This window comes from Malaclemys terrapin, chromosome 7 (assembly GCF_027887155.1).
Source record: "Malaclemys terrapin pileata isolate rMalTer1 chromosome 7, rMalTer1.hap1, whole genome shotgun sequence".
Lineage (NCBI taxonomy): Eukaryota > Metazoa > Chordata > Testudines > Emydidae > Malaclemys > Malaclemys terrapin.
Window position 1 is genome coordinate 53,585,953 of NC_071511.1, and position 71,607 is coordinate 53,657,559.

Genomic DNA, 71,607 nt, shown 5'->3' on the forward strand with positions numbered 1-71,607 from the left:
AAGCCACAAAGAAAAGGTTAAAAAAATGACAGCCTTTTGCTTGGGCTGTCTACTGGGGTGGAATGGGAAGGTGTACGGAGCCTCCCCCCCCGCGTTCTTACACGTCTGGGTGAGGAGGATACGGAACATGGGGAGGGGGGAGGGTGGAACAGGGGCTGAAGCGGCAGTCTATTTTCCAGCAGCCGTTCCTGAACCTCCACCAGACGCCGGAGCAGCCCCAGCGTTGCATCCTTCATCCTCTGGTCTTCCTGCCGCCATCTCTCATCTCGATCGTCTCTCCTCTCCTCACGTTGGTCCCTCCTCTCCTCACGTTGGTCCCTCCTCTCCTCACGTTCACTGACTTCTTTCCTATACTTTGAAACTGTTTCCTTCCACTCATTCAGATGAGCTCTGTCACTCCTGCTGGATTGCATAATTTCAGAAAACATGTCCTCCCGCGTCTTCTTCTTACGACGCCTTATCTGTGATAACCTTCGGGATGGAGGAGGGAGGCTTGAGGAATTTGCAGCTGCTGTAGGGAGGGGAAAAAAGAGAGAATTGTTTTAAAAGCTACATTTTGCAGAACAATGCTTATACTCTTTCACGGTGACCAACACTGTTCACATTACATAGCACATGTGATTTCTGTGCAAGGTCGCATTTTGCCTCTTAATGCTGAGTGCTTGTGGCTTTGCTGCTAGAGATCACAGGTCTGGGCAACAGAATTCGGCTTGCATGCGGCCATGGTAAGCCATTGTTTTACAGCTTCTGCACCCTCCTTTCCCACATACCAAGCATAGCCTGTAGAGTGCTGCAGAAGCCTGGCCAATCTCAGCCAGTTGGGGGGGGGGGCAGTGTGGGGGGGGCTTGTCTGGGCCCCTTCAGGCAAGTAGAGTGCTGCGGTTTTTCTGTTAACATTCAGCAGCACCAGAAAACAAACTAACCCCCCCCCCGCCATGAATTCTCTGGGATGATCACGGTACCCCTCCCCCCACCGCATGGCTGGTATCAGGGAAGATCCCTGCAGGCACCAAACTACCCCCCCCCCCCGCCGCCGACCCCCCCCCCCTCGCCATGAATTCTCTGGGATGATCACGGTACCCTCCCCCCACCGCGTGGCTGGTAACAGGGAAGAACCCTGCTAGCCAAACGCGGAAAACTTCAGGGCCAATTTCCCATCTGCGCTTGGCTAACTGCAGGGAAGGATTTATTTTCCGCCACAGGCAAACAGCCCAGTAGGAACGGCCACCTCTGTCCCCTTAATTAAGTTCCCGTATTTCAACCAGGTTACCAGGAGTGATATCACTCTCCTGAGGATTACACAACAAGATAAAGAACGGATGTTGCTTGAATGCCAGCAAACACCGGGACCATACGCTGCTAGGCTTTGTCAGGCAATGATACCAGATTACTTGCTGCAAGCATGGCGTGGTCAAGTGTCCTACCATGGAGGAGGGAATAAGGATGCACTGCCCAGAAACCTTCTGGCAAGGCTTTCGGAGTACCTCCAGGAGAGCTTCATGGAGATGTCCCTGGAGGATTTCCGCTCCATCCCCAGACACGTTAACAGACTTTTCCAGTAGCTACAGACTTTTCCAGTAGCTGAACTGACCGCGAATGCAAAGTCAGGCAAAGTAATCATTAAAAACCGTTTGCTTTTAAAACAAGTTTTATATTTTAAAAGGTAAACTCACCTGAGGTCCCTTCCATGGGGTCAGAGTCTTGGGTACTGGCTTGGGAGGCTTGGGAGGGTACTTCAGTCAGGGTGAGAAAAAGATCCTGGCTGTTGGGGAGAATGGAGTGCTGTGTGCTCTCTGCAAGCTCATCCTCCTCCTCCTCCTCCTCTACCCCATCGGCAGAATCCTCAGGCGTCGAGACTATCCCCGACCCAGAATCCACGAACAAAGGTGGGGTAGTGGTGGCAGCCCCCCCTAGAATTGCATGCAGCTCGGCGTAGTAGCGGCATGTCCGCGGCTCTGACCCGGAGCGACCGTTTGCCTCCTTTGTTTTTTGATAGGCTTGTCTGAGCTCCTTGACCTTCACGCGGCACTGCTCAGAGTCCCTATTGTGGCCTCTCTCCATCATGCCCTTGGAAATTTTTTCAAAAGTTTTTGCATTTCGTCTTTTAGAACGAAGTTCTGCAAGCACTGAATCCTCTCCCCATACAGCGATCAGATCCAGTACCTCCCTCACGGTCCATGCTGGTGCTCTTTTTCGATTATCAGCCTGCATGGTTACCTGTGCTGATGAGGTATCTGTGGTCACCTGTGCTCTCCACGCTGGGCAAACAGGAAATGAAGTTCAAATGTTCGCGGGGCTTTTCCTGTCTACCTGGCCAGTGCATCCGAGTTCGGATTGCTGTCCAGAGCGGTCACAATGATGCACTGTGGGATAGCTCCCGGAGGCCAATACCATCGAATTGCGGCCACACTAACCCTAATTCGAATTGCTAAAATCGATTTTGGCGCTACTCCGCTCGTTGGGGTGGAGTACAGAAATCGATTTAAAGGGCCCTTTACATCGAATTAAATGGCGTCGTTGTGTGGACGGTTACAGGGTTAATTCGAATTAAAGCTGATAAATCCGAATTAAAGTCGTAGTGTAGACCAGGCCCTAGTCTGGAGAAGAGAAGACTGAGAGGGGACATGATAACAGTTTTCAAGTACATAAAAGTTTGTTACAAGAAGGAGGGAGAAAAATTGTTCTCCTTAACCACTGATAAGACGCAATGGTCTTAAATTGCAATAAAAGTGATTTAGGATGGACATTAGGAAAATGTTCCTTAACTGTCAGGGTGGATAAGCACTGGAATAAATTGCCCAGGGAGGTTGTGGAATCTCCATCATTGGAGCTTTTTAAGAACAGTTAGACAAAACACGTTAGGGATGATCTAGCTAATACTTAGTCCTGCCATGAGTGCAGGGGACTGGACTAGATGACCTCTCGAGTTCCCTTCCTGTCCTACGATTCTATGTCATCTCAGGATGGGATGCAGAGATAAATTTTCTAGAAACCATTAATGACTGCTTTTTGGAGCTGCTAGTCCTGGAACCCACAAGGGAAGAGGCTATTCTTGATTTAGTCCTAAATGGAACACATGATCTGGTCCAAGAGGTGAATATAGCTGAATTCCTCGGTAATAGCGACCATGATGTAATTACATTTAACATCCTTGTTGGGGGGAAATACCAAAAAAGTCCACCACAGTAGCATTTAACTTCAAAAAGGGGAGGCTGTAGGAGAACTCGGAGGGAATCAGAACCATTAATACGGAATGTTGCTCTCCCTGGCAGAGCGGGCTGCTGCTGCGAGGGGTACATGGAGAGACTGCTGTGCAATCTCCCTCCCCCGCCTCAGAATTGGTTGCTCTAGCTCAGGGGTCTCAAACTCAAATGACCATGAGGGCCGCATGAGGACTAGTGCATTGGCCTGAGGGCCGCATTACTGACACCTTCCGCCCTCGGCCCCGCCCCCACTCCACCCCTTCCATGAGGCCCCACCCCTGCCCCGCCTCTTCCCACCCCTTCCCTGCCCCCATTCCAACCCCTTCCCCGAAATCCCCACCCCCAACTCTGCCCCCTGGGGGTGCAGGAGAAGTGTGGGGTGTGGTGGGTGCTCAGGCAGGGGGTTGAGGTGCAAGAGGGGTGCAGGGTGTGGCAGGAGGCTCAGGGCAGTGGGTTGGGATGAGGAGGGGCGTGTGGTGAGGCAGGGGGTTCAGGGCAGGGAGTCAAGGTGCAGGAGGGGTGCAGGGTGCCAGAGGGGTGCGACATGGGGCTCAGGGCAGTGGGTTAGGATGCAGGAGGGGTGCGGGGTGAGGCAGGGGGTCAGGGTGCAGCAGGGGGCTCAGGGCAGGGGGTAGGGGTGCAGGAGAGGTGCAGGATGAGGCAGGGGGCTCAGGGCAGTGGGTTGGGATGCAGGAGGAGCGTGTGGTGAGGCGGAGGTTCAGGGCAGGGGGTCGGGGTGCAGGGTGTGGCAGGGGACTCAGGGCAGGGGGTCAGGGTTCAGGGTGCAGCAGGGGGTCAGGGTGCAGGAGGGGTGCGGCATGGGGCTCAGGGCAGTGGGTTGGGATGCAGAAGGGGTTGGGTTGAGGCAGGGTGTTCAGGGCAGGGGGTTGGGGTGCAGGGTGTGGCAGCGTATTCAGGGCTGGGGGTCGGGGTGCAGGGTGAGGCAGGGGGTCAGGGTGCAGCAGGGGGTTCAGCTGCTGGAGAGGTTCAGGGGCAGGATCTGGCCCAGCGCCTACCTGGAGGCAGGGCTGGCTCCCTGCCTGCCTGCCTGCCCTGCCCCGCTCCGGGAAGAGGCTGGAACATGGGGAAGGGGGGGCGGAGGGGCTGTGTGTTGATGTTGCTTCAGGCAGCGCCTCCAGCAGCTCCCATTGGCCGTGGTTCCCCGTTCCTGGCCAATGGGAGCTGCTGGGGGCGCTGCCTAAAGTAACAGCCACACACAGCCCCTCCGCCCCCCCTTCCCCACGTTCCAGCCTCTTCCCGGAGTGGCATGGGGCAGGGCAGGCAGGCAGGGAGGGAGCCTGCCCTGCCCCCGGTGCACATCTGGCTGGAGCCGCTGTAGGTAAACACTGGGGGAGGGCGGGGTGGCTGCGAGGGGCTCGCGGGCCGCGTGTTTGAGACCCCTGCTCTAACTGCTATCTGAATTTAAAGAGACAGCATGCCGACCCACTCTCCCCCAACACACACACACACACACACACACACACACACACACAGAGTCTCTCACATACATACTTCCTCCCCCCCCATTTCCACAACACACACTCAGTCTCTCTTCCCACCACACACACTTCCTGTCACACGCTCCTCCCTCTGCCCCACCCCCCCTTCAGTTGAAAAGCAGCTGGCAATCTAGTAGGATGCCCATGAAACAGATGGGATTGAGAAACCTGCATCATGTGACGCTGTACCTGCCCCATGAAGCATTGCAAACCCTTTCCAAAGCACCCTGTGGCCAGTTGCTCCTCTCTGTGTCGATGCAAGAGCTGCTAGTGTGGATGCGCTTCAGCGACACAAGGAGCGTAGTGTGGACACGCAACAGTGGTTTAATTAAAGTGCTTTAATTAAAAAGAGGCATAACTTTTGACAACAAAACTCTGTACTGTAGACATAGCCTAAGAAACCAACACATAGAATCAGGACTCAAAATTCATGTATCCTGCAGTCTGACACATTCATTCCCTCATTGGCTATCACCACTTGCACAGCATGGAAGGCAGCCAGATTGGGACCCATGGGGAAGGAATGTCCTCTGAAGGCATCAGCTCTTTCTCACTTTGCCTCATGAAACACTGGATCCAAATAATAAAGGACAATTGTTCCCAATCTCACCATGGCAGCCTTTGGGGCTGTAATCAGTGCCACTCAACTACACAGTGACATTGTAAACAGTTTTATCTGTGCCATATTAAACCACAACTTCCTTCTCCTGGGTGAAAACAAACAACTAGACAGCTGCTATTTCTCTCTACGTTCTTGCCAAGTTCTTGGCCTAGGGCAGGATAAATTTACACTTCTCTGTACTAGAATTCCTTATCAAACCACTCACAATTTCAGTAGTGCTAGTGAAGAATGGATTCCCCAGACATATACCTAATTTCTTTCTTTAATATGATGCCACATGTCAAAAATTAGGAACTATGTACAGGCCTGGATCAGAATCTCTATAAGCTACCAGAGACGTAATTTCTCTGTAGCCCATGAAATAAATTTGTTAGTCTCTAAGGTGCCACAAGTACTCCTGTTCTTTTTGCGGATACAGACTAACATGGCTGCTACTCTGAAATCTATCATAATCGTTATTTTTCTGCTTCAAGAAAGATGTCATTTTATCCACATTTGCAGCACATACAAAGAATGAGTTCAGCAAACACACCATTTCTATTTACATCTGCATAGTTAGGGATATCCTTTTCCAAATAATAAGACTATTTAGGAGATTAGCTTCATGGGTAACCTGCTGTGAGACCTGAATTATAACTGTTTTGGAAATCAAAGACCGACATTTTGCCTAGTTTCAAGTCACTTACTGCGTAATTCAGTCGGTCCCTGGAGGATCTGACAATATTGACCTACACAATTGAACAACACTGTGAACATATGCAGTTACTTCAGTTAGTTGTACTATTGGAATCTGCTGTTGTTCATCATCTCAGATTGGAGATTAAAAAATATTAATGAGTCCTGCGTAGCAGGTCCAATAGAGTGGAGTATTCTCTTCACTGAACTGCACTTCACGCCACCATGGAAGGACGGGGAGTAAGAAAAACAAAGTAAGAAATGACTATTTTAGCAAATGGTTGCTTGTCTCAAAATTCCCAATAAATCTGAGCTACAATTTATCAAACAAAACTACTATCTAGTTATGTGACCAAATGGCCTTCAGGAAAGAGGGGGAAAAAAACATCTCAGAGAGGTGTAAGACACTTCCAGTTTCATATAAAGTAAAATTCCAGAGCAGGTTACATGATTCTTCCATTGTCTTCTCCTCTGATACCTACTTCACTGAGCACTGTCTCATTATTATTAAGTCGTGTAATTTACAAAAGTATTAACAATCATAATGGGGAAAAAGCAGCCAACCTTCCCATCTGCAAACAATTCCAACCAAGTAGGAAAAAGTCCCGAAGTGGCCTAGCTAGTACCTGGGGTAGTAGAGAGAGAGAGAGAGAGAGAGAGAGAGAGAGAAAGAGCATGAGCATGTGCCTGGACACACTGGGCCTCATGCAAGATCTGAGGCTCAACCAAAAACTGTGAACCAGAGGAGGCCTGGCCTTGGCAACATAACAACATACTTGATATTTATGTAAATATATTCCAGCTAGTACAGATACATCCAATCAAATACAAGATGAGATGGTTTGACAAAATAATGAATGGGGATGTTTTGTCCAAGATCTCAGAAACAAGGGGAGGTAACAAAGCAATGTAATGAAACTTGTAAGATGGTATGTAAGTTGTTTATCCCAGTTGTGTCTCAGTTTATAAATGTTGGGCTATCTCGCCTTAACCCTCGTCCAGCCACAGGGGCAGCAGAAAGTCCTGCTGTTGACTGAGCTGGTCTCTTGTAATGGGCATATATGTGTTAGCATATCTGTAGGATCTATGGGGTGCTAGGACCGTGCTTCATTAACAATAAACCTGGCCGAGCGCCTTCACCACCGAATCGAGTCTCTGCTCTTTCTACATAGTTCTATCAATGTCTACTGGGTCAGCTACCTGCACAGAGCTGGGACATCACACAGAAAGAAAAAGAAAAGAAAAGAAAACACATACACACACACACACACAAAAAACTGGGATTTAGACTAAAAATGATCACATTCTGTTTGGGATCCATTCAAATTTCCCTTCCAGATGTGTGACACATTCATCTGCAGCACTATTGAGTCTGATTTCAAAGCACAATTCTGAATCACAGAGTTGAGCATACGGCATCATGTGACACTTTGGTAGGTGGAGGATTAGAATGTGGAGAAGATAAACATTGCATGGCTCAGACAGAAGCTGACACTACTCGGGTGTTGGGGAAGGAGAGAACTCACACCTCCGACTCACCTTCTGGTCTAACAGAAGCTGAAACAACATTCTTTTGCCTGTCCCTACTCTTGGTTATATTTAAATATATTTTAAATGAGAAAAACAATACAAAAAAGGAATGCTGCTCTGCACAACCCAGGGTAACATGAGAACAACTGGGAATGAGACAATCTGTCCCCAAAGAGGGAACTCGGTGACTAACAATCACTTTGCAGTGGGAAGAATAGTATAAAAGTGATACTCTAGGTTTCTTTAAACTAGGAAAAATGGTGGCGGTCAGGTTACTTTATGCAGAAATGTATTTGAAAACTTCAACCACTGTACGTGTGCAAAAGCAGGTAACTCGTCTGGGGGACCTGACAGACCATGGCGAACCAAATGGTGCAAATAACCTTAGAGTTCACTATGTGGGAATTAACCAAAGTATTAAAGAAAACATATTTTGTCAGCCCTAGGCAAGTTTTTTATGGTGTTTATCACTCTTGTGGATCCTCAGATGCTCAACACGGTGTGAGTACACATAAAAGCTCTTCCCACACCCTGAGCATTTATAGGGTTTCTCTCCTGTGTGGAATCTCTGAAGACAAATAAGCCTTGGTCAATCAGTGAAGATTTTCCTACACTCCCAGCATGCATATGGTCTGTTTCCTTTGATGTGTAATAAGGCCCGAGCGGTAAGTGAAGGTTTTCCCACACACTGAACATTTATAGGCTCTTTTTCCCGAGTGAATTCTCTCATGTCTGAGAAGGTGTGAGTTGTCATTGAAATTTTTCCCACATTCTGAGCATTCATATGGTCTTTCTCCTGTGTGGATTCTATGATGTCTAATAAGTGCTGAACTCTGAGTGAAGCTTTTCCTACACTCACAGCATTCATAAGGTCTTTCTCCTATATGGACCCTCTCATGTCTAATAAGGGGGGACATATCATTGAAGCTTTTCCCACACTCAGAACAGGTATAGGGTCTTTCTCCTGTGTGGATTCTCTCATGCCTAATAAGCTTTGAGGGGCTACTGAAGCTTTTCCCACACTCAGTGCATGTGTTGTTTTTCTCTCCTGTGGGGATTCTTTGCTGGGCTCTGGTTTCCTTGAGGTGCTTGTGAGTTCCTGGACTATTTGTAGATTTACTCAGTTTCTCCCCTCGCTGGTTTCCCTGCTGCCTCTTTGACCTGTGCTGACTCTCACAAACTTTTCCCTGCTCACGACTCCTGGACACAGTTCCTTTAGATCTTTGTGATAATGCTCTGTGCAGTTCCACTTGCTTAGCATCTGCCCGTTGAGGATTCTGCTCCTGATTCTCACTCACCATCCAGTCACCTGCTGGGAGACAGAGAGAGAGAAACATCAAAAACAGGGATGGAAAAGGGGACAGGAAACCAAAATAAGTGCTGTGAAGACAGAAAAATATCAGGAACTGCATTCCCCTACACTCCTCCCCATAGGGGAGAGAGAAGGATATCAGATCGGCCATCGAAATACTCAGGAGAATGGGAGGTCAGGGAAGGAGCCACTGCCATGCATCAGTCAGGATGGGAAGGAAGCCATGACAGATCTCTGCCCTGAGCACTGTAGACTGGCCATAGCTCTTCCCTTTATTCCAGCTGGGAGATCAGACCAGCTTTGGAATGGGAAACCCTGCTCTGGGGAAAGAAAACAGGGGAAATTCGGTGAATTCATGGGACATTTGTCATACGCACTGTCACACACACACCACCTATTATTTTAACCCCAGATTGGAAAGTTTTTTCTAAATCTCCCTTGCTGCATAGTAAGCTGACTTATTGTTCTATCTTCAGTGGGCATGGAGAACAATTGACCATTGTAGCAATGTGGGACTCACCCCTGCGGCGCCTCCTGCTAGTCTCTTCCGGGAATTAGCTCATCCAGCCTCAGGACCGCCCTCTGCAGGCCTGTGACCCGGTGCCCCGTTATCTGGGGTGCTGCCCCCTGGCTATACACCCCTCTGTCTCAGGGTCTCCCCTCCCCAGGGAACCCCCACCCACTATCCCCACCTCACCTCAGTATAAGGCTACTGCCAGTCATCGTCTAGCCCCCGCGCCCTGGGGCAGACTGCAGTATAAGCCACTCATCACAGGCAAGGTTGGGTTTGGACTTGCTGCCTTTGCCTACCCCTGGGCTGCCCTCTGCAACCCCCAATACCCGTTGGCCTTCTGCTAGGCCGCAGCCTGGGGCTTTCCAGGCTGGAGCTCCCAGCTCCTCTGTCTTTCCCCAGCCCTGCTCTACTCAGGTACTCTGCTCAGGTCCCTGCAGCCAGGTCCCTCCCTCTCAGAAGCTAGAGGGAGTCTGCTGAGCTCCTGGCTCCCAACCTCTTATATAGGGCCAGCTGAGGCCTGATTGGGGCATGGCCAGTGATGAACTGTCAAAATCTTAACAACTGGTTCCCTCCTCACCCCATGAGGGGGTCGTGGCCTACCCCCACCCCCCGGGACTCCTGCCCCATCCAACCCCCCACGTTCCTTGACCCGCCCCAGGACCCCTGCTCCCTGACTGCCCCCCGCCGCCCCATCCAACTCCTCCTCTCATTCCTGATGGCCCCCTGGGATCCCTGCCCCATCCAACCACCCCTTCTCTCTGTCCCCTGACTGCCCCTGGAACTCCTGCCCTTGACTGCATCCCACCGCCCCATCCAACCCCTGCTCCTTTCCTGACAGTCCCCCCAGGATCCTTGCCCCCCATTCAATCCCCCCGTTACCTGCCCTCTGACCGCCCCGACCCCAATCCACCCCCTCCACCTCCGAACTCCCCTGCCCTCTATCCAACACCCCCTCCCTGCTCCCTGACGGCGCTGCCTGGAGATGGCTGGCGACGCTACAGCTGCGCCGCTCGGCTGGAGCCGGGCCAGGCCAGGCCGCCTCGCAGCGCCTGGAGCACCAGGTCAGGCTGAGCTCGTAGTCCGCTGCCCAGAGCATGCGCTGGCGGCGGGGCAAGCCGAAGCTGTGGGGGAGGGGGAACAGCCGGGGACTAACTTCCCCAGCCGGGAGCTCAGGGGCTGGGCAGGAAGGTCTTGTGGGCCACAGTAGTGGGTGCCCACCCCGCCCCGCCCCTAACAGCCAGAGGGACCTGCCGAGGGGAGAGGTGGGGTGTTCCGGCAGTGCTTACCTGGGGCGGCTCCCGGGAAGCATCCAGCAGGTCCCTCTGGCTCCTAGGTGCGGGGTAGCGCAGCTGGGGGGGGGGGGGAGCAGGGGATTACCTGCCGCGGCGCATGGCCCTCCTCGCCCCCCCCAGCTCACCTATGCTCCGTCTCCCTGGGCCTGAGTGCGAAGTCGCCGCTTGCTTCTCAGCCCTCCCAGGCTTCCCGCGCATACAGCTGATGCGCGGGAAGCAGGGGGGGGGGGGGGGGAGAGAAGTGGGGCGGAGCATTCAGGTGAGCTGGGGCCAGGGGCAGGGTGGGGAGCTGCCGGAGCTTTACTGGTTGTTAAATTTAAAAGCCCTTTTAGAACCAGTTGTCCCACGCGGGACAACCGGTTCTAAAAGGGCTTCTAAATTTAACAACTGGTTCCCGGGAACCAGTGTGAACCGGCTCTAGCTCACTATTGGATGTGGCCCAGCTGCGGCTGCTTCCCCAATCAGCCTTGTAGCTGCTTTCTCCTGCAACAGCCCTCTCCCAGGGCTGTCTTAAACCCCTCAGGGCAGGAGCACGTGACCACCCCGCTACAACCACCATTCTCTTTCTAACAGCCCTTAAAATCTTTGAAGACTTATCAGGTCCTCTCTCAATCTTCTTTTCTCAAAACTAAACATGCCCATTTCTTTCAACCTTTCTTCACAATTCATGTTTGAGGATAATGAGGTAGCCTTATGGATGTTTCTTCTCCAGCACCATTCTGAATGGATATGAGTTGGGGTGAGGAGGATCCTCCTAGAGCATTCTGAAGGATGATTAAAGAGGTAGGAGGGGAACCAGAGGACGACAAGAGAAGACAAGGTTTCAAGAGGAGGAGCCTGGTCAGTGGTGTCAAATGCAGATGACAGGTCAAGGAGGGTGAGGCTGGAGTGCTGGTTCTGAGCTTTGCCTAGGGAGAGCTGTGACCCTAAAAGCATCACAGTGCTATCTGGCACACTGTTGGTGTGATATTTTCCCAAGGGCATCATGTAATGTATCCCTGAAAAAAAAACCTGTAACTGATGTTCTTCAAGATGTGTTGCTCATGCCCATTCAACTTAGGTGTGTGTGCTCACCCCACATGCATCGGTGCTGGAAGTTTTTCCCTCAGTGGTATCCATAGGGAATTGGCTCCGGCACCCCCTGGAGTGGTGTGCACATGGTGTATGTATATAGGGCACCGCTGGCTCCCCCGACCCTCAGTTCCTTCTTGCCTTCCTTCCCCACGGTTGGAGTTTCCAGTGGGGTGTGGAATGGACATGAGCAACACATCTCAAAAAACACCATTTACGGAAAGGTAACTGTCTTTTCTTCTTCGAGTGCTTGCTCACGTCCATTCAACTTAGGTGACTCCCAGCAGTACCCCTGGAGGCGGGTAAGGAGTTCATGGACGTGTAGATTGGAACACAGCTCTGCCGAACCCAGTGTCGTCCCTGGCCTGCTGAGTGATGGTGTAGTGGGCCATGAACGTGTGCACCGAGGACCACGTCACAGCTCCACAGATGTCCTGGATCGGGAAGTGTGCCAGGAAGGCTGCCGAAGATACCTGTGCTCTGGTCCAGTGGGCTCTGACGATTGGCGGCAGAGGGACTCCCACTAACTAGTAGCAGGTCTGAATGCAAGAGGTGATCCAATTAGAAATCCTCTGTGTGGACACCCGGAGGCCCTTCATCCTAACAGCTGTAGAGATGAAAAGCTGAGCAGACTTACGGAAAGGCTGTGTCCTATCTAGGTAGAAAGCCAGGGCCCTTCTTTCACCCAAAGTGTGAAGGTGCCTCTCTTCACTAGTCTCATGGAGCTCAGGGCAGAAGACCGGAAGTCCTGGCTCATGTGGAAACTAGATACCACCTTGGGAAGGTAGGCCGGGTGGGCCCGGAGCTGAACCTTGTCCTTACAGAAGACTGTGTATGGCGGTTCTGAGGTCAGGGCTCGCGGCTCGGAGACTCGCCTCACTGATGTCACCGCCGCCAGAAAAGCTCCCTTCCATGATAGGTGAGACAGGGAGCACGAGGTCAAAGGCTCAAAGGGCGGACCTGCGAGCCTGGACAGAACCAAGTTGAGATCCCACTGAGGGGCCGGGGACCAAACTTGAGGAAAAAGTCTCTCAAGACCGCTGAGGAACCTAACCGTTATATCATGGGAGAACACCTTCTGCCACTGGAGTGGCGGATGAAAGGCGGAAATGGCTGCCACAAGTACCTTGATAGAGGAGTGCGCCAGGCCCTGGTTCCTCAAATGAAGCAGGCAGTCTAAGATCAACTGCACCAAAGAATGCAAAGGGGAGATGCCCCGTTCAGCTGCCCAGCAGAACCTCGTCCACTTTGCCAGGTAGGTCCGCCTAGTCGAGGGCTTTCTACTCTCGAAGAGGACCTTCTGGTCCCCATCTAAACAGGCCCGTTCCTCAGGGTTCAGCCACGCAACATCCACGCCATGAAGTGGAGGGATGCAAGGTTGGGGTGCAAGAGTCAACCATGATCCTGTGACAGCAGGTCCAATAGGTTCGGCAGGGGCCACGGAGGGATCGCTGACAGGCTCAATAATGTCCCAAACCAGTGCTGGTGAGGCCACACTGGGGGAGCATGATAATCTGAGCCTTGTCTCTCTTGATTTTCGCTAGGAATTTGCTGATGAGTGGAATTGGAGGAAATGCGTACATCAGGCTTCCTGCCCACACCAGGAAGAAGGCATCGGAGAGGGAGCCCTTACCCAGACCCCGTCTGGAGCAAAACCTGTGGCACCTCCTGTTCTGCCTGGTGGCAAACAAATACACTTGGGGAGGTCCCCACCTCTGGAAGATTGTATCGGCTACCTCCGGGTGGAGCAGCCACTCATGGTGAGAGGAAAAGTCCCTCTTAGGTGATCTGCTAGCGTGTTCCTGGCCCCCAGAAGGTGACACGCTTCTAGATAGATTCCGTAGTCAATGCAGAGGTCCCAAAGATGGAGTGCCTCTTGGCAGAGGGCCGAGGATCGCGCCATCCCTTGTCTGTTGATGTAGAACATCAAGGTTCTGTTGTCCATCAAGACTGACCACTCTGCCTGACAGGTGAGGTAGGAAGATTGTGCACGCTCTGTGCACCGCCCTGAGCTCTTTGACGTTTGTGTGTCGCGTTGTTTCCTCTGGGGACCACATACCTTGAATCTGGAGGGTGCCAAGGTGCGCTCCCCATCCGAGGTCTGAGACATCTGAAACCAACTCGACTGAGTGAGGAGTGCCGACGAAGGCAATTCCTTCCAGGACTTTCCTGGGGTCAGTCCACCATCGCAGCGAGGTAAGTGTTGCGGGGATGGTAACGACCTTTTCCAGGTGGTCCCTATACTGGGAGTAGACCATCACCAGCCATTGCTGCAGGGGTCGCATCCGGAGCCTGGCATGGTGCACCGCATATGTACATGGTGCCATGTGACCTAGGAGGCGCAGACAAACCCTGGCCGTGGTCAGGGGAAACGCGGAGACTTCCGCGATGAGGTCCGGCAATGACCTGAATCTCTCCAATGGCAGGAATGCTTTGGCGGAGGATGAGTCAAGCATTGCTCCGATGAACTCTATCCTCTGTAGCAAAACTAATGGGGATTTTTTGTCATTTACCAACAGGCTGAGGCGATTGCAAGTGGCTAAGAGCATTGTGACATGCCTTTGGACCTGGAGCTGCCCTTGACCAGGCAGTTGTCGAGGTATGGGTAGATCTGGACACCCTGACGTCTGAGGTAAGCCGCCACTACCGACATGCACTTGGTAAATACCTGCGGTGCTGTCGCTAGGCCAAATGGGAGGACCACAAACTGATAGTGGTTGGGACTTACTGTAAACCAGAGGAAGCAGCTGTGTCCCTCGAAGATGACGATGTGGAAGTACGCATCTTTCAGATCGAGGGCAGCGTACCAGTCTCCCGGATCCAGGGAAGGGATGATGGAGGCCAGGGAGACAGTGCGGAACCTCAGCTTCGTTAGGAAGTGGTTCAAGTCTCGCAGGTCCCGGATACGCTGCAGACCGCCTTTGGCCTTTGGGATTAAAAGTAATGGGAATAGAACCCCTTGTTCCTGTACTCTGGACAAACAACCTCCACCGCACCTAGCTGCAGTAACCCCTCGTGAGAAGGGTCCCTGAAGAGGGACGGGGAAGTGGGGGGTGGGAAAGGAGGGGTAGAAAGCAACTAAAGGATGTAACCCCATGCCACCGTACTGAGGACCCATCAGTCTGATGTTATAGATGCCCATGCAGGGAGGAAAGGAGAAAGCTGGTTGGTAAAAATAGGGGAGGGAGGAAGGATCCTGGGAACAGTCCGGTAGGTTGCCCTTGGGTATACCCTCAAAACGAGCGCTTGCCCGCCTGCTTATTGCAGGTCGAGCTCGACTGAGAAGCCTGTGAAGGCTGTTGGCTAGGACGCTTTTTGTAGTCTCTGGATTTCTTATGGGGAGGCTCCTGGCGGGGGTGGCTCCCCTGGTCCTGAGGCTGCCGTGGCTTGAACTGGTTGCGGGCAGGGCTGAGAACATACAAGCTAAGACGCCCCTGAGCTGAGTGCATCTCAGTTTCAGTGAACTGCAGACAGGTGTGGCCCAACCCCTGTGTCTGTGCTGACTGGAGTGTCTAACTTAGCAAGACAGGAGTGGAGGGGTGCCTGTTCTGGCAGGAAGGGGTTCTCTGTGGTATCCCAGCTCATCGAGTGACGGTCTAAAGAGAAAACAAATGGAAATGTATGTGCAATTTGCCCAGGAAAAGGCTGCTCTGGAAAAAGAAAAGGCTGCCCACCCGCAAACCCTGGACTTAAAAGACAAAGCAAATTGAGACCCAGAAGCACGAACTGGCTGTAATGGAGTGGAAGAGGTGCACAGAGACGTGTATCCTGGAGCTGGAAGTTGGGGTCCTGGTGACTGCTGCGGTGGGAACAGACCTCAAGGACTTTGTAGCTGGAAGCAAGCCCAACCTGAGTGAAGGGGCGGGCGGGGATTTTGCTGGCCAGTGAAAGGTCTGTCATAGCTGGTAGCTGTGAGCCCACAGCTGGATCAGGGTCTCTTTCCCTTTTGGGGGACACAGGAGTGTCTGCCCCAGAGGGGAGCCCAAAGAGGAATTTTAGGTATACTGCCTCCGCCATAGTCAGTGTCCAAGTCTCCGGCAGTAAGTTCAGGAGGAGGATGTGACGTTACACTCTATATGATTTTATGAAAGTATCCTGATGAATGTGAATATAATGTAACTAAAATATGCTTCATGCAAAAGGTCTCTTGTAAGGTATCATTACAAAGCTTATAATCTACTGAGAGTGGTCATCCTATTTGAATAAATGTATCACTCTTGTATCTGAAACTAGAAATATGAAATATAACTCTGAGGGCCTAGTGTAATTATGCAAAGTGTGGGCCATTAATGGTGGTTTGGAATCTTGATGGCTCCCATCAACCAGGACAACTGACTGTAGATGGCTCTGTTTTACTTGTAAGTCTTCCTGTATATGTGTGTGCTGTCAAGTGGGTAATGAAGTCTTATAGATCATGTCACCTGAACTGGAATCCATCTTTAATCTGGTGCTTTTCCATTGAGAAGGAGGGGGTGGGAACCCAGAGAGGGACAAAGGATTCCCGCCTTATGCAAAAGATATATAAGTCGGTGGAAGAGAACAAAGGAGGAGCCATCATGAGAAATCCCCTAGCTACCACCTGAGCTGGAACAAGGGCTGTAACAGGGGAAAGAATTGTGCCCAGACTAGGAAGGTGTCCAGTCTGTGAAACATCCCTGAGGGTGAGATTTTATCTGTATTCAGTTTTATTACTGTATTAGGCTTAGATTTGCGTGTTTTATTTTATTTTACTTGGTTGGTAATTCACTTCGTTCTGTCTGTTATTAGTTGGAACCACTCAAAGCCTACTTTCCGTATTTAATAAAAATCACTTTTTACTTATTAATTAACCCAGAGTATGTATTAATACTTGGGGCGTGGGGGGGAACAGCTGTGCATATCTCTCTATCAGTGTTACAGAGGGTGAACAATTTATGAGTTTACCCTGTATAAGCTTTATATAGGGTAAAACAGATTTATTTGGGGTTTGGCCCCCATTGGGAGCATCTGAGTGTTAAAGACAGGAACACTTCTTAAGTGGCTTTCAGTTAAGTCTGCAGCTTTGGGGCACGTGGTTCAGACCCTGGGTCTGTGCTGGAGCAGACTGGCGTGTCTGGCTCAACAAGACAGGGTGCTGGAGTCCCAAGCTGGCAGGGCAGAGAAGGCAGGGGCAGAAGTAGTATTGGCACATCAGTTGGCAGTTCCCAAGGGGGTTTCTGTGATCCAACCCATCACAGGATCTTAGGGACTGGTGGTGCTTGACGGATCCGTGACAGCTTGAAGCCAGCAATCTATGTCTCGCGGTTGACGAATGGTACCGGGATGAGGAGTGGGACCGGGAGTCAGAATGGGCCTGGTGCCAGAAAGCACCTGCATGCAGTGATGCCCTCCTAGGGGATCAACGATGGTCCAAGGAATGGTAACATTCATCCCTCGACGGGGCCCTGGAGTGGTACCACGGTATGGACATACTGGGTGCCGGGACCGGTACTCCTGCCGGGGTGGGTGGGTGCATGCCTCCAAATGTCTGCACCCAGTAGCCGGTGAGCTGGGTCTTGAGCCTCTCTACCCATGCCCAAGGTCTGGGGACCCAATGGGGCTGCAGTGCGTCTGCCTTTCACAATCAGAGGCATGGCGGCTACGGGAGGGCAAGCGCTGGTAGGACGTCCCCCATGACGAGGAACGGTGGTGCTGAGGTGGGGACTGAAGTGGTCCGAACGTGGGTTTACCCTGTGACCAGGTAACCACAGGAGCCAGTGTGGGTGGCACTAGGAGGGACCTTATCTCCTGTGCCGCCTGCAGGGCCTCTGGCATGGACGGTATCTGGAGTTGATGGAGACTTCTTCCACTATCCAGGGAAGGCGGCAGGGAGCGGGCTGAGCTTGGGCCTGAGATCCCGATGGGGGTGAAGAGTTGCCCGGCATGGGACCTTGCTCGCACCGAGTCTTATCCTTCCCCTTGCAGGAGGTTGGAGACAGACCTAGCACTGTCTTCTTGGGCTTCTTGGTCGGAGCCACAGATGGGGACCGGTGCCAGTACCGGTCCTGGTGGGGCGCTGCATACCGAGGTCACAGTGCTCGGCACCAAGTCGGAGCTTCAGTGCTGGGATGAGGGCCGACTCCATAAGGAACACTCTTAAACAAATATCGTGTTCCTTCTTAGTTCTTGGCTTGAAGGACTTGCAAATTTTGCACTTTTCACTAATGTGCCCTTCACCCAAGCAACGCAGACAACTGCTGTGTGGATCACTAATGGGCATGGGCTTCTTGCAGCGATCACAGGGCTTAAAGCCTGGGGACTGGGGCATGCCTCGTCCTGAGGCAAAGTCTTGTTCGGGACCTATGAAGTCCCTAACTATAACTAAGGGATTTACAAACACTAACAGAAAACTGTATGCACTATAATACAAGAATTAACTAGTTTGTACGAATGAGCAGCAACAGCACTAGCTGAAGCAGCAACAGTTCCAGTACCATCACTGGCAGCAAGAAGGAATTGAAGGTGGCGGGAGCCGATGGCGCCATATATTCCTCGGCATGTACGGGCCACTGCAGGGGGTGCGGAGCCGGTCCACTATGGATACTGTTGAGGGAAAAACTTCTGGCACCAGTGCACGTGGTGAGCACACACACTAAGTTGAATGGACATGAGCAAGCACTTGATGAAGAACTCAGAACTCACTGATCATTAATACTATTGTGGGGGGTGGGGGGAGGCATGTATGGGTTGTAGTAGGAAGAGAGCCTGAGACATAAGCCCTTGCATCAGAGGCCTGGTATGAGGCAGGACCTGCTCACAGAATCTGGCAAGAACAGGGCTGATACTGCAGAAATACACATTCCTAAGAAGTACAGAGTACTCATGCAAACACATCCAGATATCAAGTGGTACCAGAACATCCCAATATCAAGGATGGTACAAAAACATTACCCAAGGATAAGAGGAACACAGTGACCCCTCTTAAAAGATAAGGTCAGGATGACAGTACGTAATAGAGCTGTTTTGATCAAACCAACACGTATAAGGTAATAAGTGATAACTAGCCACATCAGGGGGCAGTAACCACAGTAACTATGTCAGAGGGGCAGTACTTACTTGCTTGTATTGGGGTATAAAGATGCATCTCAGAGGGAGTATCTTTGTCTGGCCTAGGGAGGAACGGAAAGTCCTGCCATTCACTGAGCTGGTCCATTGTTATGGGCATTCACGTATTAGTGGTCCAGTAGAGTCTGCGGGATACTAGTACAGTGCTTCATCGACAATAAACCTGGCCGGGTGCCTTCGTCCCTTAACGGATCTTGTGGTCATTGGGTAGTTTGCTTGAGGTCTGCTATGCCAGCTGTCTGCGCAAGGCTGGGGCGGCACGCATTGGGAACACACACGCAGCCAAACATCTATCAACATCTAACCACATGGGTGACATGCAAAATTACAAACATGGTGGAATTAGGTTCTCAATTGTGTGCCAGGCAGAACGTAAGGTACCCACCCTAGACAAAGGAATGTGGTTTCACCTGTTTGCATGTGTCTCCAAGGTAACTTGAGAGACACTTGAAATCCATTTACAGAAAAGGTAAACAAAGCCACCAAGCTAGCAAGGGAAGGAGATAACCACTCAGTATCACCGGAGGGAGGAACCAGCATGAAGCCTTCGCCAGACCACATCACGTCTCTTCCCCGCAGGAGAAAAGGGGGCATGGAGGGATACATTTCAGAAGAATACACATCAAAGGTTTACTGGACTATAAAGGAATGGTCAGAGAACCTCTGAATGATCCTTTTAGTTAAAGAGACATCGAAACTGAGCACTTTGAACTCTGTAAAGGATCAAGGCCAGAGGAGCCTGTAAGCCATTGCTGGAAGAGAGACTTGCTGAGAAAGACTCCTTTTTGACCAAAAGACTCTAGTTGGTTAAATCAGGTTTTAGTCTTAGGAGGGTATATTTGCTTTTGTTTCCCTGTCACCCTTTCTATCTTTATTTATTATACTTGATATCACTTAAATCTATGCCTTTTTGATTAATAAATGTGCTTTACTTTTAATATAAACTAACACAGCGCTAGACAATAAGAGTGTCAAACCCAGGTTAAATTAATGAGTTGCTGTTTACTGTCTCCTCAGAAGAGCAGTGAAATTAGTAACTTCTGCGAGAGTTCCAGGAGCGGGCTGGACACTACAGGCAAACAAAAACAATGAGGAGTCCTGGTGGCACCTCAGAGACTAACAAATTTATTTGGGCATAAGCTTTTGTGGACTAAAACCCACTTCATCAGATGCATGGAGTGGAAAATACAGTAGGCAGCTATATATATTACAGCACTTGAAAAGATGGGAGTTGCCTTACCAAGTGGAGGGTCAGTGCTAACGGGGCCAATTCAATCAGGGTGGATATCGCCCATTCCCAACAGCTGACAAGAAGGTGTGAGTATTAACAGAGGGAAAATTACTTTTTGGAGTGACCCAGCCACTTCCAGTCTTTATTCAGGCCTAATTTGATCGTGTCAAGGTTGCAAATTAATTGCAGTTCTGCAGTTTCTCGTTGAAGTCTGTTTATGAAGTTTTTTTGCTGAAGAATGGCCACTTTTAAGTCTGTTGTTGCATTCCAGGGAGAGTCAAGTGCTCTCCTACTGGTTTTTGAATATTACAATTCTTGATGTCTGATTTGTGTCCATTTATTCTTTTGTTCAGTTGGCCAATGTACATGGCAGAGGGGCATTGCTGGCACATGATGGCATATATCACATTGGTAGATGTGCAGGTGAATGAGCCCCTGATGGTGTGGCTGATGTGGTTAGGTCCTATGATGGTGTCCCTTGAATAGATATGCAGACAGAGTTGGCAATGGGATTTGTTGCAGGGATTGGTTCCTGGGTTAGTATTTTTGTCGTGTGGTAAGTATTTGCTTCTGATTGGGGGGCTGTCCGTAAGCAAGGACTGGCCTGTCTCCCAAGGTCTGTGAGAGTGAGGGATAGGTTGTAGATCCTTGATGATGCGCTGGAGAGGTTTTAGTTGGGGGCTGTAGGTGATGGCTAGTGGCGTTCTGTTACTTTCTTTGTTGGGCCTGTGTGTAGTAGGTGACTTCTGGGTACTCTTCTGGCTCTGTCAATCTGTTTCTTCAATTCCCCAGGTGGGTACTGTAGTTTTAAGAACACTTGATAGAGATCCTGTAGGTGTGTGAGGAGAAGTTATATGTGTGGAGGCTGGCAGGGGCAGTGTGCTGGGAGAAAAGCTAAGCCCTGATTGGGGGCGGGGCTTCTCTGCTTAGGGGTCCTATAAAGGTAGCCAGTCAGGCAGCGGCAATAGACAGCTGCAGTGGCACAGGAGCCAGCAAACAGAGCTGTAAACAGAGGAGTGTCAGTGGGAGTTTGCGGGGGAGACTAAGAGACCTAGGCAGAGGAATAGACAGGCTAGTGAAGGGAGTGGGTGGTGTTCTGGTGCCTGTTGGGGGTTTGTTTTGCTGTGGGTGGTGGTGGTGGTTTGATTTGGTTTGTGTTTCCCAGACTAACAGGTTTTAGGTGGGAAGGCTATGACCCATACAGAGGCAGCAGTGGAAGACACAATGAGGATGACTGGATGTGGAAGCTGCAGCATGTACATGATCCTGGAGGGGGTATCTGAGAAGAGTTTTGTCTGCATGAAGTGCTGCCTGATAGAGCTGATGGAAGAAAAGATCCGAGGATTGGAGATGCAGGTGGAAACTCTGGTTCAGTTTAGAAGGGGGTTCGAGCAGATGATGGAGCAAGGACATGAGGAGGCTGAAGGGAAAAGCTCAGACTTGCAGATGGAAGCAGGACCAAAGAATTCTGAGGGGAGACTGCTGGGTGAGGAAAGTGGACAGTGGAAGTATGTGACTAAGAGAACCAGGCAGAGGAAAAGACAGGCTAGTGAAGGAGAAATAGAGCTCAGGAACAGGTTTGCAGAGTTGGAAAATGAAGAAGGGGCACAGCAGGTGGTCGCTGAAGGTGAGAGGGCAAGGAAGAAGAGAAGAGCAGCTAGTCCCATAGGAAGAGGGGAAGAGTCAATGGAGATAACACCACCAAATATGAGCCCCAGGAGGGTACGGGATGGATTGCAAGGGACAATAGAAATAGAGAACACTTGCAGCCAGAGGGAACAGAGGATACACCAGAGAATCACACCATCACCAGGAAAAGGCAGGTCTACTTGATTGGGGACTCCTTACTGAGAAGAATAGACAGGCCTGTAACTAGAGCTGATCCGGAGAACAGAAGGGTGTGCTGTCTGCCCGGTGCTAAGATACGGGATGTGGACCTGAGGCTTAAAAGGATCCTAATGGGAGCAGGAAAGAATCCGCTGATTGTCCTTCATGTGGGAACAAATGATACGGCTAGATTCTTGGTGGAACATATCAAGGGAGACTATGCCAGGCTGGGGAAGACGCTTAAGGAAATCGAGGCTCAGGTGATCTTCAGTGGGATTCTGCCTGTTCCTAGAGAAGGGCAACAAAGGTGTGACAAGATTATGGCGATCAACAGATGGCTCAGGTAGTGGTGTTATAAGGAGGGCTTTGGGATGTATGGCCACTGGGAAGCATTCATGGACAGAGGATTGTTCTCTCAGGATGGACTTCACCTGAGTAAGGAGGGAAATAGACTTCTAGGATGGAGGCTGGCACAACTGATTAAGAGAGCTTTAAATTAGGAATTTGGGGGAGATGGTTGGGAGATGTCCAGGTAATCTCCACACTGGAATTTAAATTGAGAGGGAAGAAAACAAAGTAAGAAAGGATACAGCCATGGGTATGAGAATGGACATAAGGAGGAAGGGTAGTGTAGATACCAGTCTAATAGGTGATACTGGTGGTAGAATGTCTGTGCCTAATCGGGTAAAGAATGTCAGTGAAGCCAAATGGCAAAAATTAAGATGTTTGTACACTAATACGAGGAGCCTAGGTAACAAAATGGAGGAACTAGAGCTACTGGTGCAGGAAGTGAAACCGGATATTATAGGGATAACAGAAACATGGTGGAATAGTAGTCATGACTGGAGTATAGGTATTGAAGGCTATGTGCTGTTTAGGAAAGACCGAAATAAAGGCAAAGGTAGTGGAGTAGCATTGTATATCAATGATGAGGTAAACTATAAAGAAATAAGAAGTGATGGAATGGATAAGACAGAGTCTGTCTGGGCAACAATCACATTGGGAAAGAAAGCTACTAGAGCCTCCCCTGAGATAGTGCTTGGGGTGTGCTACAGACCGCCAGGATCCGATTTGGATATGGATAGAGACCTCTTTAATGTTTTTAATGAAGTAAACACTAATGGGAATTGTGTGATCATGGGAGACTAACTTCCCAGATATAGACTGGAGGACAAGTGCTAGTAATAAAATAATAGGGCTCAGATTTTCCTGGATGCGATAGCTGATGGATTCCTTGACCAAGTAGTTGTAGAACCAACAAGAGGGGATGCCATTTTAGATTTGGTTTTGGTGAGTAGTGAGAACCTCATAGAAGAAATGATTGTAGGGGACAACCTGGGTCTGAGTGATCATGAGCTAATTCAGTTCAAACTAGATGGAAGGATAAACAAAAATAGATCCGGGACTAGGGTTTTTGATTTCAAGATGGCTAACTTTAAAGAATTATGGAAATTAGTTAGGGAAGTGGATTGGACTGAAGAACTTGTGGATCTAAAGGCGGAGGAGGCCTGGAATTACTTCAAGTCAAAGGTGCAGAAAGTATCAGAAGGCTGCATCCCAAGAAACGGGGAAAAATTCATAGGCAGGAGATGTAGACCAAGCTGTATGAGCAAGCATCTCAGAGAGGTGATTAAGAAAAAGCAGAAAGCCTACAAGGAGTGGAAGATGGGAGGGATTAGCAAGGAAAGCTACCTTATTGAGGTCAGAACATGTAGGGATAAAGTGAGAAAGGCCAAAAGCCATGTAGAATTGGACCTTGCAAAGGGAATTAAAACCAATAGTAAAAGATGCTATAGCCATATAAAGAAGAAGAAAACAAAGGAAGAAGTGGGGCCGCTAAACACGGAGGATGGAGTGGAGGTTAAGGATAATCTAGGCATGGCCCAATATTTAAACAAATACTTTGCCTCAGTTTTTAAATGAGGCTAATGAGGAGCTTAGGGATAATGGTAGGATGACAAATGGGAATGAAGATATGGAGGTAGATATTACCACATCTGAGGTAGAAGCCAAACTCGAACAGCTTAATGGGACTAAATCTGGGGACCCAGATAATCTTCATCCAAGAATATTAAAGGAACTGGCGCATGAAATTGCAAACCCATTAGCAAGAATTTTTAATGAATCTGTAAACTCAGGGGTTGTACCGTATGATTGGAGAATTCCTAACATAGTTCCTATTTTTAAGAAAGGGAAAAAAAGTGATCCGAGTAACTATAGGCCTGTTAGTTTGACATCTGTAGTATGCAAGGTCTTGGAAAAAATTTTGAAGGAGAAAGTAGTTAAGGACATTGAGGTCAATGGTAATTGGGACAAAATACAACATGGTTTTACAAAAGGTAGATTGTGCCAAACCAACCTGATCTCCTTCTTTGAGAAAGTAACAGATTTTTTAGACAAATGAAACGCAGTGGATCTAATTTACCTCGATTTCAGTAAGGCATTTGATATGGTTCCACATGGGGAATTATTAGCTAAATTGGAAAAGATGGGGATCAATATGAAAATTGAAAGGTGGATAAGGAACTGGTTAAAGGGGAGACTACAATGGGTCATACTGAAAGGTGAACTGTCAGGCTGGAAGGAGGTTACTAGTGGAGTTCCTCAGGGATCGGTTTTGGGACCAATCTTATTTAATCTTTTTATTACTGACCTTGGCACAAAAAGTGGGAATGTGCTAATAAAGTTTGCGGATGACACAAAGCTGGGAGGTATTGCTAATACAGAGAAGGACCGGGATATCATACAGGAAGATCTGGATGACCTTGTAAACTGGAGTAATAGTAATAGGATGAAATTTAATAGTGAAAAGCGCAAGGTCACGCATTTAGGGATTAATAAGAATTTTGGTTATAAATTGGGGACACATCAGTTGGAAGTAACAGAGGAGGAGAAGGACCTCGGAGTATTGGTTGATCACAGGATGACTATGAGCCGCCAACGTGATATGGCCATTAAAAAAGCTAATGCGGTCTTGGGATGCATCGGGCGAGGTATTTCCAGTAAAGATAAGGAGGTGTTAGTACCATTATACAAGGCACTGGTGAGACCTCACCTGGAATATTGTATGCAGTTCTGGTCTCCCATGTTTAAGAAGGATGAATTCAAACTGGAACAGGTACAGAGAAGGGCTACTAGGATGATCGGAGGAATGGAAAACCTGTCTTATGAAAAGAGACTCAAAGAGCTTGGCTTGTTTAGGCTAACCAAAAGAAGGCTGAGGGGTTATATGATTGCTCTTTATAAATATATCAGAGGGATAAATATCAGGGAGGGAGAGGAATTATTTAAGCTTAGTACCAATGTGGACACAAGAACAAATGGATATAAACTGGACATTAGGAAGTTTAGACTTGAAATTAGATGAAGGTTTCTAACCATCAGAGGAATGAAGTTCTGGAACAGTCTTCCAAAGGGAGTAGTCGGGGCAAAAGACATATCTGGCTTCAAAACTAAGCTTGATAAGTTTATGGAGGGTATGGTATGATGGGATAGCCTAATTTTGGCAATTAATTGATCTTTGATTATTAGCAGGTAAATATGCCCAATGGTCTGTGATGGGATGGTAGATGGGGTGGGATCTGAGTTACTACAGAGAATTCTTTCCTGGGTGCTGGCTGGTGAGTCTTGTCCACATGCTCAGGGTTTAACTAATGGCCATATTTGGGGTCAGGAAGGAATTTTCCTCCAGGGCAGATTGGCAGAGGCCCTGGAGATTTTTCGCCTTCCTCTGCAGCGTGGATTCTCTGCACCTTGAGGTCTTTAAACCACGATTTGAGGACTTCAATAACTCAGACAAAGGTTAGGGGTTGGTTACAGGAGTGAGTGGGTGAGATTCTATGGCCTGCGTTGTGCAGGAGGTCAGACTAGATGATCATAATGGTCCCTTCTGACCTTAAAGTCTATGAGTCTGAGGGATTGTAGCAAATGCGGTTGTATCTTAGGGCCTGGCTGTAGACAATGGATTGTGTGATGTGTTCTGAATGAAAGCTGGAGGCATGTAGGTAAGTATAGCAGTCAGCAGGTTTCCGGTATAGGGTAGTGTTTATGTGACCATCACTTATTTGCACTGTAGTGTCCAGGAAGTGGATCTCTTGCACTTCAATCTCCCTGGACACTTAACAACAGACTTAAAAGTGGCTATTCTTCAACAAAAAAAAATTCAAAAACAGACTTCAGCGAGAAACTGCAGAACTGGAATTAATTTGCAAACTTGACACCATCAAATTAGGCCTGAATAAAGACTGGGAGTGGCTGGGTCATTACAAAAAGTAATTTTCCCTCTTTTGATATTCACCGATTCTTGTCAACTGTTGGGAATGGGCCACTGTCACAACCCAATGGCCCCCTTCCTCAGGGAGTCCCCGGGGAACGCAGATCAGCATTGTATGTGGTGAACGCTGTTGCAAGCATCGCAAAGCATTTTGGGCAGGGTCAAAGTTGTGTGATTGGGGAATAAAAGATTCCTTTACAGGAGTACGAGAGGCCAAGAGAGGGGAGGGACAGAAAGAAGAAGGGCACGCCCTGCTAGGCCCAAAGATAAAACACTCAAGGCCACAGCACACATCTGACTCTCAGCTGCCGGCCAAGAATGAGGGGAGCCCGGAATGAAACAGACACAGACCTGCAGATCCAGCCCATAACAAGCAAGGGCCAGCACAGAGGAAAACAAAGAGAACAACAGAGTCTAGCCAGTGTGTTTTGGGGAAAAATCGAGGAGACCACAGAAAGCCGGTTTGAACTGGCACAAAAAGCACCAGGAACAGAGGTCGCGGAATGGAACACCCCCAAAGGAGCCCAGGACTTAAAACCCTCCTGAGAGCTGGAGCAATTCAGAGAGCACAGCAGATTCTTCGACGCCCTGGGCCCAGGACAGCACTCCCGTCCATCCTCCCCCCACCCTTTCTTCTTACGTTACACCAAAGCCTGGTCATTTTTGGGGCAGTGCGTGTGTGAGCATGAAACTGGTTAGGGCTTGGAGCTCTAATGCTTTCTTTCTTCCCCTGAGTGACGTGGGAGCGTTCCCAGCACTCTCTGCTGTGATTTTATTATTTTATCAATAAAGCTTTAAAAACTAGACACTTGATGTGTTTCGTCATCTCCTCCCCAAATGATCCTGCGGCATCAGCCTGATCACCTGATGCTCCAGGCAGATTGGTAACAAAAATCTGTCACAATTTTGGTGGAGAATTGCAGAGGCGGGGAACCCTGTGGCACACCTCGTCCACCATTGGTATTTCATGTTTGCTCTGTCCGGCACTGTTGGTATTACATATTGAGAATTTTCTGATTAAAGGTGTGCCCACTCTCAGCCGTAGTAGGTCTGAGAACCAGAGAGGGGTTTAGCATTCCTCTCTCCACCCCAGTTGGCGGGGATAGGGTGCAGGTGGGTACACTCCCGGTTTTAGAAGTCTGGGTAATAGGAGGGGAAGACTCAAGGAGTCTCGCTCCACACATATAATTTTCGGTGCATACACCCCCACTCCTAGCAGCGTAGGGATATTAAAGAAGGTTTATATTAGAAATGAAAGTGATTCCCCATAATTGCTCCCCCATAATTTAAATCTCATAGCATTACCAAGTAAAAGATCTCTTGGATTTATTGTTAACTTACAAGCTACTGTCTGCGTAAAACTTGTAAGCCATTGATTGCATCTGTTCTCAGAAAGATACTTTATTGCTATGTAAAACTTGCAAACAGTCAATTGACTCTGTTCTCTAATCATGCTCTGTAATTGATACTTTGTAAACAAAGGTGGTAAGCCATTAATTAACTCTCCACTCAAAATGATATATTGTAAGGGCAACTGCTCTTAGAGGCAGCACAGAAAAAAACCCCTCCCTCTATAATCAAAGGGCAGGGAGTCTCACATAAATTAGTAACATCCCGAAAGTGGTGGAGACAGTAAAATAAATGTGATTAAAAGAAGGAATGTATGTGAATGAATGCTTGGTTTACATGAATGATCAGGGAGGTGCCAGCCTAGGAATGCAGAATCCATCGGCCGAAGAAGGCGTCAAGTGGGAACAACCAGATGACCCCCAGAGGGCAAACTGGAATCCACCCCACCATCTCAAAGGATGAGAAAAACCAACATCTGACAGCACGGAGCCATCAGGAATGTGTCACCTGCTGATTGATTCAGCAACAGCAGGATGAAGCAATTCCCACAGGAATAAATTCCAAATAAAAATGGACTCTAAAGACTAAGGATTCTGAGTCTCGGGTTCTGCTACCACCCTCCAGGAGCATCAGGTGCGCATCTGACACAGACTCGGCTCCACTCTCGTGGACAGGATACCTGGCCAATATTCTGTCACGAGCAACTTCCAGGCTGGTAACCATAACTGATTAATGCAGAATCTATGTGAGTGTTCGTGTGAATGAATGAATGAATGTAACAACTGTCTGTTGTATTTGCAATAAACGTGGCATTTTGCCTTATCCTTCTTATAAGATCCTGTTGGTATTATTTTATTAGTGTAACATAATTGGTGGAGAATTGCGAAAGGGGGAATATTGGTAAAGTACCTCAGTTATTGTAAATATTGGTGTGCACCAAGTAAACTCGGCACAAAACAATCTGGTTAACCAAACCTGCTGGCCTCCAGACAGGTAGCAGGAAAATAACAAGTATAAGCTACGATTTCAGAATCTAGGCTCTGTCACTCACTGAATGGTGTCAGGGGGGACAGGAAAGTTTGAACAAGCTTTTAAAAATGTTCAAGAGAAGGTGCATAAACCCTCGGTCGTAGCATGACTGAGGATAAGAGGAGAACTTAGGGTTTCTCACTCTGCCCCTAGGAGGGGTTTTTATGTTTGTTGTACGAACTCTCGGTGGTAGAAGCCTGAGCAATACAGAGGGAAGCTTAGCATCTCTCCCTCTGGCCCAGAGTGGGTTAAAATCATAAGCACTGGCATGAGCAAACATAAGATCCAGATCCTGTTCTGTTAAACCAATCTCTGAAGTATATAGGAGTTTGGGCAGTGTAGTATTGTGTGTGTAATATTGTGGTCATTTCACAATTTTGAAAAATGTTTAAGGAAAGGGACCAGGAAAGGTGGGGGCTAGCTAAGGAGCCCACCCTCCTTGCTAAATTGGTAGTGGAACAAAGCTTTGGTAGTGGAACAAAGCTTGTGCCCATAGAAAGGAAAGGTTCATTGGAAAAAGCAGGATCAGGCCCAGACAAACAGGCAGGAAACAGATAAAGAGACTGGAAAACAGGTTGGGAACCCTGAGGGGCATAGTGGCAGGAGTAAGGAAAAGAGTAAGTACAGGTATGGGGATTTCAGATGCTGGGACAATACTTGGAATGGTGAAATCTGAGTTGAAGGTGTCATTTTGGGAGATAAGAAAGTGAGTTAAGGAAAGAGTGAGAAGTTAACTCTACAGAGGCTGGAGGGAATTAAGCAGTTGAACTTTGTAAAAATGTTAACAAAGGAAAGTGTTAATAGAAAAAGAATTCTTGGTTTCTTTGCAGCCATTCTGAAGGAAAAATGGGCCCTTTTCCAAAGGAATGTTTGTAAATAAGCCAGAGAGAAAGACAATCTGCTTTGAATCATTTGACTGAACAATTTAGTCAAATTTGCTAAAAGAACATAGGGGAGGTTCTATTGGAACTTAACTGCCCCAAATATAATGTATAGCAAATGTAATCTATGTACAGCTGTGTAAAAATTAAAGCAGTGTAAGGGATGTTAAGCGGAAGAGTGTTTGTATCTCTCTGTGTGTGTACAGATATATTGTGTAAATGTGTGGAGTGTTAGGGACCTAGGCCAACACTCCTGATTTGTCAAATCCTGTTTTGTAGGTTTAAGATAAATTAGTTTTGTTTTGAATAATGCCACTAAAAATCCATTTGACTCTTTAATTCAAAGTTGCAAAACTGACAGACCTTTTTGCCAGACACAGGTAATCAGTGTTGGTTGGCTTTGGAATTTGGTATTTAACCCTTAAGGGGTAACTTGATTCTTTACAAAATTTAAAATGTTTTTAAATAAAGACCAAGTCATGGCTGCAGCAGGGCAGTCAAAATCAGGATAATAGGGAAAGACTGTGGATTCTTGTTTGTTTTTTTGTAACAAAATAGCAGATGAGAGCTGTAGTAAAAGAATAAGAAATTTAAAACAAAAACAAAAAGACAGTGCCCCTCTGAAGCAACAGCAGGGGTGAGGTGCACAAAATAAAAAGAAGCAATGTTAGAAACACTGAGCCTTAAGATGGCTCTGTGTAATCAGACTGTCACTTCGATAAGGGTAAATGAAAACTCTGTAAGAACAAAAGAAACAGTTACACCTTATGTAAAAAAAAAATTGATATGTATAGAAGTTAAACTATAGTAGGAAGGTGCATTTTCCCCAGGACATGTGCAGTGTATATTATAGAAGGGGTGAAAGAAATGTAAACGAAACCTGCTACTCAATTAAAATTCTATTAGGGCTCCAAAGGAGCCACAATAGATCGTGTTTTCTTTTTCAGATCTGTCTGTTTTGGAAGCAAGAGTTAAAAGTAATCAAAACTCTGGTGGAAGTTGTATTCCTTTTAAGACAAGAGTCTCTGAGCTGCTGATGGCTTTGAATCCAATAGCCAAGCTTAGGTAATTTGCATTAACACATCTGATTGATGAAGGAAACAACTGCCAGCACAAAGAAACTGAAAATAAAGGACATTCCTGGTCAGCAAACAAATTGTCTAAATAAAAGGCATGGTATAATACCTTTAATAGATTTAATGCTAATGTTATTGTTAATATTAAACATTAGGATAAATGTAATGTTAATAAGTACCCTGTAACAAGTATAGTGTGTATGATTTTTGGAAAAATCCTTTAAGGTAATATGGTAATGATGCTCCTCAGCTATTACCTGTGAGTAAACTTAAAGCTTAACACGGCAGGAAAAACATTATAAACTTGGTCTGCGGTATAAGAAAAACTGTGGTACACCACCTCATGGATTTAGTGACTGAACAGTAAAATAATTTCCCCATAACTCTTAAAAGATACAAGCCATTAAAATCTGGCCTGCCTATAGAATAAAAACACAGGAAAATATGGAGGTAATTCCTCTTGTTTTGTCTGAAATCAACAAGGGTATTTGTAAAAGAAAGGAATATTTTAAGCAATAATCAATGCCACCCCAAAGGGGGTAGAAAAATGTTATTTTTGTCTTTCAGAAAATCAGAAAAAGCTGATACCAGCTACAGGACAACCTAATACAGAAATAAATGAAAGTGACTGAAAGATCTTAAGAGTTGTACTAAGGGATTATGACATGATGTTCGGGAAACAGAAGGGTGTAGCTACGGATTTGGGAGTCCTGCAGTTGTGGGCGATGGCATCAGCGATGGGTTCAAGGCCGGACATACGGGCTGTAGGGAGTGCGGACATGGAAATCCAGCTGCCCAGTTAGCTGGTGCCATGGGAGGCAGGTGAACCTGATGCCCAAGCCACGGGGGAGGCAGCAAAGAGGGACCTGCTACCTCTTTCCAAGGGTGTGTGAGAAAACCTCTCCTGGTGGGAGAGGGCTCTCACCAAGGTGGGATACAATCCCTGGGGTTCCGTGGCAGAGCTCCAGAAAAGAGTGTTGACTTAGCAGGATTTGTTAGACCTGTATGCCGAGGATGAAAAGCTGAAGGGTAAAAACCTAGGGGCAATTGTGGGATTAATTTGGACTGCGGCACCCATGTGGTATCAGACATTGTTGGGACAGAAAAAGGAGTTGGGGAGAAGGGAGGAGGTGTTTACCCGACAGTTGATGGAAATTGAGCAACTGAAAGCGCAAATTACTAACCAGGCTGCAACCCAAGCCTATGCCCAGGACAAGTTGCAGGCCCTGAGACAGGACTTCCAGGCGGAAAAGGAGAAATGCACCCACCTGGAAGCGCTGGCTAAGCAAGTACCGGTCCTTCAGGGACTCGTCAAAAATTTGACCATTTGTGCTCAGCATACGCCACAACAGCAATGTGCTTGTCATGAAAAGGAAATTAAACAGTTAAAATGCCAATTGGGCATGCATTCTGTCCAGGTGGCAGCCATTATAGCAGGTGAAGGGGGAAAAGGTTGAATGTACGGCACGCCCTCCCCCAACTACATGGAAAAGCACCCTGTGGGGTGATTACAGAAAGAAAAGGGACCAGGAGGGGTGGGGGCTAGTTAAGGAGCCCACCCACCTTGCTAAATTGGTAGCGGAACAAAGCCTCTGCCCATGGAAAGGGACAATGCAGCAAGAGAAAAAGGATCGGGCCCAGACAAGCAGGCAGGCAACAGATAAAGAAATGGGTTGAAAACCTTAAAAGCATAGTGGCAGAAGTGAAGGACGCAATAAGTGCAGACATGGGGAATTTAAATCCCTGAAATAGTACTTAAACATGGTAAAATTTGAGTTGATTAAGGTGTCATTTTGTGAGATAAGCAAGTGATTTAAGGAAAGAGAGTGAGAAGTTAACTCTGGAGAGAATTAATCAGTTGAACGCTGTAAAGGTGTTAAAGACGACAACAATTCTTGGTTTCTTTGCAGTTATTCTGAAGGAAAATGGGCCCTTTTCCAAAGAATGTCTGTAAATAATCCAGGCAAAGAGGTTATTTAAGTGAAATCATTTGACTATGAACAAATTAGTCCCATTTGCTAAAAGAACACTCCTGGTGTGTATAATCTTTGTTTTGTAGGTTTGAGATAAATTGGTGTTGTTTTAAATAATACCACTAAAATCCATTTGAATCTTCCATTTAAAGTTGCAAAACCAAAAAACATTTTTGCCAGACATAGGTAACTAGTGTTGTTTAACTTTGGTATTTAGCATTTAACCCTTAAGGTAATTCAATGCTCTACAAAATTTAAACTGTTTTAAGTAAAAACCAAAGTCGTGGCTGCAGCAGGGCAATCAAAGCCAGGAGAATGGGAAAAGATTTTAAATCTGTTTTTTTGGGAACAAAATAGCAGATAAGAGCTGTAGTAAAAGAGACAAAGACCGTGCCCCACACTGAGCCTTCAGGTGGCTCTGTGTAATCAAACTGTCACTTTGCCAAAAAGGAGCCCCAATAGGTTGTGTTTTCCTTTTTAAACCACTGTGTGTTTTGGAAGCAAGAAGTTAAAAGTAATCAAAACTCGGGTGAAAGCTGATTGTGTCCCTTGTAAGACAGAGTCTCTGAGCTGCTGATGGCTTTGGATCCAAATGCAAGCCAGAAAGCATCTGCGTTAATGCAAAATACCATGACCTGATAAAGGTAAAAGCCATTGCAATCTGGCCAGCCTATAAAACAAACACAGGAAAATATGGGGCTAATGCCTCTGTTTTGCCTGCAATCAGCAAGGGTATTTATAAAGAAAGGAATATTTTAAGCAATAATTTGCCACCCCCAAAGGGGTAGAAATATGTTCTTTTTGTCTTTCAGAAAATCAGGAAAAGCTGATACCAGCTGAAGGGCAACCCAGAATACCATGAATCCACTGTCACAATAGAAATTGTGTTGTGTGTTCCATGTTTTGTTTTGTGTTTGTCTGGTTGCTAGCACTGTTGTCTACCAAATGCTGCAGGGAAACCTCCCCAGGCAGCAGACAACATATTGGGAGAAACTGGTTTTGCAGCAGGAATTATACATACTGTAGATCTGGAGATAATTAAGAATAAATTAAGCTCTCTGTCCCAGCTATAGGACAGCCTAATACAAAAACAAATGAAAAACCATACTGCTGTAGCTATGGGATGTACTGAAATGCAGATACCGTATTTTCCGGCGTATAAGACGACTGGGCGTATAAGACGACCCCCAACTTTTCCAGTTAAAATATAGAGTTTGGGATATACTCGCCGTATAAGACTACCCCTCTTCCAACGCACACCAAAAAAAAATTAAAAAAACATCAGATTTGATTTCAATATGGTAATTTTAATTCAAATGCTTATGACATGCAGGTACTTAGCAAGAAAACTGTCACTTATAAACATAAGGCTGTTTGTCATCAAACATGTAAACATAAAACAGTGCAAGTGGATTAAACTTTTCCTAATTCACTCTAAAGCTGAAAGGAAGGATAAGACAATAAACCCATGGGAGCTGCCATACTGTTTGTTTTCTAAGCGGTCAACCAAACTGGAACTGATGATGATAGGAGGAAGATAACAAACAAGAGAGAGAGAGCAAGTGCCGGGCAAGTCCCTGGCGAGTTAGCAACGCCCATCATAACTGCAAGCTACGGTATTTTTACAGGTTTTGCTGGCGTGACAGTTTCCCTTTAAAAGCCTTCAAAATCCTCCTGTTCGTCATCTGATATCATAAGTACATCAATGACATCTTGTGATACATTTGTAAGGCAGTCATCGTATGGATCGAATTCCGTATCAGATGGTGTGGTCTCAGCTTCGGCTTCCTCTTCATCTTGCCACAAGTAGTCGTCCTCCATACCATCTAACGAATTGGATATGCCACACTTCTTGAAAGACTTGATTACTGTTTCTGCATCAATATCATTCCAGGCTTTTATGACAAACTTGCACAAAACATCCAACTGTGGAGCACGCATGTTTCCTCCTTTTGTGAATGACTTTTCGCCGCTAACCATCCATTCATTCCACTGTTCTTGAATGCGATCTTTAAATGGCTTGTTTAGGCACACATCCAGTGGCTGTACCAACGATGTCAATCCTGCAGGAATAACTGCCGCATCTGTGTTTAGTCTTGCAAGCATTTGCTTGGTGCTGGGAGTTAAATGAGCCCTGAACATATCCCACACCAGTAGACTACATTTTTGAATAAGTCCACCTGGTCGCCTGCTCCATACATTATCAAGCCATAGCTTTACCCCTTCTTCATCCATCCAGCCTTTTTCATTCACATGTACAAAACAACCAACAGGGAACTTGAATTTCGGCATTGTTTTTCTTTTAAAAATAATCATTGGTCTCAGTTTGGCGCCATCACCTGTGCATCCTAGTACCACTGTAAAACTGGACTTCTCATGTCCTGTTGTTTTAATTAAAATTGTTTTTTCACCTTTTTGATGGACAGTTTTATTTCCAACCATATCAAAATTCATTGGAGTTTCATCCATATTTCCAATACTACTTAACGCATAGCCATGTTTAGTGCGCTGTTGTATTACGTATCGATGGAAACTATTTACTTTGCTATCAAGATCTGCAGGTAATTTTGGGGCAATTTTCATCTTTTGCCTCAGTACCATATTATGCCTTCCCATGAATCTAGTACACCAGGATACAGTGGCCTTAAATCTGTTGCTGTGATCTGGGTTAGATTTGGCCCACTGAAGTGCAAACAAATGTATTTTATTTCGTGTCACTACATAACCGTTTTGGTGATGCTCATTCACCATGTCTGCTACATGTTTTTCGAGTTCTGGCCAATGTGGAATGCCTCTTCTTAATGCACACTTACCCCTTGGCATACTCTTTAATGCTTTTTCATTTGCTTTCCAGTCCCGAACCATCTTTTCTGTTACTCCATATTGTCTTGCAGCAGCGCAGTTATTATGTTCCATGGCAAAGTTTACAACATTAAGTTTGAAACTGGCTTCATATTTCTTTCTTCTTGCTGGTGGAGCCATGATGGGGTTTTGACTGTTGGACATTTGTATACTGTACTGTATGTACTGGTGCTATACTGTATGAACAGGTACAGATACTGGTGCTGTACTGTATGTGGTACCCAGTATACAACAACCAGCCAATCACGGCAAGCGATGTACCTTACCGGCGATTGGCTGGTTGTTGTATACAAAGCCTACTTGGATTGGTCAGCTCTCCCTGCCTGCCCAGCCCTCCCTGTCTCCAAGACTATCAGAGCGGTAGCGCAAACACGCCTCTTTCACCCGTCTGGCCCGCCCTTGTATCCTATTACCTCCTTCTCTGCCTCTCAGATCTCGCACATGCGCGCCTGCGCCGCTTCACTGCAGTCCTCAGGAGCGAGATCTGAGAGGCAGAGAAGGAGGTACGGTAATAGGATACAAGGGCGGGCCAGACGGGTGAAAGAGGCGTGTTTTTCTGGGCACAGCGCCGCTCTCTCTCTTTTTTCCATACCCCGGGCGTCCCGGACGCCTGCAGCTTGCTCCGCCCTTCACTTACACCTTCCCGGTGAGGCGCCCCCTCACCTCGTCATCGGGCGGGGATGCGGCCGCGGCCGTTTTTGAGCTCCCCCCACCATATGCGGCGACCGCAGATTCTCCAGTCCGGCTCGGAAGTTTCAGCACCCGCCCTATAAGACGACACCCGGCGTATAAGACGACCCCCGACTTTTGAGAAGATTTTCCTGGGTTAAAAAGTAGTCTTATACGCCAGAAAATACAGTACTTGCTTTATCCACCTTGGAACACAAAACGTTTTGGGTAATATCAGAAAACACTAAGGTTTTGATACACTTGCTAAAGGGAAAAAAAAAAAAAAAAAAGATCACTGTTTGATACTTATCAATACGAATGGATGTAGTATGTTTTTACCATAGTAAGGCCAGACCTTTTAATTGGAGAAAATTGTTGTTAAAAATCGCACTCCAACAGGCTCTGGAGGCAAAGATATGGAAAGTTAGCCCACTCCCCATATTGCACATGGGATCCTTCTGGCTACCCCAGACCTCGAGACAGTGGGCTGGGGAGGGAGGGACGCAATTGGACACCAGAGGTTGTACCGAGTGGACTCCTCAAAAGTGGGCGTGCTTGTCCTTGCCTGTTGCTCCAGAGCACTGTAGTAAAGACATTGTACTAGGATCCTGTATGTGGGATGAATTGGATAATGAGATCAAAGTACTGTATAATGGGCAATGTATATGTGTTAATTCCTGGGAAGAAGTGTTTTGGGAGGATGGAAGTGTTAGCAACCAGCTAATAAACAAATGTAAATGTAATGTAAGCACTGTGTTTACCAACCATCACATTTTCTGTTTGCCACAACCAAAAAATCTCAGCTTTGCCCAGTGGAGGGAGAAGCTATGTAAAAACCCACGAAGCTGTAGAAACCGCTTTAGATAAGGAAAAGGCTAAGCATAAGGGGATTATCATTAAAGACATCTGGGGATGGCAAATTGGAGACAAGGTAATGTTGCAAAAGTGGGTGAGTCTGTACCCGATTGTAAATCGCATTTCCCCGGTAGTGTACCAGCTTCAACTACCAAGCAAATTGAAATGGGCGCATGCCAATAAGCTCAAAACATATGTTTCTCCCTAGATTTCTGGTCATCGCATCGTGGGCCTCCGTTGTGGACCAGCCACCTGCCTGGACTATCTGGGTTTCTATCTCTCCATGGGATTTTGAGAAGGGAGAATACCTCCAAAGGCTCTCCCTGGCTCGAGCTGCTGATGGGGCCCGAGCCACAGTGTGGCGCAAGGCTGGAGGGGAGGTGCCTTGGAGACAGTGCATGGTCTAGATAAACACAGTAGAGCCACAGCAAAATACCAGGTGGGTGGCCCCGGACCTCCCCTGGATCCCATTGGGACAAACCTGGTTCCTCCTGTGGGGGGGCCTGGAGTGGAAGTGGAATGGGAAGCCCTTTTGGCAAGCAATAGCAATTACTGATTTTGGGGTGTAATATTGTTGCTGTAACCTCTAAACCAAGCAAACATCGTCCATGACGAAAGCCAGGAAGGGCTGTAACGGGACAACTAATAATTGAGAGAGTTTTTGTATGAGTCTCTAAAACCCTCTTGAGAGCTGGAGCACTTCGGAGAGCACAGCAGATTCTCGGACACCCTGGGCCCAGGACAGCACTTCCGTCCATCCCTCCCGCCCCCGTCTTCTTACATTACACCCAAGCCTGGCCAGCTTTGGGGTAGTGAGTGTGTGAGTATGAAAGTAGGTTAGGACTTGGGGCTCTAATGCTTTCTAATGCGAGATAGATGCCTTCATTCTCCACCAAAACTGTGACAGATTTTCATTACCAAGCTGCCTGGAGCGACATTTGTTCCTGGTGCTTTGTGTGCCAGTTCAAACAGGCTTTCTGTGGTCTCCTCGACTTTCCCCAAAACACACTGGCTAAACTCTGTTGTTCTCTTTGTTTTCCTCTGTGCTGGCCTTCGCTTGCCTCGCTTGTTATGGACTGGCTCTGCAGGCCTGTGTCTGTTCCATTCTGGGCCCCCCTCGTTCTTGGCTGGCAGCCGAGAGTCAGAGGTGTGCTGTAGCCTTGAGCGTTTTATCTTCAGGCCTAGCAGGAACATGGAGTTAACCCGTTCTCTACCATTCTCTCTCTCTCCCCCCCCTCTTGGCCTCTTGTACTCCTGTAAAGGAATCTTCCATTCCCCACTCACACCTTTGACCCTCCCCAAAATGCTTTGCGATGCTTGCAACAGCGTTAGCCACATACAATGTGGATCTGCCTTCCCCGGGGACTCCCTGAGGGAGGGGGACAGTGGGGTGTAACACCACTTCCACCTTGATTGAATTGGCCATGTTAGCACTGACCCCCCACTTGGTAAGGCAACTCCTATCTTTTCATGTGCTGTAATATTTATACCTGCCTACTGTATTTTTCACTCCATACATCTGATGAAGTGGGTTTTAGCCCACAAAAGCTTATGCCCAAATAAATTTGTTAGTCTCTAAGCTGCCACAAGGACTCCTCATTGGTTTTGTTGATACAGACTAACACGGCTACCCCTCTGAAACCCATCTACAGGCAGACAGTGGAGGAGATGTTCAGGACTAGAGGATGGGGAGGGGAGGGGAGAATAGGGGTCACGTTGCAAAGAGTAACCCAGGCTGGTGGAAGCCAGAGTGAAGCTGTTGCACTGTAAGCATGCTGCTTGTAGCAGGGCTCTGAGCCAAAGCAGCACAGCAGACACCCAGGGTTACAGGGCAGGCAGTGACAACCCTCCCTGATGTGGGTGGAATGCCAAAGCATCACAATAGGTCATTGGAGACTGCACCAAATCTTTCCATGAAACCTTCCCGTCGTTCCTTTCCCACCAGACCCTCCCCGCTCACTAGAGCAACCATTTCCCAACCATTTCCTGTTCCAACTACCCCAGAGTTCCCCCAGCTCTCCATAACCTGGACTGCCTATCCAATCGTGCCCCACCAACAGCACCACAGCTCCACCCCTTTTCCTAATTCCAAAACTCCCATTCCCCCAGCCCACCCCATGACCACTTCCCAGGAACTGCATTCCCAGTCTCCCCTTTTCCTCACCCAACCCTCCTTGATTCTCTCTAATCCTCCCCAAACCCCTCACTTCCTCCTACTACTCTCACCCTCCCTGCACCAGCTCCCTATCGTCTCCTCTCCCACTGCTCTCTGCCTTATCTCCTCCCAAGGACTCCTAAATAGGAACTTCGCATTGTCTCTTTCAACAGATGAGCCCACCTGACTGTCACAGGCTCAACACACTTGGGAAGTTATTATAGTAACGTGCCAGCTCTGCTATAGTTAAGGTTCAACATTTCTTTCTGTTTGCTCTAAACTGCACATGCCTACTCAGATTGTCTAGAATTGTGTTGCTTATGACGGAGAAGGGAAGAGTTAGTTATGCTCCAGTAAGGCCTACCTCAATTACAAACAGTGAACCAAAGGCTGGGAACCAGAGCAGGCCTGGCCTTGGCAAAATAACATTAGGTATTGGCTGACCAAGCAAGCACATTCCTGACCAGAGAGGATGGTAGAAGAACACCCCGAGTTCCCAAGTAACCACATAAACACATTCTTGAGAGATGGTGCAAGGACACACCAACCCCCTTGTAAGATAAGGATGGGATGACAGGATAATGGATGAGGATGTTTGGTTCCAACTAGCAGGTACCAGGTGTAGGTCTGGTAACTAACCATGTCAGGAATGTGATACGTAACTGTTTCTATCAATGTATAAAAGGAGAAGTTCATAGGAGGGGCACCTTTGGCCAGCCTAGGGGGCAGTGTCCTGGCGCACTGACTGAGCTAGTACAATTGTCACAGGCATACATAGGTTAGTGTTCCTGTAGTTCCTTCACCACTGAACAGAGCCTGTGGTCTTATGAATAAGATAGAGTTCTGCTGAATGAACATGCTGCACTGTCTGCTACTGCAGCTAACACTGAAGCTCCAAGAACAGTACTTGCGCTCCAGCAGCAACCACACACAAATGTGGGGTTATTTGATCAAGAAGTTCCTGAGATACACCCCTACCCCCAAAAGCAGCTTTTTACAAACTCACCATGCTCTTATAACATTTCCTTGCACCCACATGGGGCTCAAACTGCGGTTCTCATTGTCCCCCAACTGATCTCAGGCACTTGGTCTTTATCTCAGCTAGCACTGCCTCTTTGGGCAAGCAGTATTGAAAAAGTTTAATAACTAGAGTTTGGAATTTTAGATCAGCATGAGCCAAACTGTAAAGTCGAAGAGACTGAAATGCACATGGACACCAAGACTAAGGCTCTGTTAAGAGCCAGAGTGTTTCCAACAATCAGCTGTCACAATAATTGTTTGGCTAGAGGGGGCATGCTGTGGCCACTGAAAATAAGCTACACCCATGCATTTGAGTATGAGCCCTACCAGGGATATTTTGAAGACATGTATTGCACATCTTTCTTGGGTTCTGCCCTGATACCAACATTTCTGGGTTAAGAACAATATTTCAAAGTGCACTAAAATCCACATGCCAAATTTGGCCTGGTCTGCATGTAAAAGATTTGCCAGCATAGTTCTGTTGGTTATGGGAGGGGGGGGGAGGAAAAAAAAAAAAAAAATCACATCCCCAGCCAACATAGCTATGGCAACAAAAGCTCTGTGTAGACACAGTTATAGTGGCAAAAAAAAATCCATTAAAATAAATCAAGGAAATTAAAAGCCCATAAACTACATGAATGCAAAGTTAAGGTTGTTCAGTGCTGTCTCATGCCCTTCCAGAATGTGGATGGTGGCTAAACTTAAACCTCTGAAAACCACGTCACCCCTGTAATGCAACTTTAACTCTGCCCCACCCCTAAGCCTAAAGCAGTGGTCCCCCAACCGTTTATGTGGGGCGGGCGCTGGACGACTAGACGCCGAGGACCATGGCCGTCGGTTAAGCAGCCGCCGAAATGCCACCGTCAAGTGGCAACGTCAAGAGGCGTTGCCGCCGTTGATGGCATTTCGTCAGTAGCACTTCTTGACATTGCCGCTTCTCAGCAGCTACTTTTTCGGTAGCCAGTAGGCGGGCACCATAGCGCCCGCGGGCACCGCGTTGGGGACTCCTGGCCTAGAGCTTCAATAGCCACTGAGAATAGTTCAGGAAAGGTGGTACAAATCTTAATAAACTACAGAGGGAAGTAGAGGACCCTTTGTCTCTTGAAGTCTTCAGACCAAGACTGGCTGCCTTTCAGGAAGATGATTTAATCAAACACAAGGTATTCAGCAATACAATAGCAACTGGATGAAATTCTGTGGTCTGTGTTACACAGGAGGTGAGACTAGATGACCTAATAAGGACCCTCCTGTCTATATATATGAAAGAGAGAGAGAGAGATATACCTATCTCCCTCAAAAGGTCATCAAGTCCATCCAGCCCCCTGCCTTCACTAGCAGGACCAAGTACTGATTTTGCCCCAGATCCCTAAGTGGCCCCCTCAAGGATTGAACTCACACCCCTGGGTTTAGTAGGCCAATTCTCAAACCACTGAGCTATCCCTCCCCCCCAAAATCTATCAATCTACAATAGATACAAGGAAGGACTGGGAGAACATATCTGTGTTGTGCTCCACAGAGTTGAACACCAGTATTTATCTGCATGCATTCCAGCTGTGTGCACTGTTTCAGCTGTAGCTGTAATTAAAAGAGGGATTAGTTGGACCCCTTGGCAGGGCTGTGACTGATATGAAGAGAGGTGCATGTGACTCTTGACATACCAAGTTTGCCTCATTTCAGTGCTGACTATTGTAGGTTGTGTCAGTAAAGGCACACAAGCTATGTTCTTGCCATGGTGATTGTCAGCAGTCTGGTACCATACATGTTAACTGTCATCAGGGCTTAGTGAGGAGTAAGTGAAGGCAATGACTCAGAAGGAATCCTGAGTGCAAGGGCAAAGGGGTGGTAACATTTTGCTAGTCTGAGATGCTTTGTGCGCAGTAGGCTCCGTGTTTAACTGTAGCCCGGGGTAGGTAGCTTCTGTCTGCTACAATGAAAATGAACCCAAGTTTTCCCTTAGCAAAGAGAAGATGTTAGACTTTGTGCTATCCTGTCATGTGCTCTGTTCCCGAAGTGTTCTGTAGCTGGGAGGGCAGAGCGTTAGCATGTGTGTTACCGGTACTGGCACGTTGCTGAAACAGAGCAGAGCTGAGGTTGCATTGTAGGGGTAACTCTTCATTTCCCCTTCTAATAACCAAGGGGACAGGAATCCTTACCCATCGACGTCACGTTCTCATAATTCTCCTGCATGACGTCTCTGTAGAGGGCTCTCTGAGCAGGGTCCAGCAGAGCCCACTCCTCCTTGGTGAAATACACAGCCACCTCCTCGAAGGTCACCAGCCCCTGAAAGAGCAAGAACCCCCCACTCAGTACCTGCTGCCCCAGAGACAGCCCCCTAGTCACGGGGGGGTGAGGGGGGGAGCAGGGCCAGGAAAATGGAAGCTCTGGGAGGTACAGTCACTGTAGTCCCACCCCCAGGAGGTATCAGGGTGAGGAGAGAAAGAGAGAGCCCCTTGTTCCTCCCAGCAGACAGAGGGGGCAGGGTCTTCCGTTATATAAGGCGCTGGTGAGACCTCATTTGGAGTACTGTGTGCAGTTCTGGTCTCCCATGTTTAAAAAAGATGAACTCAAATTGGAACGGGTGCAAAGAAGGGCGACTAGGATGATCAGAGGAATGGAAAACCTGTCGTATGAAAAGAGATTAGAGGAGCTTGGGTTGTTTAGTCTGACAAAAGGAAGGCTGAGGGGGGATATGATTGCTATCTTTAAATATATCAGAGGGATAAATACAAGGGAGGGAGAGGAATTATTCCAGCTTAGTACTAATGTGGACACGAGAACGAATGGATATAAACTGGCCGTGGGGAAGTTCAGGCTTGAAATTAGACGAAGGTTTCTGACCGTCAGAGGGGTGAAATATTGGAACGGCCTTCCGAGGGAAACGGTGGGGGCGACGGACCTGTCTGGTTTTAAGATTAAGTTAGATAAGTTTATGGAGGGAATGGTTTAATGGTAAAACATAGTAGCCAAGGAAAACCAAGAAATGGTACGTAAATACCAGGGGGAGGGATAGCTCAGTGGTTTGAGCATTGGCCTGCTAAACCCAGGGTTGTGAGTTCAATCCTTGAGGGGGCCACTTGGGGATCTGGGGCAAAATCAGTACTTGGTCCTGCTAAGTAAGGCAGGGGGCTGGACTCGATGACCTTTCAAGGTCCCTTCCAGTTCTAGGAGATGGGATATCTCCAATAGCATAATGGCCAACAAGGGCCAGGCTAGAGACTCTTGCCTACATGCTCGGGGTAGTACTGATCGCCATATTTGGGGTCGGGAAGGAATTTTCCTCCAGGGTAGATTGGCTGAGCCTCTGGAGGTTTTTCGCCTTCCTCCGCAGCATGGGGCAGGGATCACTAGCAGGAGGGTCTCTGCCGATTGAGGTTACTAAAACACAGGATTGGGGACTTCAATGGCAGAGTCCAGGGAAGGGTCATGTGGCCTGCAGCATGCAGGGGGTCAGACCAGATGATCATAATGGTCCCTTCTGACCTTAAAGTCTATGAGTCTATCACACACCTACTAGCCAGAGCATACAGGAGATGGATCCTGCTGGGGGCTCTAAGGACAGCCTCATGGTACGAATCCCAACATCCTCCCCATTTCCCGCAGCTGGATATGAGGGGATGGGGCATCTCCTCTTAGCCTCACTGGTGGGTGCCAACTTCGTATCTCCTAACAGCCTATGGCTGGTAGGTTCATGCTCCAGCACTGGAAATCTGGTAAGTTTTCCCAGCCCTGTCCAGGGGGGTTGTTTCCTGTTCCACAAAAGAGGTAATTTCCATCTCTGGCCCCCATGGGTCTGTTTCTAGAATATAGGCCCAAGGTAAACTAATCCCAGCAGGTTTGTCACACCTTGTTCCTGTTCCTTTCTAGACCAAACCCCCAAGAAGTTCCCACCTCCTAAATATTTACTGTCCCTCTTCCTCCCGTATCTCCCTGAAAATCCCTACCTGGACTGGCTCGTCAGCAGCCATTTCTTTTCCGTGTTCCATGGGAGGATGAGACGATCTGGAGGAAAACGTGGATGTTATTCTGCAGCCTGTCAGGGAAAGAAGGGCAGCTAGGGAGATTCCAGAACTGCCTTTAGCCAATTTCACATCAAGTTCCCCTCAATCCCCCCAGGCTCTTTCCATGTAGACAAATGTTCTAGACTCTGCCATGCACGGGTGACTTTTGACAGTCTCATGTAACATTCTCAGAAGAAAACCAGGAAAATGTGAAATTACTATAAGGTGGGTGCATAACTAATTGAAAGACTGTATTCAAAGAGTTATTATCAATGGTTTGCTGCCAAATTAGAAGGTCATATCTAGTGGGTCCCACAGGCATCTGTCCTGTGTGTCACTATTCAATATTTTCATTAAAGACTTAGATAAAGGAGTGGCGAGTATGATTATAAAATTTGTGGATGACACCAAGCTGGGAGGGGGTTGCAAGCAATTCAGAGGATGGGATTAGAATTCAAAATGACCTTTACAAACTAGAGAATTTGTTTGAAATCAACAACATGAATTTCAGTAAAGCCCCATGCAAAGTACTACTTTTAGGAAGGAAAAATTGGGTAATAACTGGCTAGATAGTATCATAGAATATCAGGGTTGGAAGGGACCTCAGGAGGTCATCTAGTGCAACCCCCTGCTCAAAGCAGAACCAATCCCCAACTAAGTCATCCCAGCCAGGGCTTTGTCAAGCCAGGCCTTAAAAACCTCTAAGGAAGGAGATTCCACCACCTCCCTAAAGGTAACCCATTTCAGTGCTTCACCACCCTCCTAGTGAAAAAGTTTTTCCTAATATCCAACCTAAACCTCCCCCATTGCAACTTGAGACCATTACTCTTTGTTCTGTCATCTGCTACCACTGAGAACAGTCTAGAGCCATCCTCTTTGGAACCCCCTTTCAGGTAGTTGAAAGCAGCTATCAAATCCCCCCTCATTCTTCTCTTCTGGAGACTAAATAATCCCAGTTCCCTCAGCCTCTCCTCGTAACTCATGTGCTCCAGCCCCCTAATCATTTTTGTTGCCCTCCGCTGGACTCTTCCCAATTTTTCCACATCTTCCTTGAAGTGTGGGGCCCAAAACTGGACACAGTACTCCAGATGAGGCCTCACCAATGCCGAATAGAGGGGAATGATCATGTCCCTCGATCTGCTGGCAATGCTCCTACTTATACAGCCCAAAATGCCGTTAGCCTTCTTGGCAACAAGGGCACACTACTGAGGAGGGAGGGATAGCTCAGTGGTTTGAGCATTGGCCTGCTAACTCCAGAGTTGTGAGTTCAATCCTTGAGGGGGCCATATGGGGAACTGGGGTAAAAATCTGTCTGGGGATTGGTCCTGCTTTGAGCAGGGGGTTGAACTAGATGACCTCCTGAGGTCCCTTCCAACCCTGATATTCTATGACTCATATCCAGCTTTTCGTCCACTGTAACCCCTAGGTCCTTTTCTGCTGAACTGCTGCCTAGCCACTCGGACCCTAGTCTGTAGCAGTGCATGGGATTCTTCTGTCCTAAGTGCAGGACTCCGCACTTGTTCAACAAGGACAACATTAGATTTCTTTTGGCCCAATCCTCTAATGTGTCTAAGTCTCTCTGTATCCTATCCCTACCCTCCAGCAGATCTACCACTCCTCCCAGTTTAGTGTCATCTGCAAACTTGCTGAGGGTGCAATCCATGCCATCCTCCAGATTATTAATGAAGATATTAAACAAGAACGGCCCCAGGACCAACCCTTGGGGCACTCCGCTTGATACCGGTGGTCAACTAGACATGGAGCCATTGATCACTACCTGTTGAGCCCAATGGTCTAGCCAGCTTCCTATCCACCTTATAGTCCATTCATCCAGCCCATACTTCTTTAACTTGCTTATGGAGCAGCCTTTTCTTCTTTATCAAAAACCAGAGCTCTCTGGTGAGAGCAGCTTATGGAATCACCTCCCCACAGGGAGGATGTGGATCTCATTTGCCCCTATTTTAATCTGGAGTCACTCCTTGTGCTTCCTTGCCATGACTCCAGATTAATATTGGTCTCAATGAGACCAGGAGCAAAGCTCAGAAGGGAGGAGGCCAGACCCCTTTTAGGCAGATCACTGCATGGGGCCTGCGGAGGGCTAGCTATAACACCCTGGTCTCTCAGATAATTGCCTCACAAAAGAAAATTACTGGCTTAACCAGAGACAATTAACCGGTTATAGTGAGATCATTGGCTAACGAGGTGATTAGCACAATATGGGGAAGACTATATAATTGGGAGGGACAGGATGTACCAGGAAGCTCAGTGAGAGTGGGGTGTAATAGAGTGGGCTGGGTGGAAGGTTCCTCCTGGCACATGCCTGTACTATATTCTGCAGTGCTGGGAATATAAAGTTTCAAGATGTACATGGGGAAAAAGGAACAGCCCGTGTGTATATTGGAAGAGACAATGCAAATGGGTTGGGCAGTGCAGCACAGCGAGTAGCTGTGACACCGGGTAACCCCTTTCACACCTTCCTCCCTCCCCACATCTGAGAGAAGGGCTCTGAACAACAGTTTCCATCCAAAACCAGAAGTTCTTGCAGTTTTGACGGAGGAAGAAAAGCAAAATCTGTGGTGATTTCACATTAGTGTTTGGTAAATGGATAGAAAGTTACCACCTCCCGCCCGACGGCCATTCACACAGGCAGCTGGGAGCACTGTGTGATACTTCCTTAACAGAAGGAAGGCATGGAGGAGCCAACATATTTAAGACATTTCCTGGCCTGTCCCTGGAAAATAACGGCCACTGACCAACCCCAGAGATGCTGCACCTCAGAGCTGGGGGAAGCAATCCCACATGGGGGATGGAGATACTTCTGGTCATAGAGTTAGTCAGCTCAAGCAGCTGGCTCTGGGGACAGCTACACCAGCTGCTAGTGAAGCAGCTCTGCAGCCAGCTGCTCCAGCGGCCCCACAGCCAGCCACTGCTCAGGCTCTAGCCCTGAGGACCGCCCGAGAAGTGGCCAGTGCGGCTGGCCGCAAAGACTGCCTGAGCAGCGGTCCCCAGGCAGCTGGAGTAGCCACTTCCCTGGGCAGCCTCCCAGCAGCGGTGCCTGGGTGGCCAGTGCATTCGCTGCCAGCAGCCTCCAGAGGCAGTCTCCAGGCGGCTGGAGTAGCTGCTTCCCCAGGTGGCCTCCGGCAGCGGTGCCCAGGGCAGCTGCTGCCGGCGGCCACTGGCAGTTGTTGTTATGGCTGGCCCTGGCCCCCGCCAGCAACAGCCCTCTGGGGCAACCATCCCCCAGCAGCAACCCCAGCACCCCTCCACACACACCCCGTAGCAGCGACCCCCTTAAGATTTAGTCATGGGTATTTTTAGTAAAAGTCATGGACAGGTCAAAGGCCCGTGAATTTTTGTGTATTGCCCATGACCTGTCCATGACTTTTACTAAAAATACCTGTGACTAAATCGTAGCCTCATTGATAATTAGTGGAAATAGCTGACTGAGATTCGATATCAGTTTTCAGTAATTAAAGAGAAAAGGGTGGAACTCTGAGGAATTTTGGATCAATCTTCATAAGTTAGAAAGGAAAGTAGGGAGGATGTGAAGTATTTATATCTATAGTTGATAATAGGTAAAGAGGTAAAATCTGAGTGAATTTCTTATCAATATTTGATAAAGAGAGAAAAGGGGAAACAGTTCCAGGGATTTTATATCAATAATCAAGAGTGAAAGGAAAGAGCAAAAACAGATTTTATGTTAACACTTTGTAATTAGAGACAGGATAATCTCAGAACATAATACATTAGTAATAGATAACACTGGTCTATAATTTTTGAGAAGTCATCTGCTTCAGAGATAAAATGTGCTATTTATTATGTATTTTGATGTGCTGAATTCAAATATGACAATTAAAACAACTGATTGGCTACTGTTTCTAAGATATTTAAGTTTTTACATTTTATGTCTATGTATATTGTGTAGATAGTAGAGTTTTAATCATAAATTGTAAACCTAGGTCTTTTCATGTGTTTATGGTTGCTTTACATGATAATATTTCACCTGTGCTGTTTATATAACACTTTAAAAATCAGTGAAAGGGTTATATAAATAAAATTTATTATGAAACAAAAAGGCAAAGAACTATTATGTACATAGTTTAGGACTATTCAGTGTCTACTCGGCGCTTCTTGGCTTGTCTCTTGTATTCATTAAATGGAGCATCTCTTGTCACTGTCCAGCAATAGTCTGCAAGCATTGATGGGCTCCATTTGCCCTGATAGCGTTTCTCCATTGTTGCAATGTCCTGGTGAAATCGCTCGCCGTGCTTGTCGCTCACTACTCCGCAGTTCGGTGGAAAAAAAAAAAAAAGCTAGATGAGAATGCAAAAAAGGTATCTTTAGTGACATGTTGCAACCAAGGCTTTTGTATGCCTTGAGGAGATTTTCCACCAACAACCTGTAGTTGTCTGCCTTGTTGTTTCTGAGAAAATTTATTGCCACTAACTGGAAGGCTTTCCATGCCATCTTTTCCTTGCCACACAGAGCATGGTCAAATGCATCATCTCGAAGTTGTTCACGAATCTGAGGACCAACAAAGACACCTTCCTTTATCTTAGCTTCACTTAACCTTGGACATTTTCCACCGAGGTACTTGAAAGCTGCTTGTGTTTTGTCAATGGCCTTGACAAAGTTCTTCATCAGACCCAGCTTGATGTGTAAGGGTGGTAACAAAATCTTCCTTGATTCAACAAGTGGTGGATGCTGAACACTTTTCCTCCCAGGCTCCAATGACTGTCGGAGTGGCCAATCTTTCTCGATGTAGTGGGAATCTCTTGCATGACTATCCCATTCACAGAGAAAACAGCAGTACTTTGTGTATCCAGTCTGCAGACCAAGCAAGAGAGCAACAACCTCAAATCGCCACAAAACTGCCACTGATGTTGGTCATAGTTTATGCACCTCAAAAGTTGTTTCATGTTGTCATAGGTTTCCTTCATATGGACTGCATGACCAACTGGAATTGATAGCAAAACATTGCCATTATGTAGTAAAACAGCTTTAAGACTCGTCTTCGATGAATCAATGAACAGTCTCCACTCATCTGGATCGTGAACGATGTTGAGGGCTGCCATCACACCATCGATGTTGTTGCAGGCTACAAGATCACCTTCCATGAAGAAGAATGGGACAAGATCCTTTTGACGGTCATGGAACATGGAAACCCTAACATCACCTGCCAGGAGATTCCACTGCTGCAGTCTGGAGCCCAACAGCTCTGCCTTACTCTTGGGTAGTTCCAAATCCCTGACAAGGTCATTCAGTTCACCTTGTGTTATGAGGTGTGGTTCAGAGGAGGAGGATGGGAGAAAATGTGGGTCCTGTGACATTGATGGTTCAGGACCAGAAGTTTCATCCTCTTCCCTGTCTGACTCAAGGGAGAATGATTCTGGTGCATCAGGAACCGGCAGTCCTTCTCTGTGGGGTACTGGGCATATAGCTGATGGAATGTTTGGATAATGCACAGTCCACTTTTTCTTCTTTGACACACCTTTCCCAACTGGAGGCACCATGCAGAAGTAACAATTGCTGGTATGATCTGTTAGCTCTCTCCAAATCATTGGCACTGCAAAAGGTATAGATTTCCTTTTCCTGTTCAACCACTGGCAAAGATCTGTTGCACAAGTGTTGCAGCATATATGTGGGGCCCACCTCTTGTCCTGATCTCCAATTTTGCAGCCAAAATAAAGGTGATAGGCTTTCTTAACCATAGTGGTGATACTGTGCTTTTGTGATGCAAAAGTCACTTCACCACAAACATAGCAGAAGTTATCTGCACTGTTCACACAAGTACGAGGCATCTCTGCTCACTTTGGCTAAACAGAAATGTGTCCCTTTGCAAAAATCAAACACTGACAAATAAGAGTACGACACTGTATGATTTCTGGAGCGGATATAGGGCAATTTGTTCAGCAGAGTGATGTAAGCTTCGTTATGATTGCATCATCCATGACTTCTAGGAATAACATGATGCAATTCATATCGTGTATGACCCAATACCAGCTTCAGATTGCATCATTCATTGTTTTGCCTAAAACCCAGTCAGATTTATTCATAGATGCAGTCAAAGATGTATTTTAGTAATTTCTGGTTTAAATTGAGATCCCTTCCTTTTATAACTCACTTATCCTCCGCCATTCCCAAGTTAAGGGTCGTATATACTGACCCAATAGCGTATCTTGAAAACTAGAGCCAATCAACAATTTTAAGCATCATTTTCGTTCTCAGTGACCCAGAATTAGTAAAGTTTGATTACATTTATTTCAGAAGCATTTTGGCTGTAGAGCAGTGTAATGAGAGAGAAAATGGGGCAGAGTTTAGGGTACTTTTATCTTAGTCTTTGAGAATTGGGGAGAAAAAGGGTTAAAAACTAAATATCTGATAATAGGAGAGGAAAGCACCAAGCTCTGGGGGATATTTAATAATTAGAGGGAAAGTTTGAGAGGACTGTGTATGGATGTTCAATAACCACAGAAAAAGTAGTGGTTTCTCACCACCATTCACCTAGGCAGCAGGACCCTTTGCAAAGTTGCTTTGGAGATGGGTGTGGAGCAGGCAGACTCCCTGGCCCTGGGGAGGGGGACAGAGATAGGGGAAGGTGAGAAGTGCATTGGGTGGATAGCGGGGAGGGGCAGCAGCTCAGAGCAGATACTCCATTGGAGAAACTTGCTCCGGCCTTCCATTGCTGTGTCCCTTCCATGCCCTGTTAATGGCAAAAACTGGCCACCCTCTCCCCACCCCAGAGGCAGCGTGTCTCAGGCTTTCCCCACCACTACTCACCAACCCCCTTCCCATTTGGGGAATGACTCAGGGCAACAATTTTCCACCTAAGTGAGGGCAAAGTGCCGCAGATAAAATGGGTGGAAAAACAGCTCAACTCAGGTGAGAATTTAAACTGACATTTGAGGAGGAGAGAGAAAATGGGGCAACATTGGCTAAAGGGCAGGGGTGAAAGTGAGACGGTACGGGCTCAGTACGGCGTTCTGGTAAGAACCTGCACCTGCCCATATGCAGCCCATATTAAAAGTGCTGCCGCGGCAGTGTTTTAATGTCTCTGCCCCTTTTGCCTCCCCCATTGGCAGCCCTGCTGGTAGGGTCTGTACCGTACCAATGGGGGGTGGGCAGCAACATTAAAGTGCTGCCACGGCAAAGTACCCGGCAGCACTTTAATGTCCCTCCCCCTTTTGCCCCCCCCTTGGCCACCGATGGGTGTGGGGGGGGACAAAGGGAGCAGCTTCCCCAGGGCCGGTGATTTAAAAGGGCCCAGGGCTCTGGACGCCGCTACCACGGCCCCTTTAAATTGCAACTAGAGCCCTGGGCCATGCGGGTCAGGCAGCCTGGAAGGGCTAGCTGGGGGATGCTGACCCCCAGCCCCACCCCTTCCACCCAAGCCCCTGCCAGGGGCCAGAGTTGGCCCCAGCCCTTACCGGTAAGTCTGGAGGCACTTTCACCCCTGCTAAAGGATCAGTCATGCATAGGGTGACCAGATAGCCAGTGTGAAAAATCATGACGGGATGGGGGGTAATAAGAGCCTATACAAGACAAAGCCCTGAATATTGGGACTGTCCCTATAAAATCGGGACATCTAGTCACCCTAGTCGTTCGAGAGCAGGGGGATCTGCATGGAGGTTACAGCCATACTTGATAAGGGCGGGGGAGAGAACAGAGGAGCCCTTCCCCCATCACCTGCTGTTCTCCCCGGGCACTTCCCGCCTGCGGAGAAGAGCTCAGTTCATTCCATTGCGTCCTCTCTCTCCCGTCCCCCTATCGCTGGCTTATTTTCCTCCCTTCCAAACCCACTGGGGCCCACTCTCTTTCCCCGCCCCGATCCTCCCCACTTTAATGGCCCTGCAGACCCGGACAGGAGCTAGGTGCAGAGCCAGGGAAGCAGCTTCGCTGAGGCTAACCCAGCTCCGACCCTGCCCGCAAGGGCACTAACAGTTACCGAGAAGAAGATCCCCGCTTGCGAGCTCCGAGTGCCCCAGAGCTAGAGACTCACCTTCCTGCCGCTCCCAGCGCTGTCCCCGAGGCCTCTCTCACCTGGAGTCTCCGGCACAGGGGCTGGGGTCGGCAGAGCCCGGGGCTGGTTCCCGCTGGAGAAACTCCCCCCTCACCGCAGGCTGGGCTCAGGAGGAAGCAGGGAAAGGACAGGAGGACCCGGGGAAGCAGCAGTGGCGCAGCAGTGGCTCAGCTCGGGCCCCCAGATCACACGAAAGCAGCAGCGTCCCCTGCTGAGCCTGGGCGGGGTTGCGCAGTATCGATCTGCCTTTGTCCTCCCCGGTTCCGGCCTCCCTCCTCCTAGTGACCCGCCCCTGCTCTCAGCTGCTGCAGCCGCTTCCTGCGCCGTCAGCACCAACCCGGATGCAGCAGTACTGACTGGTCAGGGGGCGGGGCTCTCTCCGGCTGGAGGCGCAAGACTAAAAAAGGGCACCATTAAGGAGATCATGCAGGAGGGATCCAAGCTGCAAGTAGCCATAAACTATAAAACTAGTCTCTATGCGCCTATCTTTAAATTAATATATGGGCTGGGATTTGAATTAAGGTTGAAATATACAGGTATATGCTGGTGTATCTATACTGTATCTTATCATAAAATTATTTAAAGAAGCCTGTCAGGGGTATGCATACTTCAGAGTTAGACCTTACAGCAACCCCACCCGTCAGAATGAGCTACCCATGGGAGAAAGCTGGGAGGGCAGCTCATTCTGATAGCGAAGCACACAAACCCTGATACTAGGGCTGTCAATTAATCCCAGTTAACTCACGCAATTAACTCAAAAGAATTAATCATAATTAATTGCACTTATAACAATAAAATACCAATTGAAATTTATTAAATATTTTTGGATGTTTTTCTACATTTTCAATATTGATTTCAATTACAACACAGAATACAAAGTGCACAGTGCTCACTTTATATTATTATTTTTTATTACAAATATATGCACTGTAAAAATGATAAACAAAAGAAACAGTATTTTTTAATTCACCTCATACAAGTACTGAAGCACAATCTCTTTGTCAAAGTGTAACTTACAAATGCAGATTTTTTTTCGTTACATAACTGCACTCAAAAACAAAACAGTGCAAAACTTTAGAGCCTACAAATCCATTCAGTCCTACTTCTTATTCTGCCAGTTGCTAAGACAAACAAGTTTGTTTACATTGATGGGAGATACTGCAGCCTGCTTCTTATTTACAATGTCACCTGAAAGTGAGAACAGGCGTTCGTATGGCACTTTTGTAGCCAGCGTTGCAAGGTATTTACATGCCAGACATGATAAACATTCTTATGCCCCTTCCGTGCTTCGGCCACCATTCCAGAGGACGTGCTTCTATGGTGATGATGCTCGTTAAAAAAATAATGCATCAATTATATTTGTGACTGTATTCATTGGGAGGAGAATTGTATGTCTCCTGCTCTGTTTTACCTGCATTCTGCATATATTTCGTGTTATAGCAGTCTTAGATGATGACCCAGCATATATTAGTTTTAAGAACACTTTCACAGCAGATTTGACAAAATGCAAAGAAGGTACCGATGTGAGATTTCTAAAAATAGCTACAGCATTCAACTCAAGGATTAAGAATCTGAAATGTCATCCAATATTGGAGAGGGATGAGGTGTGGAGCATGCTTTTAGAAGTCTTGAAAGAGCAACACTCTGATTTGGAAACTACAGAACCCAAACCACCAAAAAAGAAAATGAACCTTCTGCTGGTAGCATCTGACTCAGATGATGAAAATGAACATGCATCAGTCTGGACTGCTTTGTATCATTATTAAGTTGAACCCGTCATCAGCATGGAAGCATGTCCTCTGGAATGGTGGTTGAAGCACGAGGGGACATATGAATCTTTAGCGCATCTGGCACATAAGTATCTTGCAACGCCAGCTACAATAGTGCCATGTGAATGCCTGTTCTCACTCATTGTAAACAAGAAGCAGGCAGCATTATCTCCTGCAAATTATAACCAGCCTTGTTTGTCTGAGTGATTAGCTGCCCAAGAAGTAGGACTGAGTGGACTTGTAGGCTCTAAAGTTTTACGTTGTTTTATTTTTGAATGCAGTTTTTTTGGTACATAATTCTACATTGGTAAGTTCAACTTTCATGATAAAGAGATTGCACTACAGTACTTGTATGAGGTGAGTTGAAAAATATTTTTATTTGTTTTTTACAGTGCAAATATTTGTAATCAAAAATAAATATAAAGTGAGCACTGTACACTTTGTATTCTGTGTTGTATTTGAAATTCATATATTTTAAAATGTAGTAAACATCCAAAAATATTTTAAATAAATGGTATTCTATTGTTGTTTAACAGCGCAATTAATCGCAATTATTTTTTTTTAATTGCTTGACAGCCCTGTGGAGTTTAATGGAAGGAGGAGGCACACGTCAGAGCCCTAGGGGGGCTCACGTCAGGGCCCTAGTGGGGCTCTGGGTGATCGCTAGTTCCCACCACCCAACCCAGATGTAATGAGGTTGAGTAGTGTCTGCAAAAGAGAAACTAAACAACTAATTATTCCTCAAGAAAGATTTTTAATGACTTATGACCATAACGGCAACATAGACAGAATAAGAAAAACAGAATTAAAGACCAGCACTGAGTGAGGATTAATACAAATGGCAAGTTATACTAGAGACAAGCACAAGTACAACTAATATTATGCATTAACTACCTATTCCTATAAGTGCACATATAAAAGGTAAATAATACTGAAAATAGTCACAAGCACATGCAACGCTACTATTACTGATTCCGTAGCAACTTCATATATACTGTAACCACCCTCAACAAATACAATTCTATATGCAATACTAATACATTGATTAACTATATTTTACTAACCTTAACCTACCTATAACCTTATATAACAACTTATAAACTTTTATTGATCTTATAGTGAAGACAGGCACAGCGACTTGTAAAGCTATTATGGTTGATAAATTACTAGCTTCACCAGCGCTGTACCTGCTTCCAGCAAGGCACAAAACATATACAGTTACTATATATTGATTAACTATTGACTACTACTATTTTTAAACAACTTAACCAATTTACTAATATAATTAAACTATAGTATTAATACAGACTTAAGATTAACTAGCTCGAGCACAACCAGACCTCTTCACTCCAAAGCCTTACCCTGCGTTTTTCCAAAGATACATTACCTTCAGTTGATCATTTCCTGCATTGGCCAGGCACAGATAGTCAGTGAAGCGCAAGTCCCTTTGGTTCAGGGGGTGTATGTGAACCTGACAAAGAGTGATCTCTTTTAGGTCAACACACACTTGCGTCTTTGCACCTTTTTTATACGGTATTTGCTGGCCGTGTTTCAAAACAGGTCAACCAATGAAGGTGGCCAAATGTTTCAGTGTGGTATTTGCGGTTGTTTTGAACTTATGAACTGTGCACCTGTGCTCTTCTCATCTCTACGCTATGCGGCTAATTGTGGTCAATTTTCTAGACTAAAAAATGCTTGAGTTAGCTTAAAGAGGTATTTGGTTGCAGATCATAGTAACCACAAGTCTGTATCTACCTTTACAGAGTTTCCTTTTTAGTCTATAAAGCTTCCTAGCTAGATTATGCTTATGCTTGCAGGATTCAACTGTACTTGTTTCTTACAACTTCCAGAAGATTGAGGCCTAAAACTGCTTAGCCTGACACTACTTGACAAGACTTATGCACATTAATCACAAGCCCTACCTGATACGCATACTGCCAGAAACTGCTGCCAGGAGCTACTTCCAATGGGAAGCTGTTTCTGACACTGGCACTAGCGCCTGCTGTGGCTGTGAGGCAGCAGCATAGAATGGTGTTCCCAGGGAGAGAGACAGCAAGTGAGAGAGGATTCACAATCCGCCCAAAGGTGGCAGTTGGAAAAAGCTGTGAGCGAAGAGGGAGGGAAGAGAAGAATGGAGATGTTGAGCTAGCAGATGAACCAATGCTGGGGTAGGAGGTGAGGGAGGTGATAAAATAGAAGAAGAACTGGAGACTAGAAGTAGGTAACTGGGAAGTGAAAAAGAGGAAAGAAGAAAAATAGGGAAGATTTCAAGTCAGGAGAAGCAGAAAAAAAATAGAACTGTGAATGTGAGCAGACACCATTTGAGAAGGGAATGAGAGGGAAATAAAATCTACAGATGTACCAGAGAGAGAGAGTATCAAGGGCAAAAACTGAAAGGAAATATAGTTGGTGAAAAAGGGAATTGATCAAAAAGTTGTGTTAGATGAAAACTGTAAACAAGAAGCCCACCCACTAAGGACCCAAAGTAAATGAACACAGAGAATGACTGTTTGAATGTCTATTGACGAATACAGTTCAAAGGTGTCTAAGGAAAAGCGAGGGCCCGCTACATGAGGAAATCTCGCTTGTGGATAAACTGGGTGCAAAGAGGTAGAGCCACAAGAACATCAAATCTAAGGAGAGTGGAGCTGGACTTACAGCCAAAGGGAGGAAGTGACTCTGTCTATCGTTGAGTAATCTCTTTTTTTCTTGTTAATAACTGTACATTGGGTATTAACTGCACAGACTGAGAAAGAGTAGCGTGTACAAGCTCACAAAGGTTAATGTATTAGTAACGTATCATTTATTATTATAAGGGGTAAGTCTTTGGTAATGTTCTATATTATTTTTCCTCCCGATACGATTTTGGAGTTTAAGGGGAGCCATGGGGGAGGCGGGGTTTGATGGTTGGGGGGAAGGAAGAAGGGCCGGATTGAGGGCAGAGCGGGGGCTGGCACGAGGTTGAGGGGCTGGCTACGCGGGGGAAAACCGCTCTGCTCCATGACATATTTTAGAACGTTATCTCTGAACACGGATGTTTTCAGACTTTAGGGAACTGTTTTCTTTCCAAACAGACTCCATACCAAACAATGGTGCTAATATCCTGCGCCCCATTACTCCAGTATCTGAGCATCTTCCTAATCTTCAGTGTAGTTCTCCCAAGGCTCACGCATGGTCGGGAAGCGCCCCCAGCCCCACTTCCTGGACGGGAGAACTGAAGCACATCACCCAGAGAGACTGAGTGACTTGCCCAAGAAAGTCTGTGACAGAGCAGGGGGCAGAGGTCGGATGCTTTTCCTTAGGGATTTTCCTGTTCCCCCTCTTGTGGCTGGCTTCTGAAATGCTCCTGCTTCCCCCATGTCCTTTTGCCCCTTCTCTACTCCAGCTGCTGAGCAGCCTGGTTCAGAACCGCGGCAGAGCCAGCTGGGGGAGGAGGGGCGATGGAGGCTGGAAGTCACATTGGTGCCCCCTGAGTTCTGGCCCCAGCAGCTGCTTGAGTTCCAGGCCAGACAGCTTTGACGGGCACTGGTGGTCTGCGCTGCAGCCCGCAGTTGCCTGCCTGCCTAGCCCGGGGAGAACGCGCCCAGGCCTGAGCTTGTGGGGCAGCTGCTGCTAGGCTGGGAGCGGGGCTGGCAAGGGGAGGGGCCTGGTGTCGGTGGGCTGCGGGAGAGGCAGGGCCAAGTGTGCACGTATGCAGATCTGTGTGCAAACAAAGAGGGGTGGAACAGGGGCCTGGGAGAAGGGGCGGTGTAGGGGTGGGGCCTCAGGGTGGAGGGGTGGCGGGGCCACGGGTTGGGTGCTGGCAGTCCCCCATTTTTAGGGATCAGAAATTCTGTCGCCCTGAACCCACCCCCAACCAGAAAACTACCCTCAATATGACTTCCCTACACAAGAGGGCTCTCAATTCCTATTTTCCTGAGCTGAGTGCAAAACCTGGGGGTCAGCACAAGGAAGGCATATGTGCAGTGGTTAGACAAGGAACTGGACTTGTGTTGAGTGAAGCTGTAAGTAAGTTTCTGAGGCACTCTTGATGGAATGTTTCAGGTAGCTGGGCCAAGGGCAGAAAGGAGCATGGGGCTCCGGCAGAGCGCTGGCACAGAGTTTCTTTGACCTGTTGCTGTAAGAGTTGATAGTGACAGATGGTGTTACATGTAAGTGGGCGGGTTTATGCACATCAGCAGTGTCTGGCAGCAGCCAGGGAAACCAGCCAGATGACCCAAACAAACCAGATGGAAAGAATTCTATGTCTGTGAGCAGAATTCTGTGTGGGGAGTTCTTACTTGGAATGATTGCATCCATCGGAGTCATTTCGGAGCCGTGATTGCCACTTAGTTACATAGTTTTGAGAGTTATGTTAATGCTTCTCTTCTGGAGATTTCCATTACTTGCATCTGAAGAAGTGAGGTTCTTACCCACGAAAGCTTATGCTCCCAATACTTCTGTTAGTCTTAAAGGTGCCACAGGACCCTCTGTTCCTCCCTAGGCAATTCATTCCAGTGCTTAACCACTGTGACAGTTAGGAAGTTTTTCCTAATGTCCAACCTAAACTGCCCTTGCTGCAATTTAAGCTCATTGCTTCTTGTCCTAGCCTCAGAGTTTAAGAAGAACAATTTATCTCCCTCCTCCTTGTAACAACCTTTTATGTACTTGAGAACTGTTATCATGTCCCCTCTCAGTCTTCTCTTCTCCAGATTAAACAAACCCAGTTTTTTCAATCTTCCCGCATAGGTCATGTTTTCTAGACTTTTAATCATTTTTGTTGCTCTTCTCTGGACTTTCTCCAATTTGTTCACATCTTTCCTGAAATGTGGCACACAGAACTGGACACAATACTCCAGTTGAGGCCTAATCAGCTCGGAGTAGAGTGGAAGAATTACTTCTCATGTCTTGCCTACAATACTCCTGCTAATACATCCCAGAATGATGTTTGCTTTTTTTGCAACAGCGTTAAATTATTGACTCATATTTAGCTTGTGATCCACTATGATGCTCAGATTCTTTTCCACAGCACTCCTTCCTAGGCAGTTATTTCCCATTTTGTATGTGTGCAGCTAGTTGTTCCTTTCTAATTGGAGTACTTTGCATTTGTCCTTAATGAATTTCATCCTATTTACTTCAGACCATTTCTCCAGTTTGTCCAGATCATTTTGAATTTTAATCCTATCCTCCAAAGCTTGCAACCCCTCCCAGCTTGGTATCATCTGCAAACTTTATAAGTGTACTCTCTATGCCATTATATAAATCATTGATGAAGATATTGAACAGAACCGGATCCAGAACTGATCCCTGCATGACTGTGAACCACTGATAACTACTCTCTGGGAACCATATTCCAATCAGTTATGCACCCACCTTATAGTAGCTCCATCTAGGTTGTATCTATGCAACTCCATCTCCAGACAGTACATCCAGCACAACGCCATCGTCAGAAGGATCAGCGTCCCCCACCCCAGGTAACTCCATGGGATCCTGTCATCAGAAGAGCTAGCACTACCTCACAGGCCACCCAGTGAGACCCAGACAGTGGAGGAGCTATTTCCATTGCTCGGACCATGCAAAACGACCCCACCCCAAGACGGACCAGCATGGCCTCCAAGACCATCCAACGGGACCTTGCCCCCAGAAGGTCTCACACTGCATCAAAGACCCCTCAGACAGAACTCACCCACAGAAGGACCGGCGTTGCTCCGGAAACTCCCAAGCAAGACCACATCCCTAAAAGGACCAGTACCCCTGCCTCTAAAAGTGTCCACCAGTGCTGCCCTAAAATCTGTAAGGGAAGACACTGCCCTCGTTCCGGAAGATCTGGCCAGATGGAGTTCTCAAAACTGGGAGGGAAAAAGACAAAGGGCTAACTCCACAGCAGTTTTCCAGACTGAGCCTGCGGAGATTGCACAGACAGAAGAGCAGCAGCCCAGGGTGAGGGCCACCACACCATGGCAAGCTGCTTGGATGGAGGAGTTGGTGAAGACACCCTCCTTCGAGGACTTTGACCTCCTTGTAGACAGACTCACGAAAGATCTGTCTGCAGAAATCGTATCTGAGAGGAAGGGAACTCAGGAGAACACACTGATTGTGCACAGAGCTCCTGTGTCCAGACAGAACCACAACAACATGAGGGACGCCAGGAGAAGGAACATCAGTAGCATCCAGGATCCAGAAGCTCTACTGGTCAAACTACCCTAAGGCTATGAGAGAGATCCTTGACAGGCCCTCATCCTACTGCGCAATCCCATCCGAGAGACTATTCTCGTACTTCAAGGGGGTGTTTGACCGCTTAGCTCAGAACGACACGAAGCGTCCAGAGTGCCCTCATCCTCTACCCCGGGTTGACTATGCAGAGGACCTGGAACAAGACTTTACATCACAGGAAGTAGAGACCAGACTCACAAAGACCAAAAACACAGCCCCAGGAAAAGATGGCATTTGCTACAACTTCCTAAAAAAACGAGACCCCAGTTGCCTGGTATTAACTGCCATTTTCAACAAATGCATACAGTTCCGCTCCTGATTAGGGGGCTGGAACACAGGATTTATGAGGAGAGGCTGAGGGAACTGGGATTGTTTAGTCTGCAGAAGAGAAGAATGAGGGTGGATTTGATAGCTGCTTTCAACTACCTGAAAGGGGGTTCCAAAGAGGATGGATCTAGACTGTTCTCAGTGGTACCAGATGACAGAACAAGGAGTAATGGTCTCAAGTTGCAGTGGGGGAGGTTTAGGTTGGATATTAGGGAAAAAAATTTCACTAGGAGGGTGGTGAAGCACTGGAATGGGTTACCTAGGGAGGTGGTGGAATCTCCTTCCTTAGAGGTTTTTAAGGTCAGGCTTGACAAAGCCCTGGCTGGGATGATTTAGTTGGGGATTGGTCCTGCTTTGAGCAGGGGATTGGACTAGGTGACCTCCTGAGGTCCCTTCCAACCCTGATATTCTATGATTCTATGATTAAGTCAATGATAGTGCTCGTCTACAACTAAGGCGAGTGAGACGACCCCAACAACTGGAGACCCATCTCTCTCTGTTCCACCATGTACAAACTGCATGACAGCTGCCTCATGGCTAGGTCAGTGACAGAGGAGCCATCAACTCCATCCGGAAAGGCTTCATGTCATGCAAAGGCTGCTACGAACACAACTTTGTCCTTCAGACTGCCATCCACACGGCAGGAGGGCACGGAGGCAATGTGCCATAGCATGGCTCGACCTGGCTAATGCTTTTGGATCGATGCCCCACCAGCACATTTTTGACATGCTGCAAGAGTTCGGGATGCCTGAAAACTTTCTCCAACTGGTCCAGGAACTGTATGAAGGCTGCACCCCACCATCTGCTCCATGGAAGGAGAGACACCCAAAATTCCTAGCCATAGTGGTGTGAAGCAAGGCTGTCCCCTGGGCCCCATCATTTTCCTGAGCCATGGAGCCACTCATTTGAGCGATCTCCAGCAGTGTAGGCAGTTTCAAGCAATATGACAACAGCATGAATATCTTGGCCTATGCAGACAATCTGGTCCTGATCACAGACAAACCCAAGAATCTTCAACAAATGCTCGACATCACAAGCCAGGCTGCCAACTGGATGGGATTCCGCTTCAATGCCAGGAAATATGCATCCTTGCATATTGATGGCAGTAGAAGGGATTTGATCCAGGCGACACCATTTCAGATCCAGGGCGAACCCATGATTTTTTTAGAGGACGGGCAAGTGTACCAATATCTCAGCATGCCGATGGGTTTCCGCATCCAGCAGACACCTGAGGATACCATCGCGGAGATCCTACGAGATGTGGCCAGGATCGACTCCTCCCTACTGGCACTGTGGCAGAAGATCAACGCCTTGAACACCTTCCTGATCCCCCGTATCTCATTCATCCTGAGGGGATCTGCTGTGGCAAAGGTACCTCTGAGCAAGGCAGACAACACCATCCAGCAGCTGGTGAAGAAGTGAATATTTCTTCCTCAGAGGGCCAGCAATGAACTGGTGTACATCTCGCACAGGCAGGGTGGCGCCAATGTCCCTCAAATGGGCAATCCGTGCAACGTTGCTGTGATCACTACGCCTTCTGCCTTCTGACGTGCCTGGACTCCACGGTGAGGAATATCTCAGAGAGTGCTCTGCAGGATGCCGTCATGAAGCGAATCGCCAGGACCCCCTCCAACCAGATGTTGCCACCTACCTGAGCGGCTTGCTGGAAGGCGAATTTGGAAGAGACGGGGGAGACTTTGCTTCACTCCAGACTCCTGCCCGCAACGCTACGCAATGACTAGAGAAGTGTATCGGCTGCTGCTGGATGTGGTGCGAGGAATTCCAGGAGCTGGAAGTCCTAGTGCCACAGGCGAAGAACACGGAGCGCACCATCATCGTTCCAAGAGCCAGAACTGTGCTGGAGAGGACCCTGAAGGATGCCATCGCTGCCAATATGTGGAAAACCTGAAACTGAAGCCAGACCAGGGAAAGGCCTTCGAGGTGATGTGCAAGTGGGATGCCAGCAACCACTTCCTCCCCCAGGGGCAGTTTTACCTGATTTGCCAACTGGAGGTTCATCCACAGGGCCCAGCTCAACTGTGTCCCACTAAATGGAGCCATCCGCCATGGGAATTGGGACAAGCGATGCAGGAAGTGCGGCTGTGCCAACGAGACACTACCCCACGTCCTGTGTAGCTGCAAGCCCCATTCATGCAAGCCTGGATATGACGATATCCGGTCGCAGTTGACTGTCGGTTCCGGAGATGGTGGAGTTCATGACGACCACTGCGACACAGTGCCATCCAAGTTTGCCTGATAGAGCCATCCCACCACCCGCAGGGAAGGTCGTCATGAACTCCACCATCTCCGGAACCGACAGTCAACTGCGACTGGATATCGTCATCACCAACGAGGACCAGAAGAAAGTCATCATGGTGGACATCACAGTGTCCTTTGAAAACAGGACCCCGGCTTTCCACGATGCCCAATCTTGAAAGCTGGAGAAATCCACCCCGTTGGCTGACACCCTGAGAGCTAGGGGCTATGAGGTCCAAATTCACATGCTGAATGTCGGAGCCCTGGGTGCATGGGACCCCGGTAATATGCGAGAGCTGAGAGAATGTGGAGTTGGTCAATGCTATGCTCGGCTGATGCGGCAACTCATGGTGTCAGACGCCATCAGGTGGTCAAGGGACATCTGCATAGAGCACATCACGGGACATTGGCAATACCAGGAGGGATGAGCTGGAGTGCCGATGAGAAGCACAGTCGGGAAAAGAAGCAAGGGAGGGTCTGAGTTACCAACTGTTACAAACAGCCTCCCAACTGACTGATTTCATATGAAATCCTTATCAAAGGCAAAGTTCTACTACTGTCATTTTTACTGAAAATAGATCTACAACTCCAAGAGAAACTGACGACCACAACAATTCAAAAATCAGGAGTTATACATTCCAAAGGCATGAAATTTTTAAAAAGAAATAATTTGGGGTTCTTTTTATGTTTGTTCCTGAGCCTTCAGAGTGGATTAGGACCAGATCCATAAGTGTAGTTGGACTCCGAATTTCCTTTGATATACCTCTGTGGATTTTGGCCTACCCTCATACTTTTGCTGTTACCTCTTCTAAAACATCCATATGCCTATAACATCCATATGCCTATAACATTCAATGCTGCTTTGGACTCTCCCCTGCCCCCTTAATTGAAATGTACTGAAAAATGTTTATTTCTGTAACTAATTCCCAACAATCACTAAACCACGTACTTTACTGTTTCTATTGCTTCATTTATTGCATAAAGAGATGCTCCCCCAGCCCCCATGGAGGAGCCCCCTGATCCCAGCTGGCAGAAGGTAGGGGGCACAGAGACATTTCTGTGCTGGGGGTGAGGGTTGCAGGCTGGATGCAATTTAACAAACTAGTAACACCTAGTTCCCCGACACCTCTGGCCAAGCCGCAGAGAGACAGAAGAGGTGTCAGTAGGGTGACCAGATCATTGACAAGAAATATCGGGACGCGCGCGCGGGGGCAGGGAGGGCGGAGCAGAAAAAAGAAAAAGCTGTTTTGCAGTGCCAGCCGTGCCGTGGCTGCTGCCCCTTCCCCCACCCAGGGCCCCGGGTACATGCGGCATGTCCCGCCGCCCCACGAGGAAGGAGCCGCTGGAGCGAGAGGCGTGGGGCTCCGGACCCTGGCAGTGGCAGGGGAGAGCGGCTCAGGGCCACACGAGTGGGCATGTAAAGTTTATCGGCTGGGAGGGGGACCCCGGCCGGCTCCTGACCCTGCCCTGTAGGGGGGTAGTGTCCCCGCCCCCACCAGCATGTCCCACCGGCCACCACAGGCCAGGTAAGGAGCCAAGTCCCTCCCTCCCCCCGGCTCCTCAGCTGAGCGGCATTCCTCCTCCCTCCCAGGCTTCCAGCTGGAATGCCGGCACAAGCCTGGAGGGAGGGGATGGTGGCCGGCTTCCAGTTCCTGTGGCTAGTGAGTACGGGCACCAGGCAGGCAAGGGGGCTGCTCCCCCAGGAGGGTGACGGGGGGGCTCAGCTGAGGAGCCAGGATGAGGGGTGAGGGGGCGACTCGGCTCCTTACCTGGCCTGTGGCGGCTGGCGCAACATGCTGGCGCAGGGCGGGGAGCCGGCTGGGGTCCCGTCTTATACATGTAAAACTGTTTAGGCTACAGAAGACAAGCTTGGTGGTGTGAGTTCGGGGATGCAGATACCCTCAGAGAGAAGCTGTGGCAGACAGCAGAGTTTGCTCTGCTGTATTCTCTGCATTCAGAGGAATGCTTGGCCCAGAGTAGTTCCTGGGAAGCAGGCACTGGTGTGTGCTAAGATTTCTTGAGGAGAGGGCTGCCTGTGTGATGTTTGCCTCTGTTCCAGGGCTGGTGTATTTGTGTGAATTTACCTAGAACCCCCACCCACCATAATGGAAAGGGGTATGCGCTGGGGGACGGGGGACTACAGGGGAACACTGTGGCCTTTCTTCAGCACTAGGCTGGAGGTCAGTCTTCCTGAAGACTGACTCCGTTCACTGATTTCTTCTCCCTTGGGGAGCGACCTGCCAAGCTCAGGTCATCTCTTGCTCAGCAGAGGGGCCACTCTGGCATGGGTAGGATAACATAATGACAATACAATACTAATGGTGTCTTTAGTTATTATCTGAACAGTGCCCGTGAGTGTGTGAGTTTCCCTGGTGCCTCCCCACGCAGTAAAGTGACACAGGTCCTGTCCCTGGAAACAGAGAAAGTTAATTGCAGACCTGCCCCCATGGAGAGGTGACAAAGCAGCAGGGTCAGAGCTGGGTTAGCCTCAGTGAAGCCACTGCCCTGGCTCTGCACCCAGCTCCTGTCTGGATCTGCAGGGCTGTTAAAGTGGGGAGGATCGGGGTGGGGAAAGAGAGTGGACCCCAGGGGTTCTCCCCGTTGTTTGACTAGGGTGGGGTGTCGGAAGGGAAGGGATGCCCAGAAGGATAGAGGAGGGGAAAGGGGGCGTGCAATGGGGTAGGCGTTGCTCTGTGCAGTTGGGAAATTCTTGGGGGCCAGAGCAGGTGACAGATGAAAGTGCATAACAGTCGCGCTGATTTTGCCATTGTTGTTTCAAATATCGACACAGCTCTCCCCCATTCTTCTCCTTTGCTTTCTAATGATCAGATACAGATATAAAATCCCTGTCTATTTCCCTCCCCCTCTTTTCTCTCAAATTATTGACCCTTTGTCTGTTATCCTCCACCTGTAGGCACAGGGGATCCTCACTCATAGGTGCTGGAACTATGGGTGCAGGGGGAGGAAGGGGGTTGCAGCAGCCCCTCACTTGAAGTGGTTTCCATCATATACAGGGTTTACAGTTGGTTCAGTGGCTCTCAGCATCCCCACTATACAAATTGTTCCAGCACCCCTGCCCTCACTGCCACAGTGCCACGTCTGACCATAGTGCCCACGCAGGACACAGGTCCGTCTCGCCCGAACAGGGCACAGCAGCCCCTTCGCCGACCCCATGCTGATGGGTTTTTGATCCGTGGATCTTGAGCCATAGTCACTTTCCTGCTGCACATCCTGGAGTTTGAGAGCCCGCCCTAAAGTGTCTCCCTTGATTGAAGGGACCAGCTCACCCATCTGGAAGGCCCTGAAGAAGGCCAAAACAAAGTTGCCTTGAAGAATACAGCCTCACCCCCACAAATGGCAGATCTGTGGAAGAACCTCGACTAATTGCCTAAGGATCTGCGAGGTCACTCATTTCCTTATGCCACGTCCCAGAAGCCCAGGCCCAACCTTCCAGTACATTTTGGGCCCGACAGGGGTCCAGATGATCAGCAAACCTGCAGTAAAAGGATATCCCAGCTAACCAGTTAGCTATTTTCAGTGGTAATAGCCCTTGCCTATGCAATGAGATGATGAACTCATGAATTTTATCCCAGCAGAGGGAGGGGTTCAGTGCTGCCCTCCTTCTAACGTGATCATTGGACAAGAGCCATGAGGTGACTGAAAACATATTATATGCCCTACCTGTAATATCCAAATCCTTCAGCATGGGCCCACATATTGCCAGCTATAACTGTCCCATTACCTCAGTATAGGTGATGTAGGCTGCAAGCCTCTTGTCCCAATTCCTCTCTATCGTAGGGCTTCTTACCGTATCTTTTTCTGTCCTTTGAACCTTCTCGCTCTTTTCCAGTAGAGGTTCTTGGAACAGCAGGGAAAGAATGGCTAGATACTTTGCCTGCCCTATCTTCTCATGTGCTGGCTGGAGAAGATGTGCCCCTGGCTGATCAGAAGTGGCTGCGCAGGAAACCACATTCAGACCAGCATTAGCAGACCTGCTGGGTTGCTGCAGTAAAGTCTGTGGGGCAGGGTACACACCCACTGAGGTGGCCAGACCACAGGGGCCTGCTCCTTGCCCTCCCAATGGGCCCCGACTATTTGTGAACTCATCCTGCTGCAGGTATGAGGGTGTCTCAGGATGTGACTGACCATTGTTTGCCAGGACTCCAAACTGATCCAGAATGGACTGCCTCAGTTCCAGGAGATACCCCCATACCTGCCATTTAGGATGTGATTCCCTTCCTGGCTTCTTATGCTTTCCTCTCTCCTTCTTGACCTTTCCAGTTGTCTTCTGGTCCAGGACAGGGAACACATGGCCCCCTGCACCAAGCAGCTGCAATAGGTCTGCTAATCTGTCCTACAGCTGGCCAGCCACGTGCCCTGCATTATCCAGCAGGTTTTGGTCCTTGCCAGACTGCTGCCTGTGAGCCATGCTCTGTCCTCCTTGACTGCTGGAAACCAGCAAACAGGAAGTGGCCTTAACTGAGTACCTGGGTCCTATCATAGCTCCAAAACAAAAAAGGATGGTTTAGTTTTGATATTAGACAAAACTTTCCATCTATAATGATAGGTCAGGGCTGGAACAGGTTATCCAAAGAGGCTGTGGAATCCTCATCACTGGAGATTTATAAGAACAGGTTAGACAAACACCTGTCAGGAATAGTTTAGGTATACTTGGTCCTGCTTCAGGGTGCGGGAATGGACTAGACCAGTAATTCTCAACCTTTCCAGACTACTGTACCCCTTTCAGGAGTTTGATTTCAGCCCCAGGCGGCGGCACTCGGGATTCGGCTTGAGCCCTAAGTGGTGGGGCTTGGGCTTGGGCTTCAGCATGTATCTTAGATTGGCAGGGCCCCAGCTTGCCACCCCCTAATACAGGTCCTGCACTTGCAACCCCCCTAAACCTATCCCATGACCCCCTTGGGGGTCGCCACCTCCACCTTGAGAAATACTGGTATAGTACATAGAGCAGTATAAACAGTTATTGTCTATGGGTATGTCTACACTACGAAATTAGGTCGAATTTATAGAAGCCGGTTTTATAGAAATCGGTTTTATACAGTCGATTGTGTGTGTCCCCACATAAAATGCTCTAAGTGCATTAAGTCGGCGGACTGTGTCCACAGTACCGAGGCTAGCGTCGACTTCCGGAGCGTTGTACTGTGGGTGCTATCCCACAGTTCCCACAGTCTCCGCCGCCCATTGGAATTCTGGGTTGAGATCCCAATGCCTGATGATGCAAAAACAGTGTCGCGGGGGGTTCTGGGTACATGTCGTCAGGCCCCTCCCCCTCCATCAGAGCAGTGGCAGACAATCAATTCACGCCTTTTTACCTGGGTTACCTGTGCAGATAACATACCACAGCAAGCATGGAGCCCGCTCAGCTCAGCTCAGCTCACCGTCACCATATGTCATCTGGGTGCCGGCAGACATGGTACTGCATTGCTACACACCAGCAGCTAATTGTCTTTTGGCAGTAGATGGTGCAGTATGACTGGTAGTCGTCATCGGCTATCTGGGTGCTGGCAGACGTGGGGCTGCATTGCTATACAGCTGCAGCTCCTTGCCTTTTGGCAGTAGATGGTATATTACGACTGGTATCCATCGTCGTCGTATTCCTCAGTGAGTTCGATCAGAGGCACCTGGGCAGACATGTTTTGTCTTCTGGAGATTCAGTCCTGCCAGCAGTCTTATTGAACCGTCTGGACAATGATGGTTAGCAGTCGTAATACAGCATCTTCTGCCAAACACCCAGAAGATGCCGATGGCTATCAGTCATGCTGCACCATCTGCTGCCAGCCTAAGATGTAAAAGATAGATGGACCAGGTTTATTCTGTATTCATTTGCTTCCCCCTCCCTCCATGAAATCAACGGCCTGCTAAACCCAGGTTTTTTAGTTCAATCTTTGGGGGGGCCATTCTGTGTGACAGTTGTTTGTGTTTCTCCCTGATGCACAGGCACCTTTGTTGATTTTAATTCCCTGTAAGCCATGTCATCACTCGCCCCTCCCTCCCTCCGTCAGACAATAGTTTCGTGCCTTTTTTCAGCCCCGACGCCATAGCACTGGGATCATGGAGCCCGCTCAGATCACCGCAGCAATTATGAGCACTATGAACACCACGTGCATCGTCCTGGAGTATATGCAGAGCCAGAACATGCCAAAGAAAAACCAGGCGAGGAGGCGATTGCAGCGATTGCAGCGCGGCGACGAGAGTGATGAGGAAATTGACATGGACATAGACCTCTCACAAAGTACAGGCCCCAGCAATGTGCAAATCATGGTGTTACTGGGGGAGGTTCATGGTGTGGAACGCCGATTCTGGGCCCGGGAAACAAGCACAGACTGGTGGGACCACATCGTGTTGCAGGTGTGGGACGATTCCCAGTGGCTGCGAAACTTTCGCATGCGTAAGGGCACTTTCATGAAACTTTGTGACTTGCTTTCCCCTGCCCTGAAGCACCAGAATACCAGGATGAGAGCAGCCCTCACAGTTGAGAAGTGAGTGGCGATAGCCCTGTGGAAGCTTGCAACGCCAGACAGCTACCGGTCAGTTGGGCATCGATTTGGAGTGGGCAAATCTACCGTGGGAGCTGCTGTGATCCAAATAGCCAACGCAATCAAAGACCTGCTGATATCAAGGGTAGTGACTCTGGGAAACGTGCAGGTCATAGTGGATGGCTTTGCTGCAATGGGATTCCCAAACTGCAGTGGGGTGATAGACGGAACCCATATCCCTATCTTGGCACTGGAGCACCAAGCCACCGAGTACATAAACCGCAAGGGGTACTTTTCAATGGTGCTGCAAGCCCTGGTGGATCACAAGGGACGTTTCACTAACATCAACGTGGGATGGCTGGGAGAGATACATGATGCTCACTGTCACGGAGTATTGGGGGACTCAGGGCCCTGCACCCCCGGCTCCCTGCGATTCACCATGACTCTCAGCCAGCCAGTAAAGCAGAAGGTTTATTTGGATGACAGGAATACAGTCCAAGACAGGTCTTGCAGGCACAGACAACAGGGCCCCCCTCAGTTAGGTCCAGCTTGGGGTCCCAGGGCATCCCAGCCCCCCCCCCCCCTTTGGGGGGGTCAGAGCCATCTCTGCCTCCCAGCCATCTCTCCAGCCCGCTTCCAACACTCTGTCTTCAGCGACCCCTCCCACAGCCTTTGTTCAGTTTCCCAGGCCAAGGTGTCACCTGGCCTCCAACCCCTTCCTGGGTTCTCATGTTACACGCTCAGGTATTCGCCTTCGGGCAGTCTACCATCCCCCAATGCAGACTATCCTAGCCACACTCCCGTCAGCATTCACAGACCACAGTAAGAACAGTCCCAGTTCGTCACATCTCCCCCCTTCGAGACTGAACTGAGCGGGGTCACTTCAGCCAGTGACCTGGGGAAGTTCGAACCTACCCCCGTTCCCATGGATACCCCTGCATCCCTCCCATTCCTTGGTGAGAATTACACCAGGCCCCTCCAGTTTCACGCCCCCCCTTAGGTTGGGGGTGCTTGATGGCACTCGCAGTTCCCATGTTGGGAAGGTTTATGCGGCCTGTGCCCTTTTCCCACCCCCATACCCCTGGGGTTCCAACTGGGCTGTGGTCTTCTCCCAGCGCTCCAGTCTGGAGGTCTGTGTTTTGGGCTCTCTTGGTGTAGAGCCGCCCTTTTAACCTTGGCCACCCTCCGGAAAGGATCCTTTATGCTGGGCAAGGGTCCTAAAGCTGTTTTCCCCTTGTCCCAGGCCTTCCTCCCCCTCTGACAGGGGTCACAGGATCCGCAGTACTGTCGGACAGTAACAAAGACCCCAGGCCAGTAAAAGCTCCGTAGCAGCCTCTGCTGGGTACGCCAGGTTCCCTGGTGCCCTGAGAGAGGAGTGTCATGGGCCCGGCATAGCAGCTGGCGGCGATACTTCTGGGGTACCACCAGCTGCCTCCTGATCCCCCCTGACTCCATTTTCCCTGGGGGAGCCCATTCTCGGTACAGGAACCCCTTCTCCCACAGGAACCTTTTCCGGCCACCTCGTCCCATGGTCTGTACCGCATTGAGGTCGGCCAGGTCCCTTATCTTCCGCAAGGAGGGATCTCTCTGCAACTCGGCCTGGAACTCAGCAGCTGGGACAGGGATGGCCACCTGCTCTCTCTCACCGGCTGGGTCTGAAGCTGCAGCCTCCCTGAGCCGTGTCCCTGGGCGTTCCCTCCCCACCAGGTTAGGGTCCTGCGCCTTAGGCAAGGCACCCCCCCCCAAGGCCAGGGCGCAGTGCCCCTCGCCGGCTCTGACTGTGGGTCACAACCAGTGCCCTTTGGGGGTTGCTTGGCCAGTTCTCCAGGTCCCCCCCCATCAATACCTCAGTGGGCAAATACGGGTGTACCCCCACATCCTTGGGGCCCTCCTTGGCCCCCCACTTCAGGTGTACCCTTGCCACAGGCACTTTGACTGGTGTCCCGCCCACCCCCGTCAGGGTCAGGTAGGTGTTGGGCACCACCTGATCTGGGGCCACCACCTCGGGCCGGGCCAGCGTCACCTCTGCGCCCGTATCCCAGTATCCATTGACCTTCCTCCCATCCACCTCCAGGGGAACAAGGTATTCTCTCCGGAGGGACAGCCCCGCGCCTACCGTATAAACCAAAAACCCTGAGTCTGGAGCATCCAGCCCCCTAGAGGAGCTGGCCTGGAGCTCTCCTCCCTCCTTAGCAGGTGGTACTCTGCCCGCCCCCCTTCCCTGGGAATGCTGCCTCTCGCCGGGCTGGGTCTCTACCCAGTCAACCCTCTGTGGGTTCGGTCTGCTCAGTCTGTCCCTGAGCCTGGGGCACTGGGCCCGTATGTGGCCTTTTTGGCCACAGTGGTAGCAGCCCATGTCCCATGGGTCCCCTTGAGTGGGTCGGATGGTCCTGACGCCGGATGTTCCCCTTTGATGGGGTTTTTCTGTATTTTCCCACGGGGAGGTCCCATGGTGACTCTCTCTCTGCGTTGTGGTGGGACTGTTCCTTTGGGACTCCTCCCTGTTATCTCCTGACCGGCTCTTTACAAACTCATCGGCCAGCCGGCCT

At 48.3% G+C, this 71,607-nt stretch overlaps 1 protein-coding gene across 3 annotated transcripts; it reads right to left on the reverse strand.

Moving 5' to 3' along the window:
• Positions 1-5,020: 5,020 nt before the first annotated feature.
• Positions 5,021-52,294, reverse strand: LOC128840104 (zinc finger protein 773-like). Of its 3 annotated transcripts, none has more exons than XM_054033631.1 (4): positions 52,000-52,294; positions 43,944-44,001; positions 42,156-42,282; positions 5,021-8,838 (listed from the first exon to the last, which is right to left on the reverse strand). In XM_054033631.1, exons 2-4 carry the CDS (start codon positions 43,983-43,985, stop codon positions 8,138-8,140), a joined length of 870 nt encoding a protein of 289 aa, XP_053889606.1. In that variant the 5' UTR covers positions 43,986-44,001; positions 52,000-52,294; the 3' UTR covers positions 5,021-8,137. The 3 variants fall into 3 exon arrangements, with proteins under 3 accessions (XP_053889606.1, XP_053889604.1, XP_053889605.1); XM_054033629.1 differs by having other exon boundaries at positions 5,021-8,841; XM_054033630.1 differs by having other exon boundaries at positions 5,021-8,841; positions 43,944-44,032.
• Positions 52,295-71,607: the final 19,313 nt, after the last annotated feature.

Excerpts from the sequence above, each read along its gene's own strand:
- LOC128840104 (XM_054033629.1), bottom strand. The coding sequence starts at position 43,985 with ATGGAACACGGAAAAGAAATGGCTGCTGACGAGCCAGTCCAG. Across the intron at positions 42,283-43,943 it reads CTGCTGACGAGCCAGTCCAG|GGGCTGGTGACCTTCGAGGA; the intron begins GTAGGGATTTTC and ends TTGCTCTTTCAG. Across the intron at positions 8,842-42,155 it reads TGAGAACGTGACGTCGATGG|CAGGTGACTGGATGGTGAGT; the intron begins GTAAGGATTCCT and ends TCTGTCTCCCAG.